This window comes from Dendrobates tinctorius, unplaced genomic scaffold, assembly GCF_039654945.1.
Source record: "Dendrobates tinctorius isolate UK_male_01 unplaced genomic scaffold, ASM3965494v1 ptg000150l, whole genome shotgun sequence".
NCBI classification, from domain to species: Eukaryota; Metazoa; Chordata; class Amphibia; order Anura; family Dendrobatidae; genus Dendrobates; species Dendrobates tinctorius.
In genome coordinates, this window is record NW_027361817.1 from 499739 (window position 1) to 571827 (window position 72089).

At 48.1% G+C, this 72089-nt stretch overlaps 1 pseudogene; it reads left to right on the top strand.

Annotated features, from left to right (window-relative positions):
- The first annotated feature begins 427 nt into the window (after positions 1-427).
- On the top strand, positions 428-31144 carry LOC141049823 (hemoglobin subunit beta-2-like; annotated as a pseudogene).
- Positions 31145-72089: the final 40945 nt, after the last annotated feature.

Below are 72089 nucleotides of genomic sequence, written 5' to 3' on the forward strand. Positions count from 1 at the left end.
AGAACTGGCGAAACAAGTATGTTGGAGGGCGACAGGTCCTCCCAGTGGTGATTGACGGCATCCCCATGAACGCTTTGCTGGACACTGGCTCTCAGGTGACAACTATGCCATATATTCTTTACAAAAGGTATTGGGCTGACTCTGAACTTATGGCCCAAGTGATGAGCTGACAGTAGTTGCCAGGAATGGTCAGTCTTTACCGCAAGTGGGATATAAAGAGATTACCATTAAGGTGGGGCGAGTAGAGTTAAAATCTCAAGGTCTGATAGTTGTAGACATTGATCGACGAGAATGTAACCCAATGATGACCTTAGGTACTAATGTGATTGAAAATTGTCTTGCCGAGGTTATTGTTTTGTTGCAACAGGTAGCTGAGACAGCTGGTTCCAGTGAGCAACAGGTCCTGCAAAAGGAGATCAAGGTCCTGATGCAAAGACAGCAGGTAGAACTATCTGGCGGAGAAAATGGCAGCGTCAGAGTGAGTGATTCATTCCCCATTGCAATACCCCCCAGAGGTGAAATGTTATTATGGTGTCGGGCAGCCATAGGCCTCAGAGGAAAACATTACCAAGCGTTGGTGGAGCCAGAGTACTCAGATAGCCGGCCCACTGTCCTGACAGCCAGAGGGGTAGTTGATGTCCACAAGGGGAGAGTACCTGTACGCTTTTTGAATTGTGGGGATGAGGAGGGCACAATACCTAAGTATGCCACAGTTGCTAAGCTGTTTAATGTCAGTAACAACACCATACGGGCAGCAGACTCCTTGGTCTCATCTGACCAGGTGGAGGACAATGGCTCTGTAAAGCAGCTGGAGGAGTGGTGCCAGCAGCTGCATGTGGGCACTGACTCCACCTCTTCACACCAAAAGAATGGGGTTTACCGAGTGGCTCAGGAGTATGAGCGGGTATTCAGCAAACACCCTCTAGACTTTGGGAAGGCAAAAGGGGTTCAACATCACATCCCCACTGGAGATCACCCACTCATTAAAGAAAGGTACCGGCCTATACCCTCAACACAATATCAATGGGCCAAAAGTATGTTGCGGGAAATGAAGGAAGCTGGGGTGATCAGAGATAGTTGTAGCCCCAGGGCAGCTCCAATAGTCTTTGTGAAAAAGAAAGATGGTACCATGAGAATGTGTGTTGATTACAGAAAAATTAACAGCATTACACATAAGGATGCCTACCCACTACTCAGAATTGAAGAGTCATTAGCTGCACTGAAAACTGCTATTTTTCCACCTTAGATCTCACTAGTGGATATTGGCAGGTTCCCGTGGCAGAGGCAGACAATGAGAAAACAGTGTTTACTACACCAATGGGTCTCTGTGAGTTTAACTACATGCCATTCAGGCTCAGCACAGCTCCTGGGACATTTCAACAGCTAATGAAGTGCTGTCTTGGACACAAGAACTTCGAGACAGTTCTGTTATACCTTGATGATGTCAGTGTTTTCTCCAAGACTTCTGAAGATCATTTGGAGCACCTGGCTGAGGTGTTTGAAGCCTTGTCCAACTTTGGCCTGAAAGTGAAGCCCTCCAAATGCCACCTCCTGAAGCCCAAGTCCAGTACCTCGGTCATATAGTGAGCGCAGAAGGTGTAGCACTGGATCCTTAGAAAGTCACTGTCATTCGGAACTGGCAGAAGCCCAGCAACCTCCATGAGGTACGTTAATTCCTCGGGTTGGTAGGCTACTACCGAAGGTTCATCAAAGGCTTCACTGAGATAGCCACAACTATGCAAAATCTACTAGTGGGCCAGCCAAAGAAAGCCAGAAAGAAGAGTCCTACATTTGAATGGAATGAGGAACTGGAAAGGACCTTCACTCGATTGAAGATGGCTCTCACAGGAGATGAAGTTCTGGCCTACCCAGACTATGACCAACCCTTTGTTCTTTATACGGATGCCAGCAACATGGGACTGGGAGCGTTACTGTCACAGGTACAGAATGGCAAAGAAAGAGTGATCTCCTATGCTAGCAGGAAGCTTCGTCCCACTGAAAGGAACCCTGACAATTACAGTTCCTTTAAAGTGGAGTTCCTCGCCATAGTCTGGGCTGTGAATGAATGATTCAAACATTACCTAACTGCATCCAAGTTTACCATCTTCACGGATAACAATCCGCTGACTCACTTGGAAACTGCATAACTAGGTGCACTGGAGCAGCGGTGGATGGCCCGGCTGTCTAACTATGAATTTACTATCAAGTACTGAGTGGGGCACAAGAATGCCAATGCTGATGCACTGCCCAGAATGACCAATCTGCCAGATGGGGGAGAAGACCCTGAGGCACTCGAAGAAATAGAGTTACCTGCCTTCCACCGGCCAATTGCGACCCAACGCGCTCAAGGAGTGTGAAACAAACACCATATCATGAAAAAGGCCACGCTAAATCCATTGCCTCATCATGACTGGGAAGAAATGCAGGATAACGACCCTACAGTCCGCCTGGTAAAGGAGCTGCTGACACAAGCTGACTCACGCCCAGGTCCAGATGCTCCTAAAAAAAAACTGCAGTTGTGGAAGGAAAGAGGCAAGCTGTTCTTCTATGAGGGAAAGCTGTGTCGGAGGAGTAGCAATGCCTGCACTCACGAGCTGGTCTGGCAAGTGGTGGTTCCAAAGAGAGGCATTAATGGTCTTGGAAGTGTACCACAATGGAGCAGGACACTTCGGATGGAAGAAGTTGGAGGCGTTGCTCCAGGAGAGATTTTACTGGGCTGTTATGAGGAAGGTCATTGAGAATTGGTGTGGACAATGTAACCTGCGCAGGAAGGACGGTAACAGCCAGCGAGCTCCCTTGCAGCCAATAATAACTTAACAACCACTCAAGTTGGTAGCCCTGCACCATGTGAAGCTGGTCCCAAGCCGTTCAGGCTACGTTTATGCTCTTACCATCGTGGACCACTACTTGAGATTCCTGGTAGTCGTTCCTGTCAAGGATCAAACAGCCAGGACAGCAGCCAGAGCATTCCAACAGCACTTTTGTCGACCACACGGATATCCCGAGCGAGTGCTTACAGATCAAGGTCCAGCCTTTGAGGCAGAAGTGTTCCAGGAATTCTGTAAGTTGTACGGTTGCAAGAAGATCAGGACAACACCGTATCATCCACAGACCAATGGCATGTGTGAAAAGATGAATCAAGTGGTGATCGATCTACTGAAGACCTTGCCTTTGGAAGAGAGGAACCTTTGGCCAGAGAAGTTGCCAGATCTGGTAGACCTCTACAATCGCATTCCTGTGAATTCCACCAACTGCACTCCAGCCTACCTAATGAGAGCGAGGCCTGGCAAGTTGCCTATTGATTTGGATATGGGAGTCCTGACACCTGAAGTGACATCACCAGATGCTGACTGGGATACCGAGCAGCAGCAGCAGTACCGCAGAGTGCAAGAGTGCATAAAAAGAGTCAGCTCAGGCAAGACAAAAGCAGGAAAAGAACTACAATCAACACGCACCTGCAGTTCCCTTGTCGCCAGGAGAACAGATCCTAAAGAGGAAAAGGAGGATGCATAAATTGGATGACCAATGGGTGGCTGAAACCTACACAGTCCTACCATCAAACTTTGACAACACCAAAGTGTGCCATATCAGTAAGGATGGAGGAGAAACCTCATCAGCAGTGTCGGGGGGGGGGGGGCAGCTGGGCATATGTGGCAACCCCATGAGTACGGTCGCCACAGTGGCATTACCTCCCTCTTAGGGAGTGTGATGTCATGCTTGGAAGCAATGAAGGATCTCTCTATCAGGTAATTCCAGCACACACCACAGTTCCCACTCCAGGCCAGCAGAGGGAGCTCTGAACCAAACTGCTGAGGAGCTGCTCTCTGTGGCCAGGAAACGGAAGTTAGTTAGTTCGTGTGGAGAGGGTGAAGAGTGTAGACGTGGAGAGATGAGCTGGGAGGATTGAGCCGAAGTCGGGCTCACTCCTAGCTGAAGTGCATCGTCTAGAGCCCGGTATCCGAGGTTGTATGGATGCTGATGATCCTGCAGCAGAAACCGGGGGAACAAGAGGCTGTAAATGCTCTGTTCCCACCTAAGACTCGGAGTCACAGCAGCAACGTGTGTGAGCCAGAAAGACGGCTACGTCTGCCTGCCATAGTGGAGTGCCATAGTGGAGTGGAGTTTAAGTAACATCAAGCAAGAGGAACTTGAGTGTAATTCAGAACTGCAAGTACTTCAGAGTAGCGCTAGAAAGGAGACTACACAACCCATCTGAATAGAGAGATTCCAAAGTTGCTTCCAGGCTGACCAATTCCTGTACCATCTGTGATCTGAATCATGGACTGTACCTTCAGTAAAGGTAAAAGAAACTGCACCCTGTTGTGTTCTTTGAATTCTTCCTGCAACCTACTCAGTACTGCTATATCTCTGTGCCTAACACTACACCATCTACCTCAACACCTATTACTACAGCCCTGGGATTACAGCTCTACCTGTGGGGAGCTATTACATCTTTGCTGCCTTATACCATCTGTCCCAGAGGATCTGCACCGCTGCGTCGGCTTAACACCTTCATTGCTGAGCACCACAGGTGGCGTCACAAATCATCTATCTATAAACTTTATTCAGCTACATTTCACCCATTTTAGATTGGACGCCCTGGGCCATGGACCGGGTCACCGCAACCACAACCCATCCCTCTGAGACAACGGCCCGGTACTGAGTATCCCACAGCCCTGGGGGTGATCCACATGTACCCCGGGTGCAGCCGACAGGGGGGCACAGTCGGGCTGCCTAATGCGGCGGTCTGCAGTGTTTCCCCTGGCGGCTGCATTCTGCCACCCCCCGGACTGGGAGTCAGCCGTTCTCTGTGTCGACTGTCAAGCTGACAACCGGCGCAGAGAAGCTGCAGTGCGCCGGCTCCCAGGGATGAATTGTACTGGCGTCTGTACAAACGCCAGTACAATTGAAGCTCTGACCACCGGGTCAGAGCAACACCAGCAGCGTGATCAGGTCATGTGATCACGCTGCTGATTTCACTCGCTGGTGCCCAGGACACTGGTGGTAAGTGTGCTCCATTCTGGAGCTGAAGAAACCACCGAAGATTAAGGGGGATACATAATGTGTGGGGGGATTTGGAGTGGGGATGGGGGGTACTTAATGTTTGGGGGGACTTAGAGTGGGGATGGGGGCTTATTTAATGTGTGGGGGCATTTGGAGTGGGGATGGGGGTTATTTAATGTGTGGGGGCATTTGGGTTGAGGATGGGGGTACTTATTGTTTGGGGGGATTTGGAGTGGGGATGGGGGTTACTTAATGTGTGAGGGGATTTGGAGTGGGGATGGGGGGTTATTTAATGTGTGGGGAAATTGGCATGGGGATGGGGGTACTTAATGTATAGGGAGATTTTGGAGTGGAGATGGGGGTTATTGTGGGGAGATTTGGAGTGGGGATGGGGGATACTTAATGTGTGGGGGGAATTGGAGTGGGGATGGGGGTTTATTTAATGTGTGGGGGATTTGGCATGAGGATGGGGGGGGTTTAATGTGTGTGGGGGGATTTGGCATGGGGATGGGGGGATTTAATGTGTGTGGGGAGATTCAGAGTGGGGATGGGGTGATTTGGAGTGGGGATGGGGGATTTAATGTGTGTGTGGGATGTGAGGACGCAAAATGAAGAGTATGTATGTATGAGGAAACAGTATGGGGGAGCATTATAATGACACTTCTCTCTTTAATGGCATCGTGTGGAGATTTGCTGCAGAAGACCAGAGAAGATAGAAGTCTACAGAGACGAGATGTGGATGAGAAAGCTCATCATGGGGTCTGGACAAGACGAAAAGAAGGAGAATGACTCCAGAGATGACATCATCTATAAGGTACCTGGATGTAAATATTATTTGTGAAACTGACTTATTCTTATGTTTTTATTTAAGTTAGTGTAGCGCCCCTGAGGCTCAGTCGCCACAGAGGTACTGCACCTTCTCTTAAGTTGTAGTGCCCCACCATCCAGGTAAGGTGGATGCTCCTAACCACGCTCCAACACCTGCATTCCACACACCAGGGTAGTTCAGCACAATCACATAGAGGGTTCCTCTCTCCTCCCATGTAGTCCGGGAGTACCCTGGTGATTCCCTGCTTGGAACACTGGATGTGCTGGGAGGTGGGAGGAGTTAGATATAAAAGAAGGGGAAAGTGTAGAATTACAGGTCAGTCTGACAGGAGGTCAGTCGGGGGAAGACAGTCAGTGAGGAGAGTCTGAGGACTGGTCTGGGAGGAAGGAGACCCCTGAAAGAGGGACGGAGGAAAGAGTGCTGCAGCTGCTTCAGTGATCTGAGCCAGCTGGCATGGGAAGGAGAGAAAGAAGAGAGACGTAGAACTGTAATCTAAACTGCCAGAAGAAAGAGGGAAAGGAAACCAGGAGGATGCGGGTTGGAGTAAGAACCCTGCCTAGAGGTTCCAGCGCCAGGCCATGGCCCGATCCCTGAGGTTGTATGAACACTTACGGTTCTGCAGCAGACACAAGTGGAGTAGTGGGTCGCTAATGCACTACTCCCCTCATAGACTTGGGACACAACAGCAACACGGATACAGTGAGCCGGGACCTCGGAGTGGAGGATCCCTGATTAGGCTACAGCTGTCTGTCATACAAGTAAGGGTCATACAGTTGTGGCCAAAAGTATTGACACCCCTGCAATTCTGTCAGATAATACTCAGTTTCTTCCTGAAAATGATTGCAAACACAAATTCTTTGGTATTATTATCTTCATTTAATTTGTCTTAAATGAAAAAACACAAAACAGAATGAAGCAAAAAGCAAAACATTGATCATTTCACACAAAACTCCAAAAATGGGCCAGACAAAAGTATCGGCACCCTCAGCCCAATACTTGGTTGCACAACCTTTAGCCAAAATAACTGCGACCAACCGCTTCCAGTAACCATCAATGAGTTTCTTACAAATGCCCTGCTGGAATTTTAGACCATTCTTCTTTGGCAAACTGCTCCAGGTCCCTGATATTTGAAGGGTGGCTTCTCCAAACTGCCATTTTTAGATCTCTCCACAGGTGTTCCATGGGATTCAGGTCTGGACTCATTGCTGGCCACCTTAGAAGTCTCCAGTGCTTTCTCTCAAACCATTTTCTAGTGCTTTTTGAAGTGTGTTTTGGGTCATTGTCCTGCTGGAAGACCCATGACCTCTGAGGGAGACCCAGCTTTCTCACACTGGGCCCTACATTATGCTGCAAAATTTGTTGGTAGTCTTCAGACTTCATAATGCCATGCACACGGTCAAGCAGTCCAGTGCCAGAGGCAGCAAAGCAACCCCAAAACATCAGGGAACCTCCGCCATGTTTGACTGTAGGGACCGTGTTCTTTTCTTTGAATGCCTCTTTTTTTCTCCTGTAAACTCTATGTTGATGCCTTTGCCCAAAAAGCTCTACTTTTGTCTCATCTAACCAGAGAACATTCTTCCAAAACGTTTTAGGCTTTTTCAGGTAAGTTTTGGCAAACTCCAGCCTGGCTTTTTTATGTCTCGGGGTAAGAATTGGGGTCTTCCTGGGTCTCCTACCATACAGTCCCTTTTCATTCAGATGCCGACAGATAGTATGGGTTGACACTGTTGTACCCTCTGACTGCAGGGCAGCTTGAACTTGGATGTTAGTCGAGGTTCTTTATCCAACATCCGCACAATCTTGCGTTGAAATCTCTTGTCAATTTTTCTTTTCCGTCCACATCTAGGGAGGTTAGCCACAGTGCCATGGGCTTTAAACTTCTTGATGACACTGCGCACAGTAGACACAGGAACATTCTGGTCTTTGGAGATGGACTTGTAGCCTTGAGATTGTTCATGCTTCCTCACAATTTGGTTTCTCAAGTCCTCAGACAGTTCTTTGGTCGTCTTTCTTTTCTCCATGCTCAATGTGGTACTCACAAGGACAAGGACACAGGACAGAGGTTGAGTCAACTTTAATCCATGTCAACTGGCTGCAAGTGTGATTTAGTTATTGCCAACACCTGTTAGGTGCCACAGGTAAGTTACAGGTGCTGTTAATTACACAAATTAGAGAAGCATCACATGATTTTTCGAACAGTGCCAATACTTTTGTCCACCCTCTTTTTTATGTTTGGTGAGGAATTATATCCAATTTGGCTTTAGGACAATTCTTTTTGTGTTTTTTCATTTAAGACAAATTAAATGAAGATAATGATACCAAAGAATTTGTGTTTGCAATCATTTTCAGGAAGAAACTGAGTATTATCTGACAGAATTGCAGGGGTGTCAATACTTTTGGCCACAACTGTAGGAACCCGGGACAGGAGGCACTTCAGAGTAACTTAGGACTGGAGTACTTCATACTTAAAGGCGCAATAGAGGAGAAGGTGAGGAAGGTACATGTTGGCGGAGTGTTGGAGAGGAGCATCCCATCCTGCCTGGAGGTTGGTTGAGTCTCTGCCCCGGAGGACACTGCATGGAAGTGGGCACCTGTGTGCACTACAGACTGAGAGTAAAGCTTTGGAACTGCAAGCTCTGGTGTCCTCCATTCATTCTCGCACCAACATTGTCAGCACTGCTATATCTGGGTACCAGCCTCTGCTCTTCAAGCACCACATCTACACTGCCCTGAGACTACAGCTCCACCTGTGGGGAGCTTCACCATCTATGCTGCACACACACCATCAGTCCCAGTGGATCTGCATGCAGCGTTGGCTTAACATCTTACTTGCCAAACACCACAGGTGGCGTCACAAACTATTCATATAAACCACTACAACAACCACCCCATTATTGGGCGCCCAGGGCCACGGACCGGGTCACTGCCGCTGTGACACATCCCCCTGACACCGGCCCGGTACCGAGTACCCCACGGCCCTGGGAGGGCTACCCATTAGGAGCATTTAAGGGGTTGTCCAGGTTTGTGATTAGTCTGCAGTCATTCTATGTGACTGCAGACTTCTGAATTCTCACAGTGCTCACTGAACGCTATTAGGATTCTCTTGTGCCGGTAATTTACATACATGTGGTCACATGCTGACTATACATGTGTGGCCTCACTCAATGAGAATGAACTGAGCGAGGCTGAGCACATCTAGTCGGAATGTGGCCAGAAGTATATAAATCATATGCTTGTGCTGACATGACCATGTACTCAAAAAGAAAGAAAAAGGATCATGCAAAAAAATAGGATCACCACACAGTATCAATAGGTACAAAATATGAACAAATTTTATTAATGACAAGCCAAAAAACAGCACACATTTAAAAACATTTAAAACATCCAAAGGATCATATATGGACTCTCCAGAAGGTGACAAAATATAACATATTAGATTTTAATATATCAGTAGACCGCAAATGCTGAAAGTGCACAGAGAAAAATAACTCTGAATAAATGCTGCTAGCATATAACCAACAATCTTGGATTGTAAACCAGTGTAGCCCCCATACATGGAGAATTCAGTGCAAAGGTTAAACCCTGATTATTACCATAAGCCAAACGGCTGAATGCCAAGAGAAAAAAAAAAGGGGTTAATAGTGAATACACAATGATGCCAAATGCATCCTGCATGCTGGGCTACAGAAGCTGAATACGTCACCCTGTATAATAGTAATTAGGGGAACCAGTCAGTCGTCCCGTCATCTGAATAGCAGCGGTGCGGTCAGTGGTGATGTTGAGAGTCCATGAGAGAAACCCACGTGTTCCGACACTTCTGGGTGTCTTTTTCAAGGTGAGCATACATATAAGACATGACCATGTACTCTCGCCACTGGTACGGGAGAATCCTAAAAGTGTGCAGTGCATTCATTGTGATTGTGAGAACTCAGAAGCCTGCAATGTCAGGATTCAGCTTTGCTGGTTCCAGTAGTCATCACACGGACACTTCACTCATATGCGATTTTCATACTTATGGTCCTGTGACAACGAGCTTCTCTTCCTGCTTCTCTCATTTTTTCACTGAATATTGAGAGCATTAGGAAGAGCAGCTCGTCGGTACATGACTAAGGCTGAGTTCACACGTGGCGTTTTTTTCGTGTTTCTGCGGCGGTTTTAACAGCGCGATTTTGCCACAAAAGCGCAAAAAATAAGCATCCCATGCATTCCTATGGGATTCCGCAATGCTGTGCTAATGCTGCGGTTTTTACCGTGGCAGAATCGCTTCACGGTAAAGAACGCAGCAAGCTCATTAATTTTGCGGAATCGCGGCGATCCCGCACCCATAGGAATGCATTGTTCTGCTTACTTTCCGCATATAGCTGTGCTACCATGCAAAAAGTAAGCAGAACATTTGCGGATGGTACCCACGGCCCAGAGGAGAGGAGACTGTCCTCCGGGCTGTGGGTACCATTTCCCTGTAAAAAACAGAATTTAAAATAAAAAATATTGTTATTCTCACCTTCCGACGTCCCGCGCTGCCTTCCCGTCTCTCTCCATGCTCCCGGTCCCAGTATTCCTTTGCTAGCGATGACGTCCGTTCTCGCGGGATCGTGAAGTCTCACGGTCATTCGCGCGACATCATCGCGAATGACCGCGAGACATCATGATCCCGCGAGAACGGACGTCATCGCGGTAATTCGCGCAAAGGACTACTGGGACCGGGAGCGTGGAGAGAGGCGGGAAGGCAGCGCGGGACGCCGGAAGGTAAGAATAACAATAGATTTTTTTGTTTATTATTTTTTACATCCTATCTTTTACTATTGATGCCGCATAGGCGGCCTCAATAGCAAAAAGTTGGTCACACTCGTCAAACACTATGTTTGACGAGTGTGACCAACCTGTCAATCAGTTCTCCAAGCGATGCTCCAGGTAGCTTGGAAAACGCTAGCAATTCTGCAAGCTAATTACGCTTTCAAAATGCTAGTTTTTCCGCGGGAAAATCGCGGGAATTTAAAATGTGATTTTCCCGCTGAATGGAATTCGAATTCTTGCGGTAATTTCCACGAGAGTTCCGCTACGTGTGAACCCAGCCTAAGTGTGCAAATCGCATGTGTGCTTTGGGGGGGAGGGGGGGTTGACGTCGAACCGAATTCTTGCCCCGGGTGCCAGAAAGCCTAGATACACCTCTGCTTGGCGAGGTTAATTCAGGAGCTCAAAGATTCTGCATCTCATCAAGTCAGTGCTCAGGGCACGCCCTCTAACACTTTTCTTTCTAAGCTATCAAATCATTTTAGTTAGCAGGAGAATGACACAGCAAAAATGTACATGGATGGACTGGAGGACGGTCACAATAAAAATGACACTCTGGCTCTAAGAGGTACAGCACGCTGCAAGATATTGTGATAAAACACTCCGGGATCTCCTTTGCTGGGGTCAAAGGTCACGTGCGTTCAGTATGAAACTCAGGCGCAGAGCTGGATTCGGGTATAACTGACACTGGGTCAGGTTTATTAACGGTGAAAGCAATGCATAAAGGAAATAAAACGTAAAACAAATCCTTGCCTGTCTGGCACTAACTAAACAAAGTACAACCTAACTACCAACTTGCGGGCTTCTCCCGTCCAGCCAAACCACAGTTGCAGTGGGCACTGCTTCCACTCACGTGTGTGTCTCTCACACAGACAGGCTCTCTGTGTTCCCAGGCTGAGACACTCACACAACCACCTTGCATCCTTTTATATCCACCTCCCATTATCTATTAGTAAGCAGGTGCGATACTGACCAGACTAGGCCACATAGGTAAGGAATCTGGGCGAGATATACCTGTCCTCAACCACTATTCCCACATGATTCTCACATATCCCCCCCTTCTGCTCAGACCACTCCGGTCGAGCAATGACACCCGCCAAACAGTGCACTCGGGACAGGGCATCTGCATTTCCCATCTGTACCCCTGGGCGGTGCTCCACCGTAAAAGTGTAGGCCTGCAGGGCAAGGAACCACCGGGTCACCCGGCTATTCCGTTCCTTGTTCAAGTGCATCCACTTGAGAGGGGCATGGTCAGTGATCAGCCTGAACTTTCGGCCCACCAGGTAATATTTGAGGGCCTCTAGAGCCCACTTAATGGCGAGGCACTCTTTTTCTACGACTGCATACCTTTGCTCGTGTTTATTCAGCTTCCTGCTGAGATAGAGGACTGGGTGTTCCACTCCGTCCCTCACTTGTGACAGTACGGCCCCGATACCGGTATCAGAGGCATCCGTTTGTACCACTAACTCACTGCGGAAGTCCGGAGTCACCAGTACGGGCTGAGAGCAAAGTGCCTGTTTTAGGCTATGGAAGGCTTCTTCAGCCGCTAAACTCCATTTAATCATGACGGAGTCTTTCCCTTTTGTAAGATCCGTCAGGGGGGTAGCGATGGCTGCAAAATTGGGTATGAACCGGCGATAATAACCGGCGATCCCCAGGAAGGCTTGCACCTGCTTCTTGTTGACAGGTTGTGGCCAGTCCTGAACCGCCTGAATCTTATCAACCTGGGGTTTAACAACACCCCTCCCAATTACATACCCCAAATACCGGGCTTCTTCTAGCCCGATGTGACATTTCTTGGGGTTCGCGGTTAGACCTGCCTCCCACAGGTCGTCAATCACAGCTTGTACTTTCTGGAGATGAGTCTCCCAGTCCAAGCTGTAAATGACAATGTCATCCAAATAGGCCGAAGCATACCGCCTATGTGGCCTCAAGACTCGATCCATCAGTCTCTGGAAGGTCGCCGGTGCCCCGTGCAGTCCAAACGGCATATACACATACTGAAATAAACCTTCCGGCGTAGCAAATGCTGTCTTTTCTCTGGCAGCCTCCACCAGAGGGATCTGCCAATACCCCTTTGTTAGGTCTAGGGTCGTAATATACCGGGCTTTTCCTAACCGATCTATTAACTCGTCGACCCGGGGCATGGGGTAGGCATCAAATTTTGAGACCGCATTCAGTTTCCTGAAGTCATTGCAGAACCGGATGGTGCCGTCCGGTTTAGGAATTAGCACAATCGGGCTGGACCACGCACTGTGCGATTCCTCAATGACTCCTAACTCTAACATTGCCTTCACCTCTCGGGAAACGGCTTCACGGCGCGCTTCCGGGATTCGGCACTGCCATGGGCGCGGCCTGTGCCCCCTCTTTTGCTGGCCTCTTCCTGGGATACTGGGAGCGGGAGGTCTTTGCGGGGGAGGGGGGGGCAGGCCGCTGAACATGTGCAGTGCTGGCTGCGTTACATTGACGATTTGCTCATGGTGTGGCAGGGTTCACAACAACAACTTAAAGAATTCATGGAGAGTCTTAATAACAATGACTATAACATTAAATTAACTTATACCTGCAGCAACTCTGAGGTGGATTTCCTTGATATCAAGATACGGGTGGACCGTGCATTTAATTTGCAGACGGACGTATATAGGAAACCCACCTCAGTCAACTCACTTCTCCATGCTGGATCCTGCCACCCATGGGCAACTATTAGGGCCATCCCTGTTGGCCAATTCTTGCGAATTAGGCGAATTTGCTCCTCAGAGGAAACCTTTTTGGATCAAGCCGGAGAATTGAGAGATCGTTTTCTCAAACGGGGCTATAGTCGGCGCTGTGTCAGGAGGGGTTTTGACAGGGCAAGAAAAACAAACCGGTCCGCTCTTTTACAATCAAATATTAGAAAGAAAAAACAAGAGCAGGGTAATGTCAGGTTCATCTCAACCTTTAATGGGGGATGGAACCAAATGAGGGACATACTCACTAAACACTGGAACATATTGAAGACGGAGTCCTCATTGACGAATATAGTCTCTGAGTACCCACTTATGACATACCGCAGAAGCCCCAATTTAGGGGATATGCTGGTACGTTCGCATTATGTCCCACATATCAGGAATCCTTTTGACTCTCGTGGCCCTCCTTTGGGATGTTACCCTTGTGGTAATTGCGTCGCATGCAAGAATGTCGTACGGACATCATCATTTCAATCTGTTGATGGAACAAGAACCTATTCAATTAGACAACATATAACTTGTAACACCGCTCAGGTCATCTATTATGCTACGTGTGGGTGTCCTAAAGTTTATGTAGGTCTCACGAGTCGCCAACTAAAATTACGCATTCGCGAACATGTCCGCGACATTCTTGCATCAAAGACGATAACGGATCTTACACAGTTAAAAACCATACCCAAACATTATAAATTAATGCATAATAGTGATCCCAAATCCTTTTCGGTGAGAGGCATTCAGCATGTAAATAGTGGTATTAGAGGCGGCGACATTAAACGCCTTCTCGCACAGAAGGAATGCAGATGGATCATGGTACTTGGGACCATGACACCACATGGGTTAAATGAATCACTCAGTTTTGCGCCTTTTTTATGATTTATAAAATATTGATTTATTTCTGCCTGCCATCCCAAAATAGGTATCTCTCCTCCTCTCCCTTCTTTTAATTATTTGTTGTTTTTAGAGTACGTGTGTTTTTTGGACTCCGTACTTAATCTCATTTTTTAACTGTTATTTGTCTGGCTATAGATTATGCACTCTTTCGCCCTGATGTTTTGGAGTGGAGAATTTAACTGTGACGCAAGTAGCACGTGATATGGGACCTACGTGATAAAATCATCATCGAACTTGCAACAGCATATGATTTTATGGCTGACATGTTACCGGCAGAAAATATGCAAACGGAGGACCTGATGCAAATGGACGAACATACACTTGTGGTTGCATCTTGTCTGCTGTTTATAATAATTTTTTGCTCTGTTTGACAGTTCACTGCTTACATCAATAGATGGGTTATCTCTTTGTCCAACGCATATGCTATTCGCGTATAACACACGCACAGTTAACTAGTATAATATTCACTCCCACATTTTTCAGTTAACAATCCTCCCTTTTCTCATCATTTTTGTTAATTTTTCCTCATTTTTCTTTATTTTTATTTCTATTTTTATAGGGTCAGATCATCTGATGTTTTTGTGACCTTGCCATGGGGGGATTTACGTACGCCATGCGTCATACAGACGTGTATTATATGGGACAGACGCTGCTTGTGTAGCGGTCTAGCGCCGGCCGCTCACACGTGGCGTCTGTTTACCAGGAACAAAACACCGCTTGTCCTGGCTGTAACCTAGGCAGCGGTTTGTTGCTGGCCGTCACGTGATGACGTCAGCTGATCGGAAGGCAGCTCCACTGGCACCACGCATGTGCGACAGCCTCCCCATCGATTGGCTCACAATGATCAGATGACTGTTCCCAGCCAGGCATTTAACTTGGGATGCTCACAGTCATAGCCACGCCCCCCGAGGAAGCGGTCTCCTATACCGCGAAACGCGCGTAGGGGCACACAAGCTGACGCCTACTACACACTGGGACATGATGGGTATGTTTAACCAGCTCATTTGAGCTTATTTTTGACTTTTTCCACAGGATTTTTTGCTATATGATTTATGACACATTGATATGGCGCATGTTTGAGTTTCTCACACACTTAGTCTTAGGACATATTGGCTGACCTACACTCAGTTTACCAGTAATTGGCACTGTCATTCCTATCTGGGTACTACACAATACACAATATTGCCCTGGGGTTGCTTTTTGACAGTGACTCTTGTACAATAGATTAACCATTTGTTCTGTGGCTGGTTTAGTGATTACTCTCTATGCCATTCTACTACTATCATTGTAATTATATTGCAAACCTGTGGTATTTGTCTTTTGGCTATACATGCCCATTATAGGCTGTCTGCTTGTCTTTCTAGTATCGGGCCTCATGTGATTACCCATTTTATTGGTTCTCCTATTTTCCTGTATCTCCAATGTGTGTCTTTTTTGATAAATAAATAAAATATACGGTTGAAATGGATTTGGATTCTAGGCTCTCCTTTCTCTCAAACTTACTGCGGAAGTCCGGAGTCACCAGTACGGGCTGAGAGCAAAGTGCCCGTTTTAGGCTATGGAAGGCTTCTTCAGCCGCTAAACTCCATTTAATCATGACGGAGTCTTTCCCTTTTGTAAGATCCGTCAGGGGGGTAGCGATGGCTGCAAAATTGGGTATGAACCGGCGATAATAACCGGCTATCCCCAGGAAGGCTTGCACCTGCTTCTTGTTGACAGGTTGTGGCCAGTCCTGAACCGCCTGAATCTTATCAACCTGGGGTTTAACAACACCCCTCCCAATTACATACCCCAAATACCGGGCTTCTTCTAGCCCGATGTGACATTTCTTGGGGTTCGCGGTTAGACCTGCCTCCCACAGGTCGTCAATCACAGCTTGTACTTTCTGGAGATGAGTCTCCCAGTCCAAGCTGTAAATGACAATGTCATCCAAATAGGCCGAAGCATACCGCCTATGTGGCCTCAAGACTCGATCCATCAGTCTCTGGAAGGTCGCCGGTGCCCCGTGCAGTCCAAACGGCATATACACATACTGAAATAAACCTTCCGGCGTAGCAAATGCTGTCTTTTCTCTGGCAGCCTCCACCAGAGGGATCTGCCAATACCCCTTTGTTAGGTCTAGGGTCGTAATATACCGGGCTTTTCCTAACCGATCTATTAACTCGTCGACCCGGGGCATGGGGTAGGCATCAAATTTTGAGACCGCATTCAGTTTCCTGAAGTCATTGCAGAACCGGATGGTGCCGTCCGGTTTAGGAATTAGCACAATCGGGCTGGACCACGCACTGTGCGATTCCTCAATGACTCCTAACTCTAACATTGCCTTCACCTCTCGGGAAACGGCTTCACGGCGCGCTTCCGGGATTCGGCACTGCCATGGGCGCGGCCTGTGCCCCCTCTTTTGCTGGCCTCTTCCTGGGATACTGGGAGCGGGAGGTCTTTGCGGGGGAGGGGGGGGCAGGCCGCTGAACATGTGCAGTGCTGGCTGCGTTACATTGACGATTTGCTCATGGTGTGGCAGGGTTCACAACAACAACTTAAAGAATTCATGGAGAGTCTTAATAACAATGACTATAACATTAAATTAACTTATACCTGCAGCAACTCTGAGGTGGATTTCCTTGATATCAAGATACGGGTGGACCGTGCATTTAATTTGCAGACGGACGTATATAGGAAACCCACCTCAGTCAACTCACTTCTTCATGCTGGATCCTGCCACCCATGGGCAACTATTAGGGCCATCCCTGTTGGCCAATTCTTGCGAATTAGGCGAATTTGCTCCTCAGAGGAAACCTTTTTGGATCAAGCCGGAGAATTGAGAGATCGTTTTCTCAAACGGGGCTATAGTCGGCGCTGTGTCAGGAGGGGTTTTGACAGGGCAAGAAAAACAAACCGGTCCGCTCTTTTACAATCAAATATTAGAAAGAAAAAACAAGAGCAGGGTAATGTCAGGTTCATCTCAACCTTTAATGGGGGATGGAACCAAATGAGGGACATACTCACTAAACACTGGAACATATTGAAGACGGAGTCCTCATTGACGAATATAGTCTCTGAGTACCCACTTATGACATACCGCAGAAGCCCCAATTTAGGGGATATGCTGGTACGTTCGCATTATGTCCCACATATCAGGAATCCTTTTGACTCTCGTGGCCCTCCTTTGGGATGTTACCCTTGTGGTAATTGCGTCGCATGCAAGAATGTCGTACGGACATCATCATTTCAATCTGTTGATGGAACAAGAACCTATTCAATTAGACAACATATAACTTGTAACACCGCTCAGGTCATCTATTATGCTACGTGTGGGTGTCCTAAAGTTTATGTAGGTCTCACGAGTCGCCAACTAAAATTACGCATTCGCGAACATGTCCGCGACATTCTTGCATCAAAGACGATAACGGATCTTACACAGTTAAAAACCATACCCAAACATTATAAATTAATGCATAATAGTGATCCCAAATCCTTTTCGGTGAGAGGCATTCAGCATGTAAATAGTGGTATTAGAGGCGGCGACATTAAACGCCTTCTCGCACAGAAGGAATGCAGATGGATCATGGTACTTGGGACCATGACACCACATGGGTTAAATGAATCACTCAGTTTTGCGCCTTTTTTATGATTTATAAAATATTGATTTATTTCTGCCTGCCATCCCAAAATAGGTATCTCTCCTCCTCTCCCTTCTTTTAATTATTTGTTGTTTTTAGAGTACGTGTGTTTTTTGGACTCCGTACTTAATCTCATTTTTTAACTGTTATTTGTCTGGCTATAGATTATGCACTCTTTCGCCCTGATGTTTTGGAGTGGAGAATTTAACTGTGACGCAAGTAGCACGTGATATGGGACCTACGTGATAAAATCATCATCGAACTTGCAACAGCATATGATTTTATGGCTGACATGTTACCGGCAGAAAATATGCAAACGGAGGACCTGATGCAAATGGACGAACATACACTTGTGGTTGCATCTTGTCTGCTGTTTATAATAATTTTTTGCTCTGTTTGACAGTTCACTGCTTACATCAATAGATGGGTTATCTCTTTGTCCAACGCATATGCTATTCGCGTATAACACACGCACAGTTAACTAGTATAATATTCACTCCCACCTTTTTCAGTTAACAATCCTCCCTTTTCTCATCATTTTTGTTAATTTTTCCTCATTTTTCTTTATTTTTATTTCTATTTTTATAGGGTCAGATCATCTGATGTTTTTGTGACCTTGCCATGGGGGGATTTACGTACGCCATGCGTCATACAGACGTGTATTATATGGGACAGACGCTGCTTGTGTAGCGGTCTAGCGCCGGCCGCTCACACGTGGCGTCTGTTTACCAGGAACAAAACACCGCTTGTCCTGGCTGTAACCTAGGCAGCGGTTTGTTGCTGGCCGTCACGTGATGACGTCAGCTGATCGGAAGGCAGCTCCACTGGCACCACGCATGTGCGACAGCCTCCCCATCGATCGGCTCACAATGATCAGATGACTGTTCCCAGCCAGGCATTTAACTTGGGATGCTCACAGTCATAGCCACGCCCCCCGAGGAAGCGGTCTCCTATACCGCGAAACGCGCGTAGGGGCACACAAGCTGACGCCTACTACACACTGGGACATGATGGGTATGTTTAACCAGCTCATTTGAGCTTATTTTTGACTTTTTCCACAGGATTTTTTGCTATATGATTTATGACACATTGATATGGCGCATGTTTGAGTTTCTCACACACTTAGTCTTAGGACATATTGGCTGACCTACACTCAGTTTACCAGTAATTGGCACTGTCATTCCTATCTGGGTACTACACAATACACAATATTGCCCTGGGGTTGCTTTTTGACAGTGACTCTTGTACAATAGATTAACCATTTGTTCTGTGGCTGGTTTAGTGATTACTCTCTATGCCATTCTACTACTATCATTGTAATTATATTGCAAACCTGTGGTATTTGTCTTTTGGCTATACATGCCCATTATAGGCTGTCTGCTTGTCTTTCTAGTATCGGGCCTCATGTGATTACCCATTTTATTGGTTCTCCTATTTTCCTGTATCTCCAATGTGTGTCTTTTTTGATAAATAAATAAAATATACGGTTGAAATGGATTTGGATTCTAGGCTCTCCTTTCTCTCAAACTCACTGCGGAAGTCCGGAGTCACCAGTACGGGCTGAGAGCAAAGTGCCCGTTTTAGGCTATGGAAGGCTTCTTCAGCCGCTAAACTCCATTTAATCATGACGGAGTCTTTCCCTTTTGTAAGATCCGTCAGGGGGGTAGCGATGGCTGCAAAATTGGGTATGAACCGGCGATAATAACCGGCTATCCCCAGGAAGGCTTGCACCTGCTTCTTGTTGACAGGTTGTGGCCAGTCCTGAACCGCCTGAATCTTATCAACCTGGGGTTTAACAACACCCCTCCCAATTACATACCCCAAATACCGGGCTTCTTCTAGCCCGATGTGACATTTCTTGGGGTTCGCGGTTAGACCTGCCTCCCACAGGTCGTCAATCACAGCTTGTACTTTCTGGAGATGAGTCTCCCAGTCCAAGCTGTAAATGACAATGTCATCCAAATAGGCCAAAGCATACCGCCTATGTGGCCTCAAGACTCGATCCATCAGTCTCTGGAAGGTCGCCGGTGCCCCGTGCAGTCCAAACGGCATATACACATACTGAAATAAACCTTCCGGCGTAGCAAATGCTGTCTTTTCTCTGGCAGCCTCCACCAGAGGGAACTGCCAATACCCCTTTGTTAGGTCTAGGATTGTAATATACCGGTCTTTTCCTAACCGATCTATTAACTCGTCGACCCGGGGCATGGGGTAGGCATCAAATTTTGAGACCGCATTCAGTTTCCTGAAGTCATTGCAGAACCGGATGGTGCCGTCCGGTTTAGGAATTAGCACAATCGGGCTGGACCACGCACTGTGCGATTCCTCAATGACTCCTAACTCTAACATTGCCTTCACCTCTCGGGAAACGGCTTCACGGCGCGCTTCCAGGATTCGGTAGGGCTTTACGTGAACTGTGACACCAGGTTCCGTTACGATGTCATGTTTCATTAGCATAGTCTGCCCGGGTTTTTCTGAGAAAAACTTTTGGTTGTGAAGTAGAAACTGCCTGACTTCCGTCTTTTGCCGCTCCGAGAGAGTCTCTGCAACCCGTACCTCCGGTACGGTATGCGAGCAGACAGGACGGGCCAGCTCCGCTGACAAGGCAGACCGATCCTTCCAGGGCTTTATCAGATTTACATGATAAATCTGTTCAGGTTTCCGTTTACCTGCCTGGTATACTTTGTAGTTTACTTCACCAACTCTTTCCTTGATCTCAAAGGGGCCCTGCCACTTTGCCAGGAACTTACTGTCCACCGTGGGGACCAGGATCAACACCCTATCTCCGGGTGCAAACGTACGGATCTTGGCGCCCCATCATAGATTCTTTTTTGGGCTCCTTGAGCCTGTATCATGTGTTCTTTGACGATAGGCATAACAGCCGCAATACGGTCCTGCATTTGTGTGACGTGATCTATCACTGTTTTAAACGGAGTGACCTGACCCTCCCAGGTTTCTTTTGCAACGTCTAACAGTCCGCGAGGACGTCGGGCGTACAATAACTCGAAAGGCGAGAATCCCGTGGAAGACTGGGGTACTTCCCTGATGGCAAAAAGCAAATACGGAAGTAAATAGTCCCAGTTCTTCCCATCCTTGTCTATCACCTTTCTCAGCATCTGCTTCAGAGTTTTATTGAACCGTTCGACCAACCCGTCTGTTTGAGGGTGATACACGGATGTGCGTAACGGTTCAATTTGTAACAATCGGCAGAGCTCCTTCATTACCCTGGACATAAAGGGGGTCCCCTGGTCGGTGAGTATCTGTTTTGGTATACCGACCCGACTAAACACATGCACCAGTTCCTTGGCAATCGTCTTGGTGGCCGTGTTACGCAAAGGGATGCCTCCGGGTAACGAGTGGCATAATCCAAGATGACCAGGATATGTTGGTGTCCACGTGCAGACCGTGGAAGGGGCCCAACTAAATCCATCCCAATCCTCTCAAACGGGACTTCAATAATAGGTAGGGGTACCAAAGGGCTACAGAACCGGGGCTTAGGTGCAGAGGCTTGGCAGTCAGGACAAGACTCACAATATACTCGAATATCGTGGTGCATGCCTGGCCAAACAAAACAGTGTAATATCCTTTCGGTGGTTTTCTGGACTCCCAGGTGACCTCCCATCACATGTCCGTGGGCCAGGTCCAGCACCTGCCGCCGGTAAGGTTTTGGCACGACTAATAGTTGCACCGTATCTTCCCCCTTTTTCTCTATCTGATAGAGTAAATCATTCTCCAGAACCATGTAAGGATATGCCAGCCTAGAGCCAGGTTCAACGGGTACCCCATTTATCACTTTTACATTTGTCCTAGCCTGAGAAAGGGTAGGATCCTTTATTTGCTCGCTTTGGAAGTCATCTTTCTGAACTTCCAAATCCGGCAAACGGGGAGGTGGACGGCTGTCGGCCTCCTCCTCTTCCCCGGTCTCCTCCGTATCACCCGCCATGACTGAAAACGGGAACTGTAGGTCATTTCCAGCAGACTCTTCCCCCGAGTCTTCCGGGGAGACCTCTTCCAGGGGTTCGGGACCCACACGCACCCTGGGAGAAGAATCATGTACACTATTACCCGAGGGCATCAACTGATTCTCCCACAATTGCCAGAAGTGGGGAAAATCCCGGCCCAGGATAACATCATGCAATAACGCCGGGACGAGTCCCACTTTATGTTGCACAGACCCATAGGAAGTAGTAATGCATATGACAGCGGTGAGGTACGAACAGGTGTCTCCATGCACACACGTTACAGAAAATTTGTCTGATGGTCCAGTCGGGGCTGACACCAGAATGGCCTTCACCAGAGTCACCACACTTCCCGAGTCTAACAATGCCACCACATTTTTGCCATCAACAATTAAATCACACAAATGTTTTTCCACATCTTTTTGACCGGCATTCACACTCACTACCCGTGCCACCATAGACATGCGGTTTTTAGAGTCTGTGACGTCGCACTGCATGGGTTCAGTAGTGACCGGACAGTTCGCAGCAATATGTCCCATCTCTTGGCAGCGGAAACACCTAACGGGCCCCTTGCTTAGACCATAGTTCGTTACTCTCGGCCTCGCAGTGCGGGCAGTCCCGTTTTCCTCCCCCACTGTCTTAGGGATTTTTCCATCTCCCCTACTCCCTGGAACAGTCTTACCGGTTCCACGTGGAGATGATGAAGAACGAGGTGGGGTAACGTCGTCTCGGAGTCCTTCCGCCACGGAGTAACGTTCAACCAGATCCACCAGTTAATCTGCCGTCGTAGGATTTCCATGGCTTACCCACTTCCTCAGGGCTGGCGGTAGAGCTCTCAGGTACTTGTCCATGACGACTCTCTGGATTATCTCTGGCGCTGTCAGCACCTCGGGTTGTAGCCACTTCTTCGTCACGTGGATCAGGTCGAACATCTGTGACCGCGGTGGTTTATCCGGCTGATAAGTCCATTGATGCACTCTCTGTGCACGGACAGCGGTCGTCACTCCCAGCCGGGCCAAGATCTCGGCTTTCAGTTTGTCAAAGTCCTGCGCAGCTTCAGGCTCTAAGTCATAATAAGCCTTTTGGGCCTCACCGGAAAGAAACGGGGCAATCAGGCCGGCCCATCGTGCCTTCGGCCATTTTTCTCGCACCGCCGTCCGTTCAAACGTGGTCAGGTATGCCTCGACGTCATCTTCGGTCGTCATCTTCTGCCAGTACCGACTCACGTGAATCACTCTCGACTCGGCTTCCAGGTTAACCTCCTGTAGGCTTGCCAGGCGCTGCGCCACCTGCTGGAGAAGCGAACGATCGGTAGCTGTCATGTCCACCAACTCCTTCAGCTGGGCCATCATCACTCGATTAGCTTCTTGCTGGACTGCGGTGGACTGTACCAGCGCTTTCACCACGTCCTCCATGCTCATGCTTGCAACGTGATGCCCGCATTCTCCACCACAATGTGATAAAACACTCCAGGATCTCCTTTGCTGGGGTCAAAGGTCACGTGCGTTCAGTATGAAACTCAGGCGCAGAGCTGGATTCGGGTATAACTGACACTGGGTCAGGTTTATTAACGGTGAAAGCAATGCATAAAGGAAATAAAACATAAAACAAATCCTTGCCTGTCCGGCACTAACTAAACAAAGTACAACCTAACTACCAACTGGCGGGCTTCTCCCATCCAGCCAAACCACAGTTGCAGTGGGCACTGCTTCCACTCACGTGTGTGTCTCTCACACAGACAGGCTCTCTGTGTTCCCAGGCTGAGACACTCACACAACCACCTTGCATCCTTTTATATCCACCTCCCATTATCCATTAGTAAGCAGGTGCGATACTGACCAGACTAGGCCACATAGGAAAGGAATCTGGGCGAGATATACCTGCCCTCATCCACTATTCCCACATGATTCTCACAATATCCATATCTGACAACCTCCAACCCAACAGCAACAATGACGCAATAGACTGTCGAGGAGAAAACTGCCATCTCATCCGTCTGGGCCAAAGTTGATGCTGAGCAGGTTGAGCACGATGTCCTGACAAGGTAGCAAGATGGAAATATCATCTCTCTTCTATTAATACTTATACCTTCATTATATTATGTGTTCTTATTTGTTTTTTTTCCTTCTAACGCTTCATATAGTTCAGATAAATCATTGTAAAAACCTATGGCATAGAATGCTCTGCTATGGTTTCCTCCACAACATTTTATATCTTTGTTTGCTGTTAGTTTCGGTTTTGTACAGTGTTTTAAAGGGGCTGCTCAAAAATTGTAACCCCTTGTGGTGTAGTGACCACTGTGTCCACTAAGGGGGAAATGTATGAATGTCCCAGGAGAGTGGATGAATGGCAAGATACTGAATGACCGTTATGTATCTCAAGGTGGGTGGCCTTGAGATGGAGATTTATATGTGTTTTAATCAGCAGTGATACTGCTGAGGTGCTGGTTTAATGTGTCAGGGACTAGTTACCTACAAACCCACCCAGGGGGTGTGTTTAATAACGCTATTGTAAAGTGTATATGTGTGTGTGAAAGACCTGTGATGAGGTCATAGTCATGTGACCTGGTGGGCGTGGCTGTGAACCATATAATGTGGCCAGGGTAGGTCACGGGGGGTGAATGCTGGGACCTGGTTGGTCCAGTGTGGAAGGTCCCACTGAGATGGGGCTTCCTACCTGACAGCACGTGTGGATGCTGTGTTTAATGGCTGCACGTGCCTGTGAGTTCCCTGAAGGGAATGAATGTCTGCAGTGTGGAGAACCAGCCATGAGAGAACCCTGGCGGGGTGAGATATAACTGTGATCCTGAAAAGCCTGCGTATTGGACATTGCTAACAGAGTGAAGCTCTGTCATGGACGCTATGCCGTTTATATATTGCTGGTCATGGTTTATGAAGTTTAAAAAACCGCATGGACTATACTGCTTTATGAAAAACCAGTGCCGGATCTGATTTTGTGGCTGCCAAGCGAGTGATCCCCTACTTAAATGACAGCGCTACCTCACATTTGGAGGAGAAAGCTATCGGCAATGTTGTAGCCTTGTTGCTAGGAGCAACGGAAGAGGACTGCAAAGTCGGTTGCTAAGTGCAACGCTGAGCCAGGAGGGCTGACGGTCTGGAAAGCCGTGTGATATGCTGACTGGAGTCAGTGGAAAATACTTATAGTACACCTCTGCGGTAGAGGGGTCCGAGAACTTGCGCGGCCAGCAGATGACAGCCGTGAAAGCCGTGTTGTACTGACCGGGGTCAGTGAGAAAGAGACTGGTGATTGCTATAGAGTGCCTTTGTGGAGAAGAGGTACCCGAGGACCTGCGTGGCTGACACAGGTAACGGACAGGTGTTTGTGTTGTACTGACCTGGGTCAGTGATAAAGACTGTGTACCTGGAGGGTTCAGTGAGCAAGGTCCTGGAGGGTCAGTGTTGGGAGGTTCTAGGAGAAGAATCATCTCCCTGGAGCACGTGGTATGACCTTGGACCTGGTGAGGCGTGAGTGTTGGGCAGTCTCAGGAGGAGATGGATGTCCTGAATAGCACCCACTGAGCCCCTGTACCTGGTGAGGCTGGTGTGTTGGGAAACCCTGGGAGGAGGGTCAGCTCCCTGAATAGCACCCGGTGCGCCCTGTGTGTTGGACGGTCTCAGGTGGAGACGGTACGTCCCGAATAGCACATAGACAGGACACGTGAGTTTTTTGTGTGGTGGTTTTTTTTCTTCTTTTCTCAACTCAGCCTGCGGTGGCTCAGTGGGAGTCAAGAAGGTGACAAGCAGCTTCCTGTAACTCGGCGGGGTTATGAAGGGGACAAGCGGCTTCCGGTAACTCGGCGGGGTTACGAAGGGGACAAGTGGCTTCTGGTGGATCGGCGGGTCCACGAAGATGGCGCAGCAGGAGCTGTGGCAGCACCAGAAGGAACTGTGACCCAGTGGGCGTCGCTATGAACCATATAATGTGGCCAGGGTAGGTCACAGGGGGTGAATGATGGGACCTGGTTGGTCCAGTATGGAAGGTCCCGCTGAGATGGGGCTTCCTGCCTGACAGCACGTGTGGATGCTGTGTTTAATGGCTGCAAGTGCCTGCGAGTTCCCTGGAGTGAATGAATGTCTGCAGTATGGAGAAGCAGCCATGAGAGAACCCTGACGGGGTGAGATATAACTGTGATCCTGAAAAGCCTGCGTATTGGACATTGCTAACAGAGTGAAGCTCTGTCATGGACGCTATGCCGTTGAAATCCCCAGTCCATTTTGTCAGACTCAAAAAAGAATTGAAAAATGATTTGAAAGTATGGTCCCGTTTTCTCGAAGAGTACAATGGCAGATCGATTTGGATTCAGCCTGTGACAGATGCTGAAGTGCTTGGTTTTCTCATTGACAGCGATGCGAGGCGAGGTTTTAGTTTGTACTTTCGCGGGAAATGGATGGTGGCGAGTTGGCCTAATGCTTGGATTGAACTTCGTTTGTTTTTGCGGACCGGATTTTGGTGCATCTATTCCCAATTGTGACGGCTTTGGCTTTGTGGGGAGAGGAAGTTAAGAATTCGAAGATTCGTTTCGCATGTGAGCAACCGGGAGTGGCGGCGGCGGCGATAAATGCTTTATCGGCTGATACCCCGGCAGTGGTGAAAGTGTTGCAGCATTTGGTTTTTGTGGGTTTATCGTTTAATCTATGGATCGTATACGAAGTCAAGGAAAGTCCGCGTAATCCTATCATTGATGCTCTTTCTCTTTCACAGTGAGATTGATTTCAGGAGCTGGCGCCACACGCGGAACCGGTGAGCCGGGAATGCCCAATGGACTTATGGAACCTTCCTTGCGGGCAGTGAGGGATTTGCTTTCTAGATCATTGTCAGACAGGTCATGGAAGCAATACGGAAAGGCATGGAGCATGTGGGACAGTTGGGGTTCTTCATTTGGGGACTTTATGGATGACGAGAGTAAATTAGTTTTGTTATTGGGTCATTGTTGGGAGTCAGGTTGGTCGGTGTCTATGGTAAATAAGTTTGTGGCAGGCCTAGCTTTTGTTTTTAAGTCAAATTGCCTAAAGGATTTGACTAAATCCTTTTTGGTGCTCCAGGTGTTAAGGGGCTGGAGGAAGGGTTGGAGATCGGCGGACACTAGGAGTCCAGTTTCGTACGAGATTCTGTTGAGTATTGGTCAACATTTGACACAAGTGTGTTATTCGAATTGGGAAGTGGAATTATTTAAGGCGGCTTTTGCTCTAGCTTTTTTCAGGGCCTTTCGCCTGGGGGAACTGGTAAGTCCGTCCAGGTACAAAAAGGGGGGAGTGCTGAGGGAAGAAGTGGATGTGTTTGAAGATAGAGTGGTGGTATTTTTACGTTCTTCAAAAACAGATGTTACGGGGAGGGGAGGAAAGGTGGCTTTGTTCCCAGTCCCTGGTTCACCTTTGTGTCCAGTGGCTTGCGTGAGAAACTTTATGGGTAGGGGAGGGATCCCGCAGGATCCGTTGTTGGTACATGCTGATGGTTCGTTGTTGTCTCGCTTTCAGTTCGTGGCAATATTTCGTCGCTGCCTTGAGTTGGAAGGTATATCGGCAATGGATTATAGTGGTCATTCTTTTCGAATCGGGGCAGCCACGAAGGCGGCTAGACTGGGCCTCGGTGACGAAGTGTTTAAAAGGATCGGACGTTGGGAATCGGCTAGATTTCGGTCTTATGTTCGTCCAAATTTGGTTTAATGTTGGCGGTCGTCATCTTGTTAGATTGGGTTTAAATTTGCTGGTGTTTTTTATGTTTTATTGCAGGGCTTGGTCAACCTCTCGCTTGGATAATGGGCCATTCGTATGTGTTCTGGGCAGCTATTCGAGCAGCGGTTCGGCCAGATGGGCGTCAATTAGGCTTCCCTCGTGAGACAGTGGTTCTGCGTTGGAACGGAAAGAGAGGGATGGTGTGGAGGCAGTTTCTTCCAGAATTTCATTGTTTTGCACGTCTGGATCGTGCTCCTAATGTTGTCGTCATTCATTTGGGTGGTAATGACCTGGGTTCGAGGCCGTGTAGGGAGTTGATTAAGGATATAAAATTTGACATGTTAAGGCTGTGGGCAGAATTTCCGAAGGTGGTGGTTATTTGGTCTGACATTGTGTTTCGTAAAGTATGGAGGGGAGCTCGGTCGGTGGAAGGGGTAAACAGAGCAAGAATAAAGGTGAATAAGGCCATATCTCATTTCATGGCAAGGAATGGGGCCGTGGTGGTTCGTCACTCAGCTCTGGAATCGGGTGAAGGTGGTTTCTGGAGATCAGATGGGGTGTATCTGAATGCGGTGGGGAATGACTTGTGGTGCCTTAACATTCAGGAGGGCATTGAAATCGGTTTGAAAGTGTGGGGGGACATAAATGTTTAAGGGGTCAGAACATTTATGTTGGTGGCATGGGGGGAGGTCCTCGAAGTCGGTGGATCGGTGGAATGGTGAATTGGTGGGGGGGATCTTAACAGGTCCTGAACTCCCTGTGGGGGAATTTATGTGGACGGGGTGAATTAATCCCGTGGAATGGATGGATAAACAGGGGACCCGTCATGGGTTCGGTTTGGCAGGGTTGACTACGGTATGCCTCCGAGCTGGTGTTGAACGGCTGGGGGTAAGACTCAACCTGGGGCCAAGGTGGAACTTTATGGGAACTGGTGGCTTTAAAACTTTGGGGCTTCGAGGACCACCTCCTATGGGAAAATTTGTTTGGCTTGGAAATGTTAAATAAATGTTTGTAATACTTGTTAATAAAAGGCTGCTGTGGCCATTAAATCCATTATTTGACTGGTGTATTTAATGGGGATTGTGTTTTTTGAAATAATTGGTGGGTGGTGTTCGTCCATGGGTAGTTGTGGGTGTCCGAGCTCACATGAATCACGATTACCCTCATGTCATGTGACCGCTGCAATCAATCATCAGCCACAGATAGCGTGTGAATGCTAAGGTTTGTGATTGGCTGCAACTGTCACGTGAGCGTGGTCAGAATATCAACACTGCAGCACAGTTCACAAAAACCAGAGGGACTATCGTGCAGTTATGCTGGATTCATGTAGGAGTTCGAAGTATACATGTTTTTTTATTAGTAAATTTTACTATTTTAGTGCATTGCATTTAGTCATAATTTTAAGACTTTGTGCAACTCCATTATACCCATACAGATCCAATACTATTAATAGCTCAGGGTTTATTGCAGTTAAACTTTGAACTAAATAGATCATTAATTGTCAACATTATCCATATTGTTCCCTCAAAAATATATTTATACTCATATTATATACATAAAATATAGCATGATTGATATTTTTTTACATTTCTTAAAACATACAGTATGTAGTAATACATTATTTTTTCCTCGCTAGGCTGCTGGTCATGTACCCCTGGACAAAGAAATTCTTCAGCTCCTTCGGAAACCTGTCCAATGTCACCGCTATCTCTGGCAATGCCAAAGTTAGGGCTCATGGCTAGAAAGTGACCGTAGTTATTGCCAGTGCCATCCAACATCTGGATGATGTGGAAAAGCACCTGGCTGACGTCAGCAGATCCCATGCCCAGGAGCTCCTTGTGGACCCCGAGAACTCCAAGGTAAGGAAGTACCGATTACAAAGTAAAATATATTTCAGTTTTCTCATGCAAATTCTTATCTATGAAACTGAAAGCTGCTGAATGGCGTACAGAAGGTTATATTTATGCTGATGACATTCAGATCTACCTTTCTGACCCAGACATCACCTTTCTGCTGTCCAGAATCCTGGAGTGTCTATCAGCAACATCCTCCTTCTTCTCCTCTCGCTTCCTCAAACTCAATGTGGACAAATTTGAACGCATCATCTTTCCTCCATCTCACAGATCTTCCTTACCTGATCTATCTATCACAATTAATGACATCACGCATTCCCCCGGGACCAGAATTCTGCTGCCTCGGAGTAACCCTTGACTCTGCCCTGTCCTTCAAACCGCTCTTTTCACCTCCTGTCACCTCCAGCTCAAAAATATCTCCAGAATCCATCCTTTTCTCAACCCTCAATCTACTAAAATGCTTGTGCATGCCCTCATCATCTCCCACCTCGACTAATGCAACATCCTTTTCTGCGTCCTCCCTGCTAAAACTCTCGCACCTCTCCAGTCCATCCTTAGCTCTGCTGCCCGAGTAATTCATCTCTCTCCTCGTTACTCCTCCGCTTCTCCCTTCTGCAAATCTCTTCACTGGCTCCCATTCCCTCAGCGTATCCAGTTCAAATTACTAATATTGACCCACAAGGCCATCTGTCTCCTCCATATATCTCTGAACTAATCTCCCGATATCTTCCCTCATGAAATCTCTGGCCCTCCCAAGACCTCCTTCTCTTCACCACACTTATTCACTCCTCACCCAATCGCCTCTAAGACTTCTGCCCAATATCCCCCACCCTTTGCAATTCTTTGGCCCAACTCTTCCGACTATCAACCACATTTGGATCCTTCAGACGGAACCTGAAAACCCACCTCTTCAGAAAAGCCTACAGCATGCAATGACCCCACTGCCTCCTCACCACTACCTGTGCTACCGCCTCCCCAACAGAGGAGCTGCTGCAACTCTCCAACCTACTGTCTCCTTGACCACCATCCTGTAAAATGTAAGCCCGCAAGGGCAGGGTCCTCTCCCCTTTGTATCAGTCTGTCATTGTAAGTTTGTTTACTGTAAGTGATATCTGTAATTTGTATGTAACCCCTTCTCATGTGCAGCACCATGGAATCAATGGTGCTATATAAATAATAATAATAATAATATTTTCAGTCTTGGACACTACTGCACTCAAAAAGCAAATGTTACTTTATTCTTACCTGTGACAGCAGGCTACTATTATTTATAGCATCATTCACTTATAATTTCCTTCCCTTTTGATAAAATGTTGTGAAAAAGCTTCCCACCGTGTATTACTGGCTAGTGGTGCAGGTCCTTTTTTACATAATGGTGTACTTTATCCACAGTGATCTGAATATTGAACTATCATGTGAACCAATCTATATGTGTGAATGTTAATATATCTTATTATATTAGACGAGCATCACAATGTCACATATGTTATGTTATATTTCCCCTAAACTAATCACTTGTATCTCCTGTTGTCCTCTTTGGATTATCCTTAATAAACTGTTTGCTTTTCTTCCACAGCTTCTGGGAGACGTTCTGGCCATCGACTTGGCCTCCAAGATGGGATCTGCATTCACCCCTCAGGTCCAGGCTGCCTGGGATAAGTTCAACCGTGTCCCGGTGGCTGCTCTGAGACAAGGCTATTTCTAAATCCCCAAGATATTCCATGTGAAAATGTTGTCACTGGCATCTAGAGAGGAAAATAAAAAGAATTTCTGAAATATCCGAGTTATTGCAAATTTCTTTTTTCTTGTTACGCACGAAACGCTCTTAATTCAAACACATGAATTAACAAGTTTAAGCCAAAGGTTCATTTATATCTGCCAACCCGTGGCCCAAAACAACTGCTGTCCAACTAGTTGTAGCTGATTTGTAGTTGTGTAATAGCCTGGATACGCAGGCAGTCTTGGCTTCATTTGCGCACTGAATGGTCTTTAATAGATCATTTAGTGCACGCAGGTTGCTATTCTCAGCAGCACAGGTAATGATTAGAGTGGTGAATGTGCTACTGAGAATGATGATCTTTAGTGCAAGCCAAAGGATCACAGCTTCTTATTTAATGGGCCCAAATAACCCCTCATTTGATGGACCCAAACAGTCCCTCGTTTGATGGACCCAAACAGCCCCTTGTTTGATAGACACAAACAGCCTCTCATTTGATGGACCCAACAGCCCTTCATTTGATGGACCCAAATAACCCCTCATTTGATGGACCCAAATAGACCCTCATTTGATGGACCCAAACAGCCCATCATTTGATGGACCCAAACAGCCCCTCATTTGATGGATCCAAACAGCCCCTCATTTGATGGACCCAAACAGCTCCTCATTTGATGGCCACAAATAGCCTCCATTGAAGGCCCCCATTTGATGGTCCCACACATCCCCCATATAGTGGTCACATCATAATATAAGAATAATGAAAAAAAACCCTTATATTGTAAACCCACTAGAGGTCCTCTCCCTCTTGTTAGTTTGTTGATTGTAATTTATATTTGTATTAGGTATGCAAACCCCTTTCACATGTACAGCAACATGGAATTTATGGTGCTCTAAAAATGATAATACAAAATAATAATCTGTAATCTGATGTGGAACCCTACTTGTGCATCCAGCAAATAGTAATGCTGTGCATCTTTACCTCATATGTAGTGTTGAGCGATACCATCCGATACCCTAAAATATCGGATCGGATGGTATCAGCCCGATACGAAAAAAGTATCGGGTATCGCCGATTCCGATACCGGAAGTCCCATTCAAGTCTATGGGACGTCTGGTATCGGAATAAGAAAAACCCTTTTCTGTCCTTGTACAGCCTCTCGGGGGGGTGTACGGACCTTCCGGGGGTCTGTCCCGACTGCCCGGGGGTCTGTACGGACTGCCGGTGGTCTGTGCCGGCCTGCCGGTGGTCTGTACCGACTGTCCGGGTGTCTGTGCAGGCTGCGGGGGGCTGTGCCGGCCTGCCGGTGGTCTGTACCGACTGCCCGGAGGTCTGTGCGGACTGCCGGGGGGCTGTGCCGGCCTGCCGGTGGTCTGTACCGACAGCCCGGAGGTTTGTGCGGACTGCCGGGGGGCTGTGCCGGCCTGCCGGAGGGCTGTGCTGGCCTGCCGATGGTCTGTGCCAACTGTCCAGGGGTCTGAGCAGACTGCGGGGGTCTGAGCAGACTGCGGGGGTCTGTGCAGGATCATCCGATGGGACTACAAGTCCCATCGTGCGATGCCTGCTACCATGACGGTGATTGACACATTAGCCAATGATGGGACAGTAGTAGTCCCATCATCCGGCCTATGTGTTGAATGTACAAAAAAAAAAAAAAAATACATACTACATGCTACATACAGTCATGGCCAAAAGTTTTGAGAATGACACAAATATTAATTTTTACAAAGTCTACTGCTTCATTTTTTCTAATGGCAATTTGCATATACTCCAGAATGTTATAAAGAGTGATCAGCTTAACAGCAATTACTTGCAAAGTCAATATTTGCCTAGAAAATGAACTTTATCCCCCAAAACACATTTCAACATCATTGCAGCCCTGCCTTAAAAGGACCAGCTAACATCGTTTCAGTGATTGCTCCATTAACACAGGTGTGGGTGTTGATGAGGACAGGGCTGGAGATCAATCTGTCATGATTAAGTAAGAATGACACCACTGGACACTTTAAAAGGAGGCTGGTGCTTGGCATCATTGTTTCTCTTCTGTTAACCATGGTTATCTCTAAAGAAACACGTGCAGTCATCATTGCACTGCACAAAAATGGCCTAACAGGGAAGAGTATCGCAGCTAGATAGATTGCACCTCAGTCAACAATCTATCGCATCATCAAGAACTTCAAGGAGAGAGGTTCCCTTGTTGCCAAAAAGGCTCCAGGGCGCCCAAGAAAGACCAGCAAGCGCCAGGACCGTCTCTTAAAAGTGTTTCAGCTGCGGGATCGGGCTACCAGCAGTGCAGAGCTTGCTCAGGAATGGCAGCAGGCAGGTGTGAGTGCATCTGCACGCACTGTGAGGCGGAGACTCTTGGAGCAAGGCCTGGTCTCAAGGAGGGCAGCAAAGAAGCCACTTCTCTCCAGAAAAAACATCAAGGACAGACTGATATTCTGCAAGAGGTACAGGGAGTGGACTGCTGAGGACTGGGGTAAAGTCATTTTCTCTGATGAATCCCCTTTTCGATTGTTTGGGACATCTGGAAAACGGCTTATTCGGAGAAGACCAGGTGAGCGCTACCACCAGTCTTGTCTCATGCCAACTGTCAAGCATCCTGAAACCATTCATGTGTGGGGTTGCTTCTCAGCCAAGGGAATGGGCTCTCTCTCAGTCTTGCCTAAAAACACAGCCATGAATAAAGAATGGTACCAGAATGTCCTCCGAGAGCAACTTCTCCCAACCGTCCAAGAGCAGTTTGGCGATCAACAATGCCTTTTTCAACATGATGGAGCACCTTGCCATAAAGCAAAGGTGATAACTAAATGGCTCAGGGAACAAAACATAGAGATTTTGGGACCATGGCCTGGAAACTCCCCAGATCTTAATCCCATTGAGAACTTGTGGTCAATCATCAAGAGACGGGTGGACAAACAAAAACCTTCAAATTCAGACAAAATAAAAGCATTGATTTTGCAAGAATGGACTGCTATCAGTCAGGATTTGATCCAGAAGTTGATTGAGAGCTTGCTAGGGAGAATAGCTGAGGTCCTGAAGAAGAAGGGTCAACACTGCAAATATTGACTTGCTGCATTAACTCATTCTAACTGTCAATATAACCTTTTGCTACTCATAATATGATTGCAATTATATTTCTGTATGTGATAAAAACATCTGACAAACACACATAAAAACCAGAGGCCAGCAGATCATGTGAAAATATAATATTTGTGTCATTCTCAAAACTTTTGGCCATGACTGTACATACTACATACATGCAACATATATACTACATGCATGCAACATACATACATACTGCATATATACCACATGCATGCAACATGCATACTACATATATAACACATATATACTACATGCATGCAACATGCATACTGCATATATACCACATATATACTACATGCATGCAACATGCATACTACATACAGTGGGGAAAAAAAGTATTTAGTCAGTCAGCAATAGTGCAAGTTCCACCACTTAAAAAGATGAGAGGCGTCTGTAATTTACATCATAGGTAGACCTCAACTATGGGAGACAAACTGAGAAAAAAAAATCCAGAAAATCACATTGTCTGTTTTTTTTTCATTTTATTTGCATATTATGGTGGAAAATAAGTATTTGGTCAGAAACAAGCAATCAAGATTTCTGACTCTCACAGACCTGTAACTTCTTCTTTAAGAGTCTCCTCTTTCCTCCACTCATTACCTGTAGTAATGGCACCTGTTTAAACTTGTTATCAGTATAAAAAGACACCTGTGCACATCCTCAAACAGTCTGACTCCAAACTCCACTATGGTGAAGACCAAAGAGCTGTCAAAGGACACCAGAAACAAAATTGTAGCCCTGCACCAGGCTGGGAAGACTGAATCTGCAATAGCCAACCAGCTTGGAGTGAAGAAATCAACTGTGGGAGCAATAATTAGAAAATGGAAGACATACAAGACCACTGATAATCTCCCTCAATCTGGTGCTCCACGCAAAATCCCACCCCGTGGGGTCAGAATGATCACAAGAACGGTGAGCAAAAATCCCAGAACCACGCGGGGGGACCTAGTGAATGAACTGCAGAGAGCTGGGACCAATGTAACAAGGCCTACCATAAGTAACACACTACGCCACCATGGACTCAGATCCTGCAGTGCCAGACGTGTCCCACTGCTTAAGCCTGTACATGTCCGGGCCCGTCTGAAGTTTGCTAGAGAGCATTTGGATGATCCAGAGGAGTTTTGGGAGAATGTCCTATGGTCTGATGAAACCAAACTGGAACTGTTTGGTAGAAACACAACTTGTCGTGTTTGGAGGAAAAAGAATACTGAGTTGCATCCATCAAACACCATACCTACTGTAAAGCATGGTGGTGGAAACATCATGCTTTGGGGCTGTTTCTCTGCAAAGGGGCCAGGACGACTGATTTGGGTACATGAAAGAATGAATGGGGCCATGTATCGTGAGATTTTGAGTGCAAACCTCCTTCCATCAGCAAGGGCATTGAAGATGAAACGTGGCTGGGTCTTTCAACATGACAATGATCCAAAGCACACCACCAGGGCAACGAAGGAGTGGCTTCGTAAGAAGCATTTCAAGGTCCTGGAGTGGCCTAGCCAGTCTCCAGATCTCAACCCTATAGAAAACCTTTGGAGGGAGTTGAAAGTCCGTGTTGCCAAGCGAAAAGCCAAAAACATCACTGCTCTAGACGAGATCTGCATGGAGGAATGGGCCAACATACCAACAACAGTGTGTGGCAACCTTGTGAAGACTTACAGAAAACGTTTGACCTCTGTCATTGCCAACAAAGGATATATCACAAAGTATTGAGATGAAATTTTGTTTCTGACCAAATACTTATTTTCCACCATAATATGCAAATAAAATGAAAAAAAAACAGACAATGTGATTTTCTGGATTTTTTTTTCTCAGTTTGTCTTCCATAGTTGAGGTCTACCTATGATGTAAATTACAGACGCCTCTCATCTTTTTAAGTGGTGGAACTTGCACTATTGCTGACTGACTAAATACTTTTTTTCCCCACTGTATACATCAAATTCAAACCTGACTCCAAATGTACAACAGAGTTACCCACAAATATGAACGGCTTTACATAAATAAAGAGTTCCAAACAGCCCATTTAAGCTGCATGAATTTCTATGCAGCTGAACGCTCCAGTCCTGAGTGTTAGGGTCAGCGGAACGCACCAGATATAAATAATGGGAGGTGAGTTCGCCGCCCGGGGTCCACCGTGCGGTAGATGGTAAGACCGCTGCTGGACAATGGCAGATACGCCAGAAGATGCAGTACGGCGCTCGGGTTAACGTCACCCGAACGCTGAGAGCGACTCTGTTTAACGCACAGAGACGCCCTATAACAAATAAGGCGGAGATGCTGGACCTGTTAACCTCACAGGCTGCCGGGGTGTGGCGTCACAGCCACGAACTCCAATGACTGCTGCTACTGCAACGCGGCGGTAACTGTAGCCACTAAGCGTCGGTACCGAAGAACCTGGCACCGACAGACGCTAGTGTAGGTGCGGTAAGCACAGTGGCGTGTAGCTTGCCACAACCTGGAGCTGACTAACCCAACACACTGTCACCATTCGTAATAACCAAGGGAAGGGGTTTCATAATAAGTCTGTCACCAGTCCATGCATCCATCACCATACACACACAGCATAATATGCTACACTAGCGCATGGCCGAGCCGCCATGCGGGCTTTTTATAGCCATGCGCTTCTGGGACCTTCCAGTATTTCGGGAAGGACCAATCAGATCTGACACAAGACCTGCGCATGTGACCCCTGCTCTCCACTGAGAGGACAAGTTGCGGGCATGCCCAGTAACACGGCACGAGGACTTAGCCTCTGGAGCGGTTCCATGCAGAGCAGGTTGCGCTACCATTGCTGCACCAGAGGTGGCAGCAACATCCAGGCTCACAGAACTAGTCTGAGGAGGATGCCTGGCTCGCCGTGATTGCCGAGCAGGAGTCGGAGTGGAATGGGAGACCGCTGGATGTCTGGCTCTGGATTCCTGCTGTGCAGTGTCAGGAATCCGATGCCTAACATTACCCCCCCCCTGAGCCTCACTGCGCTCAAAGGCCGCGATCAGGAGTGGTGCATGAATGTTTTCCACCGGCTCCCAGGTCCGTGCCTCGGGCCCATGACCCTTCCAGTCCACCAAATAAAATTTTTTGCCATGGACAAACCTGCGCCCCATGATGGCGTTAACCTCAAACTCGTCAGACGATAAGTCTGATGACCCGGCAGATGACTCAGAAAACCGAGCCAAGTGAACTGGTTTGAGGAGGGACATATGGAACACGTCCGAAATGGCCAAATGTGGAGGAAGAGCCAGGCGGTAGACCACCGAGCTAAGTCGCTCGAGGACCTTGAATGGTCCAATGTATCGCGGTGCGAACTTGGGAGACTCGACCCGCAGTTTAATGTTTCGGGTGGAGAGCCACACCATGTCGCCAGGGGAGAAGCTTGGAGCGGGTCGCTGATGCGTGTCGGCGGATGCCCTCATCCTCTCCTTAGAGGCATGGATAGCATCCTGAGTGCGATCCCAGATGTCCCTGGCCTCCACTGCCCAGTCTGCCACCCTGGAGTCAGTGGAGGACACTGGCATCGGGACAGGGACGCGTGGATGTTGGCTGTAGTTTAAGAGGAAGGGCGTCTGTCCAGTGGAATCAGCCACCGCATTGTTTAGGGCAAATTCACCCCAAGGTAGCAAGGATGCCCAGTCATCCTGCCTGGCAGAGACAAAATGCCGTAAATAGGTGACCAAGGTCTGATTGGCTCTCTCGACCAAGCCATTCGTCTCGGGATGGTAGGCGGAGGACAGATTTAGCTCGATGCTGAGTAAGCTGCAGAGCTCCCTCCAAAACCGAGACGCAAACTGGGGACCTCGGTCACTCACGATTTTGTCCGGCATGCCATGCAAGCGGAATACGTGCTTAATGAACAAAGTGGCCAGACCTCGAGTGGAAGGCAGGCGTGCGAGTGGCACCAGATGCAACATTTTGGAAAAATGGTCGGTGACCACCCAGATGACAGTACTGCCACCAGACTTGGGCAGGCTAACTATGAAATCCATGCCAACCATCTCCCATGGTCTATCCACCACTGGCAGGGGATACAGCAGCCCCGCCGGCCTCTGTCTAGAGGGTCTGTTCCGAGCACACGAGACGCATGCTTGCACGTATTCCTTGACATCTCGAGCCATATGTGGCCACCAATATGACCTTGCCAGGAGTTCGGTGGTCTGTTTATTGCCAAAATGACCACCCACCCTGGAGGCATGTGCCCAGGCGAGGACCTCCGGCCGTAGCTGAGGAGGCACTGGTGGCACTGACTCGAGAGCAACTGGAGCCACGGTCGTAAAACTCTCCGGCGGGAGAATTAACCAAGGCTCAGCCTCCCCTTCTTCCGCTGAGACCACCGAGCGTGAGAGAGCATCCGCACGGACGTTCTTCTCTCCAGAGAGGTAGTGCAGGGTGAAGCGGAAGCGGGAAAAGAAGAGCAACCACCTAGCCTGACGGGAGTTCAGGCGCTGGGCCGTCTTTAAATAGACCAGATTTTTATGGTCCGTATATACCTGGAAGGGAAACCGAGCCCCCTCCAGGAGATGTCTCCACTCTGAAAAGGCCAACTTCATGGCTAGCAGCTCCCTGTCACCGATGGAGTAATTCTTCTCTGCCGGTGAGAAGGTCTTTGAGAAGAAGAAGCAGGGATGCTTCCGACCTTGAGCATCCTTTTGGAAAAGGACTGCTCCTGCACCGACAGAAGAGGCATCTATCTCCAGTAAAAAGGGCTTGTTCACATCGGGATGATGTAAGATGGGAGCGCCAGCAAAATTAGATTTTATAGTCGAGAAGGCCTTGGAGACCTGTTCAGACCAAGCGTTGGGGTTAGCTCCTTTTCTGGTGAGAGCAACCAAAGGAGCTACCAGTGTGGAAAAGTGCGGTATAAACTGGCGGTAATAGCTCACGAACCCCAGAAAGCGCTGCACCGCTTTGAGTGAATGAGGTTCTTGCCAGTCCATTACCGCTTGCAGTTTGGCTGGATCCATAGCCAATCCCTGGGCCGAGATGATGTAGCCCAGGAACGGCAAGGACTCCTGCTCAAACTGGCACTTATCCAGCTTGGCGAACAGAGAATTCGCCCGTACACGGTCGAAGACCCTGCAGACATCTCTCCGGTGGGTAGTCAAATCTGGCGAGAAAATGAGGATGTCATCCAGATAGACCACCACTGAGGTTGAGAGCATGTCGCGGAAGACGTCATTGACGAAGTCTTGGAAGACAGCAGGCACATTACACAGGCCGAAGGGCATGACCAGATATTCATAGTGGCCATCCCTGGTATTAAAGGCCGTCTTCCACTCGTCTCCCTCGCGAATGCGAATCAGGTTGTATGCCCCCCGCAGATCTAGTTTGGTAATGATCCGGACCCCTCACAACCTGTCAAACAATTCAGAGATCAGCGGAAGAGGGTATTTATTTTTTATAGTTATGGCATTGAGACCTCTGTAGTCAATGCAGGGACGTAACTCTCCGCTCTTCTGAACTATGAAGAACCCCGCACCAGCCGGCGACACCGACTTCCTGATAAAGCCTCTCACCAGGTTCTCCCGGATATATTGTGACATAGCTTCTGTCTCAGGGAGAGATAGTGGATACACACAGCCTCTAGGAGGTTCTTTGCCTGGCATGAGGTCTATCGGGCAATCGTATGGACGGTGCGGCGGGAGCGTCTCCGCAGATTTTTTAGAGAAGACATTCGCGTACTGGTGGTAGGGTTTAGGTAGCGTGGAGAGATCCGCAGGCACTTCAGTGGAAGCCACCTGAAGGCTACCCCTCAGCCACCTTCCCTTACAGTCTTTGCTCCAAGCCAGTATCTTCCCTGTTGCCCACTCAATATGAGGAGAGTGGCAACGGAAACAGGGAACAACCGAGAAGCACCTGATCGATGCCATCTGGCAAGATGAGCAGGGACAGAGTCTCACGGTGGGAGGGTGCGATAGAGAGCCCAAGTGGAGCTGTCTGATGGGTCACCTGGGATGGTAACGGTGCTCCGTTAACCACCCTGATAGTCAGAGGCTGAGGTAATAGTACCAGGGGAATGGCGTGTTTCTGGGCGAAGGTAGAAGACATAAAGTTCCCCTCGGCCCCGGAATCCACGGTAACCTCTGCCTCCCAGGTGGAGGACCCACTGTCTAAAATGCCCCGGAATACCAGTTTGGGTGAGAAGGGTTTCGTATTGGACTGCCCACCACCTACGGCCACTGGACGTGGATGTTTTTTTGCCCGCAGTGGACACGTGCTAGCCGGGTGGCCAAACTGTTGGCACTGATAGCATCGTACAGAGCTTCGCATCGGCCGTGGCTTTGAGCCGGTACAAGACACCTCCATAGGCTCGGAGGGAGAAAGCTCCTGTGCGGGGTATATTAGAGGCTCGGTGAATGTGGGAGCCAAATTAACCCTTCGTCTGGATTGTGCACGTTCCAGCCCGCGCTCCGTAAACCGGAGGTCAATGCTGGTGGCAACTGCAATCAATTCCTCCAGACTTGTGGGAACTTCTCTAGTAGCTAGAGCATCTTTTACGTGCTCAGCTAACCCTCTCCAAAACACCGGGACTAAAGCTTTGTCCGACCACTCTAATTCGGAAGCCAGTGTCCGGAACCGGAGGGCATAATGGCTGACCAAGAGTGACCCCTGTGACAGGGACAGTAGCTGGAGAGAGGTGTCGTGTGTGATCCGTGTTCCCAAAAAGACCTGCTTCAGGGCCGCGAGGAACTGAGCAGCACCCTGAACCACAGGATCATCACGTTCCCACAACGGTGTAGCCCACTGTAATGCCTGGCCAGACAAGAGTGAAACAATAAAGCCCACCTTAGCCCGCTCTGTAGGAAACCGTGCAGCCAGTAACTCGAGCTGAATTGAGCACTGGCTCACGAATTCCCTACAGGTGGCGCTGTCACCCGAAAACTTGTCGGGAAGCGGGAGGCGAGTAATTGTCGGCGGGGGCAAAAGTGTGGGTACACGTGTGAGAGCCTCAGCAACTGTCTGAGCAGCAGCTAGTGCAGCATTCGCAGCTGAGTTGGCGCTCTCAATAGCCACCAACCTGCTCTCCAGCTGCCAAATATAGCGCTGCAACTGCTGCACGTCTGCCATTACCAGCCAGACCCTGGTGCTAGTGTAATGTTAGGGTCGGCGGAACGCACCAGATATAAATAATGGGAGGTGCGTTCGCCGCCCGGGGTCCACCGTGCGGTAGATGGTAAGACCGCTGCTGGACAATGGCAGATACACCAGAAGGTGCAGTACCGCGCTTGGGTTAACGTCACCTGAACACTGAGAGCGACTCTTTTTAACGCACAGAGACGCCCTATAACAAATAAGGCGGAGATGCCAGACCTGTTAACCTCACAGGCTGCCGGCGTGTGGCATCGCAGCTGCGAACACCAATGACTGCTGCTACTGCAGCGCGGCGGTAACTGTAGCCACTAAGCGTCGCTACCGGAGAATCGGGCACCGACGGACGCTAGTGTATGTGCGGTAAGCACAGTGGCATGTAGCTTTCCACAGTCTGAAGCTGACTAACCCAACACACTGTCACCATTCGTAATAACCAAGGGAAGGGGTTTCATAATAAGTCAGTCACCAGTCCATGCATCCATCACCATACACACACAGCATAATATGCTACACTAGCGCATGGCCGAGCCGCCATGCGGGCTTTTTATAGCCATGAGCTTCAGAGACCTTCCAGTACTTTGGGAAGGACCAATCAGATCCAACACAGGACCTGCACATGTGACCTCTGCTCTCCACTGAGAGGACAAGTTGCGGGCATGCCCAGTAACACGGCACGAGGACTTAGCCTCTGGAGCGGTTCCCTGCAGAGCAGGTTGCGCTACCATTGCTGCACCAGAGGTGGCAGCAACATCCAGGCTCGCAGGACTAGTCTGAGCAGGATGCCTGGCTCGCCGTGATTGCTGAGCAGGAGTCAGAGCGGAATGGAAGACCGCTGGATGTCTGGCTCTGGATTCCTGCTGTGTCGGCGGCTGTGTTGGTGTAACAGGCCAGATTAACCCCCCCGCTCAGAATATATCCGGAGTTAAATTGGCCTAGGCCAGTTTATACCCCTCTGGGCCGGAATATACCCCAGCTGCTGTAGATCAGATTTTTCACGCTTTAGAGAACAATCAAAAACGGGGCCCCAGGCAGCACACAGGGGATCCGTTTTTTACCCCTTTGACTTGCATTAGCGGCGTATTTTGACTGAAGATCGTCCGTCGCTTCCGTTTTCTGACGGATCCGTCAGTATTTTAGCGACTCCCGGGCGGAGGAGATGGACTCTGAAACATTTTTTCTGAGCGACGGACTGCTATTTTCAATTGCGCATGCCCGGCAGATTTACTCTGCCAAGGAAATTAACCCTGAATTGCATTCTGGAATCTCTCTCTCTCTCTCTCTCTATAAGGTCCCATATAGCCCTAAACTACAGTCTTCACAGGTGATATTCTGAAAGCATCGGAAAGAACATGATCAAACATCGGATATAAATATATATATTAAACCAGAAGAATTTTTTGAAAAGAGTTCAAATCCTATGGGAATTCATCCCAGAAAGCTGGTGAAAAGTAATTCTCCATTAAGACCCAAGGGGGAAATGCTTTGCAGGTTGTAAATCCAGCGCGCTTCTACTTGAAGTAAGCGTCTATGAAGGTTTTCTCCTCTCCCAGTTCCAGTGATTCTCTGCAAACCAAAAAATTGAATGTTGTTAGTGCTACTACCATGTTGGTTCAAAAAGTGAGATGCCACTGGAGTAAGCACCTTACCCTTCTTAAGGTCAGAGGCCGCCAGATGTGTAGTCGAAAGGTGTTTTTGCGCTCTTTTCCTTAATTCCTGGGAAGTTTGGCCCACATAAACCCTATGACACGGGCAATTAATTGCATAGATAACATTTTTAGTTTTGCAATTAATATATGATCTTAGTGGATATGATTTAGTGTCAAGTGGGTTAATAAAAAAACCTTGGTGTTGGGCATGACAGGAGAAACACTGCATTCCCCACACGAAAAAGATCCCCTGAGACGTATGCCACGATTTAATCTCGTGGTGGGCCGCACAAAATGACTATTAGTCAAAATATCCCTCAAATTAGGTGCCCATCTTAACAGTCATCTTGGGTTGTGAACTAATAAAAGAAGCAGTTTGAGAGTCCATAGTGAGAATGTCCCAATGATTTTTGAGGATTTTTCGCACCTGGTCCCAGCGATTATTATAGTTCATAATGAACCTAATTTGGGAATCTCGTTGGTTTTGGCAATGAGTAAGTAGGGTATCCTGACTATGTCCTCTTGCTCGTTGATAGGCCACTGAAATAATTTTTCTAGGGTAACCCCGTTTTTAAATCTCTAAGTAAGAAGTCTTGATTGATTGTAGAAATCATTATCTAGAGTACATGTGGCGCCCCTGAGGGCTCAGTTGCCACAGAGGTACTGCACCTCCTCCTGAGGTGTGGTATCCCACAATCCAGGTAAGTTGGAGGCTCCTGACTACGCTCCAACACCTGCATCCCACACAACACAGTAGTTCAGCAAAGCCACATTGCGGCTCCCTGCTTGGAGTATAGCAGAGGACCTTTGGTGGCTCCCTGCTTGGAACACGAAACGTGCTGGGAGGCGGGTGGAGTTACAATACATAAAAGAGCGGGAAGGTTTAGGATTTCAGGTCAGTCAGTCAGAGAGTGAGGAGAGAAGATCCCTGGAAGAGGGATGGAAGAAGGAGGTGCTGCAGCAGACCTCAGTGATCTGGGTCTGCTGGCACGGGAAAGGAAAGAAGGAGAAAGACATTGAACTGAAACCTGAGCTTCCATAAGAAGGAGAGACTAGTACAGAACGAAGGAGTAAAAGGGAACAGAGGATGTGGGTTAGGAGAGAACCCTGCCTAGAAGTTCTAAGCCCAAGGCCGGGGCCCGGTCCCCGAGGTTGTATGGATACTAATGGTCCTGCAGCAGACACCGGTGGAGTAGTGGGCTGTAAATGCACTACTCCCATCTAAGACTTGGGGGCACAACAGCAACTTGGATAGTGAGCCGGGACTCAGGAGTAAGGAGTCCCCGAAGCAGGCTACAGCTGTCTGCTGTACAAGTATGGTTCTTGGGAACATCTGTCAGGAGGAACTCCAGTGTACCTCAGTACTAGGAGTACTTCACACCAAAGGCGCTGTAAGAGGAAATGTTCAGAAAGGCACATGTTGGCGGAGTGTTGGAAAGGAGCATTCCATCTGACCTGGAGGTTGACTGAGTCCCTGACCCGGAGGACACAGCACAGAGGCAGGCACCTGTGTGTATTACAGACTGTGAGTAAAGCTTTGGAACTACATGCCCTGGTGTCCTCCAGTTATTCCTGAGCTAACACACCCGTTGCCACTATATCGGGGCACCAGCTTCTACACCGCCTGTGCCTCTCCTCTACCCCTACATCTACACTGCCTTGGGACTACAGCTCCACCTGTGGGGAGCTTCACCATCTTGGCTGCAACACACCATCAGTCCCAGTGGATCTGCATGCAGCGTCGGCTTTACATCTCACTTGCCGAACACCACAGGTGGCGTCACGAACTATTCCATTAACTACATTCCACCATTCCAACTTCCCCCATAAATAGGGCGCCCAGGGCCACGAACCGGGTCGCCGCTGCTGTGACACATCCCACCGACACCGGCCCGGTACCGAGTACCCCACTGCCCTGGGAGGGCGACCCAAAACTTGGCATCACAAACAGGATGACGAGACTCGATGCCATCGGGTTCTGTGTGCCTGAGACTTGAGGTTTTTGAAAATGTGCAGAAGACCCAATTTGATAGACTGTGAAATGAATGTTAAAAATGGCTGCTGGCGTGGTGAAGAAGGCCTGACAACCTGGAAGGTCCTAAGAAAAGACCATGAACTGTCCTGGGCCTCCCCTGCCTGAATTATTATGTGATAGCGACATGGCCCACCCCCCGAGGGGTTCATATACTGGCTTGGTATGGAGAAGTTGGAAGAAGACGCCGCCCCAAGAAGGAGGAGCGGAAGCCAGTGGCAGGAAAAGAGCCCAGACAGGAAGAAGAACGCCAGAACGCCATCTTGGAAGGAGACGGGAGGAAGCCTGCGGAGCGCAAGGAGGTTATGCTGGATCTCCCTGGCGCCATGGCTGAAGGCTCCAACCCAGTGTCCGAGATGAACCGCCAGCAGCTGGAGGACGAAATAGCCCAGCTGACGCGCCACCTGCAACTGAGGCAGGAAGCGCTATGGACTTTGAATCTGCAGCGCGCCCAGGAGCGGCCTACACCTGCGGTACCCGCGACACCGGTACCCGCAGCGGCTGCACTGGATCTTTACCAAGCAGACCTTGCGGAGCCTGCAACTGCTGCCATACCACTGGCAGCGTATAGTGTTCCCTCTCTGCCGCTACCACCGAAGGAGGAAGAGCTCCTGTCTGGACCTGACGCGGCCGCTCAGGTCCCTTCAGAGACCCCTGCGGACCCGGAGCCGCCATTAACTCCACCGCCGTTTCCAGTATCCCACCGAACGGCACCCGCTGCCACCATGCCTGCACCAGAGCAGAGACAGCGCCGCCGGGAGGTGCCAGGTATATACCACGGCCCTCCTAATGGGTTATACCCTGAATTCACGTTGTCGGAGACTGGCTTGCAGGAACTCAAAATGGGGCAGCTGGAAGAATCAGCTGGGGACACTAGGCTGTCGGAGATGGGAAGGTGGAAGAGGTCCCTACTGAGAAGGGTACGGCTGGAGCAGGCACGCACGATCCGGCATCTTCAGGGCTGGGAGGAGTCTAGGTCGCTTTGGGATAGTGACATCGAGATCCCTTGGCTGCAAAGCCCCCGTGTAGCCGCCTACCAACGCCAACAGGCTGCAGCCTCCCTGGATGTTAGGCCCGCACCAGGGTAACAGAACCACCCACCAATGGAGAACAGCTGATGGGCATTGATATGCATCATGGTTTCCCTTTACTGCAGCTGTTACCACCATGCCCTAAGGCAAGCAACCAGCGACAGGATGAAGAAACCCAAAGTATCTCCCTTGGAAGCAGTTCCAGTCCAGAAACCGCAGGAGGGGACAACAACTAGTCAAGATGCTTCTTTAAAATAACTCTTGTTAACCAGGAGGGTATTTGCACCGTTGTGGCTTTTGTTTCCTATTTTTGATCATTGTGGTTTAGTTTTGTTTTCACAGTTGTTGCCCAGTTATAATGGCAGCTTTCACACTTGAACTGCAGAGATCATGAACGCTGAATGGTCCAGAACTGTTATTGTACATAGTTTGCACCTCTTTAGATGCCCTCTTTTGGTTTTACATGGACACTTTTCGAAGATAGCGTCTACCTCATCTGGAGCCTCTACCTCATCCAATCAAAGGACACTGCAAGAGATCTCGGTTGGGAGTGGTGTCCAGCACTTACAAGAATTATTGAAAGTTTTAATGTGAAGTATCTGATAATGTGTTTATGATAGCTTTCATATAAGATGTAGGAATGTTTTAATAAAGAGATGAGAGATTTGAATAAAGAATGTAGATTTGGAAGATGTAGGTGGTGAACCAGGTATCAACGGTTATCACTTTAAGCTAATGACAGCAAGGTAGAAAATGTGAAAAAGGAAAGATGATGAAGAAATAGGTTCATGATGAAACTTGCACTTTTGAATTAAGACTTTAGATAGTTAATTAAGAATTGTTTGCAACGTTCAAGGATGAGTGCCTCTCATATTGAGAAGATTAGATAAGAAATGTTTGTTCAGCATTTCAAAATTTTGTATGTTCCTGTACTGTTAACTCTGCTTACCTTGCAGCCCGCAGACGTGCTGTGTTTAACGGGGGGAATGTGGCACCCCTGAGGGCTCAGTTGCCACAGAGGTACTGCACCTCCTCCTGAGGTGTGGTACCCCACAATCCAGGTAGGTTGGAGGCTCCTGACCACACTCCAACACCTGGATCCCACACAACACAGTAGTTCAGCAAAGCCACATTGCGGCTCCCTGCTTGGAGTGTAGCAGAGCACTTTTGGTGGCTCCCTGCTTGGAACACGAAACGTGCTGGGAGGCGCGTGGAGTTAGAATACATAAAAGAGTGGGAAGGTTTAGGATTTCAGGTCAGTCAGTCAGAGAGTGAGGAGAGAAGATCCCTGGAAGAGGGATGGAGGAAGGAGGTGCTGCAGCAGACCTCAGTGATCTGCGTCTGCTGGCACGGGAAAGGAAAGAAGGAGAAAGACATTGAACTGAAACCTGAGTTTCCATAAGAAGGAGAGACTAGTACGGAATGAAGGAGTAAAAGGGAACAGAGGACGTGGGTTAGGAGAGAACCCTGCCTAGAAGTTCTATGCACAAGGCCGGGGCCCGGTCCCCGAGGTTGTATGGATACTAATGGTCCTGCAGCAGACACCGGTGGAGTAGTGAGCTGTAAAAGCACTACTCCCATATAGGACTTGGGGGCACAACAGCAACTTGGATAGTGAGCCGGGACTCAGGAGTAAGGAGTCCACGAAGCAGGATATAGCTGTCTGCCGTAAAAGTATGGTTCTTGGTAACATCTGTCAGGAGGAACTCCAGTGAAACTCAGTACTAGGAGTACTTCACGCCAAAGGTGCTACAAGAGGAGACTGTTATGAATGAGTCACCGGAGGAGGAGAAAACAAAAATACAAGCTAAGTCCAGAAAACCGGAGAGGTTGGTAGCTATCGGATTGCAGACCCCTGATCCTATACACCACAACTAACAGTAGCCATGGGGGGTTCCTGCGGTGCCCTAGACCCGTCGTTCACAGTCAGAGAACTAAATAAGCCTAAAGAAAGAAAGGGGAAATCTAAACTGCCCCAGAGCAGACCCCAAAGCAATAGACAGCCCCCAACATGTATTGTCGGTGAAAAACAGATGAAAACACAAACACAGACAGAAAGACAGGCTGAGCAAACGATGGGGCCCAACTAACTAGATAGGACAGGACAGAAAAGATGCTGGCTGCAATCTGCAAAAAACCCTACCAAAAATGTCCCAACCATCTGATAGGGAAAAAGGCCCTGAAGTCGCTAGACTTCAAAATCACTATATCAGCGCTCAGGTATATTCTGAAAACAGAGCAAAGAGATCAACTGATCAGAGACAAAAATGGAATTCAGCCAGTCCCAACAGGACTGGCTGAATACAAACACTAAGGAAACAGACAAAATCTCATGGAATAACAGCAGGGCAAAAACTTAGCTTTTAGTAGACAGGAACTAAACTGGATGCTTGAGCTCAGAGCAGAAAGGATCACCAGCAGCCCTGCAGGGCGTCGGCTGCCTTATATCCACTCAGAAATTCCAGATGTCCAATCACACTCCGCCTGTTCAGATGACAAGTTCTTCCCATCCCAATCAATTTCACTACCTGTCTTCACCAGCAGAGGTAGTTCATCAGACATTAAAGGTGAAGGGGAGAATGAACTCACAAGAGTACCTCCCCCTTGAGGAGGGGTCACCGAACCCTCATCCATGCCACCAGGGCGATCAGGATGGGCCCGATGAAAAGCACGAACCAATCTTTTGGTATGAATATTGGATGCAGGGACCCAAGAATTATCCTCCTGGCCATAACCCTTCCATTTAACCAAATACTGGAGTCTCCGTCTAGCCAGATGAGAATCCAGTATCTTCTCAACCTCATATTCCACATTACCTTCAACCAATACAGGGTCAGGAGGTGCCACCACAGGAACTACTGGCTCAACAAACCTCTTTAACAGAGACTTATGAAACACGTTATGGATCTTGAATGTAACAGGAAGAGCCAATCGAAAAGAGACCGGATTAAGAATCTCCAAAATCTTGTAAGGTCCAATAAATCTAGGTTTAAACTTTGGAGAAGCCACCTTCATAGAGATATTCTTTGATGACAACCAAACCATATCACCCACCTTAAACCGGGGACCAATGGTCCTATGCCGGTTGGAAAACCACTGGGCCTTTTCCTGGGAGAGAGACAACTTATCCACCACTTGGTCCCAGATCTGGTGCATTCTCTCCACCACAGTGTCAACACCGGGGCAGGCAGAAGACTCCACCAGCCCTGAAGAGAATCGAGGATGTAACCCAAAGTTACAAAAAAAAGGTGACATCAAAGTGGCAGAACTAGCTCTATTATTTAAAGCAAATTTGGCCAAGGGCAAAAATGAAACCCAATCATCCTGATCAGCAGAAATAAAACATCTCAAATACGACTCCAAAGTCTGGTTTGTTCTCTCCGTCTGCCCATTGGTCTGAGGGTGAAACGCAGAGGAGAAGGACAACTGAATTCCCAGCTTGGAACAGAAAGTCCTCCAAAATCTAGAAACAAACTGAACTCCTCTGTCAGATACAATGTTCTCAGGAATCCCGTGCAAGCGAACCACCTGTTGCAAAAACAAGGGCACCAACTCTGAGGAAGATGGCAACTTAGGGAGTGGTACAAGATGGACCACCTTAGAGAACCTATCACAAATCACCCAAATAACAGTCATTCTCTGAGAGACAGGCATATTAGAGATAAAATCCATTGAAATATGGGTCCATGGCCTCCTGGGCACCGGCAAAGGCATCAACAACCCACTAGAGTGAGAACAAGGTTTAGACTGGGAGCAAGTCCCACAGGACTGCACAAAATTCCTGACATCACGAGACAAGGCGGGCCACCAAAAAGACCGACTCACCAAATCTCTAGTACCAAAAATACCAGGTTGACCAGCCAATGCGGAGCAATGAACCTCAGACATTACTCTCTTCCTCCACTGGTCAGGAACATACAATTTTCCAATGGGACAACGCTCAGGTTTGTCCTCCTGAAACTCTTCCAGAACACGTCTCAAATCGGGCGGGATGGCAGAAAGAACTACCCCCTCACCTAAGATGGTAGCAGGCTTGGTCACAATAGGAGAATCCGCAAAGAAACTCCTAGCGAGGGTGTCTGCCTTGACATTCTTAGTGCCTGGAAGAAAAGAGACCACAAAATCAAAACGTGTGAAAAACAAGGCCCACCTAGCCTGTCTAGTAGTGTTGAGCGACTTTTGCTTTTTTAGGGTCGAGTTTCGTTTCATGAAACACGACTTTTCCAAAAGTCGAGTCGAGCAAAATCGGCCGACTATAGGGAAAACTCGGGGTCGGACCGAAACATGAAACCCAATGTAAGTCAATGGAGAATTAAAGTCGGCAGTGAGAGGAGGACAGGAAACACACCTACAGTGCCCATTTGAATGCCAAAAGCATAAATTCTTGTTACTGAAGCTTGTCAACCTTAATTTTCTTCATAATACTAGTTATGCACTGAAAAATGGGGGTTATTTGGCTACAGTTGTGGGCGGGGAGGGCTAGCTCCAGGTTTTCGTGGGCCCAGGGCCAAAGCGTGCCCCTTTAACACATACCACAACTCATGATGCTCCGATACAGCAGAGAAATAGCAGTATAGTACAATGACAAATACTTCGCTTCTTACATCTCATGACTGATATCCATTTTAAATTCTCCAATACCTCCAAAAACGGACAGTATATAACTCCATACAGTATTATTGCCAGCGCTTAGTGCGCTATACAGAGTAATGAGGCCCATATATTTCTCCTAACGGAATCATTGGTCCCATATAATGTTTCAAACCGTATATGATGAGCTCCACATAATGCTACAGTATATGTTGGTCCCCATGGATGAAGCTCCACTGTCTTATGGGCCCAAATAATGCTCCATATATAATGGGCCCCATTTCTACTGCTCTAGTGTATAATGGGCCCTGTAAATGCTGCTCCAGTGTCTGATGTCCACCTTTGGAATGCTCCAGTGTATAATGGGGCCCCCATATATCATTCACCAGAGTATAGTGCTCCCCAGAAATTGCTGTCCCAACATTGAAAACGATTACATAAGTCTCCTTGCTAGGGAATCCCTGCACTACTCTGAACTCCTTGTCGTCCCCATCTTCCATCTCACTGCACTTGGCTGTTTAGGCCCTCCCACCGACAGAGACACTTTTGCATACTATGCAGTGCCCTGTGCCAGTGCCATCGCCCATGAGTATGCCCCCCCACCTGCTCAAGGAACCTGCACTTTCATCTGCACCTTCCTCTTTGTCACCGTGTAAGGTGGTATAGTATGCAGGAAGGGGAACCTGAGTTTCCTCTGGGTCATATTCTGGCTGTGTAGAGTGCGAGGGGAATGTAGTGGTCTGGGTCAATGTACCAGCAGCATCATCCAGCAGTGGCTGGGCCTCAGTGCACTTGTGGCGTCCCCAAGAGTACGGTCGCCACTGTGGCATTACCGTCCTCCTAAGGAGTGTGTTGTCATGCTTGGGAGCAACGAAGGATCTCTCTAGCAGTGAAACCAACACACAACACATTTCCCACTCCAGGCCAGCAGGGAGACCTCTGAACCTGACTGCTGAGGAGCTGCTCTCTGTGGTCGGGAGGAGGTAAGTTAGGGCACTCTGTGCAGGGAAGTTTGTGGACATGAGAAGGGGAGCTGGAGGATGAGCAGAGTTAAGGCTCACTCCTAGCTGGAGCGCATGGTCCGGATTCCGGTCTCCGAGTTTGTAGGGACACTGACGTTCCTGCAGCAGAAACCGGGGGAAGTAGCAGCTATAAATGCTCTGTACCCTACTAAAGCTCGGAGGCCCCAGCATCGACGTGCGGGAGGCAGAGGGAAAAGGCTACAGCTGTCTGCCATACAAGTAAAGTCTGATGAACATCTGTTAAACAGGAGGCGCTTCAGTGAACCACGGTCCTGTGAGTGCTTCCCCCACAAGCGCTAGAAAGGAGACGTTCAGGAAGGTACAGTTGTGGCCAAAAGTATTGACACCCCTGCAATTTTGTCAGATAATACTGAGTTTCTTCCAGAAAATGATTGCAAACACAAATTCTTTGGTATTATTATCTTCATTTAATTTGTCTTAAATGAAAAAACACAAAAAGAAATGTCCTAAAGCCAAATTGGATATAATTCCACACCAAACATAAAAAAGAGGGTGGACAAAAGTATTGGCACTGTTGAAAAATCATGTGATGCTTCTCTAATTTGTGTAATTAACAGCACCTGTAACTTACCTGTGGCACCTAACAGGTGTTGGCAATAACTAAATCACACTTGCAGCCAGTTGAAATGGAATAAAGTTGACTCAACCTCTGTCCTGTGTCCTTGTGTGTACCACATTGAGAATGGAGAAAAGAAATAAGACCAAAGAACTGTCTGAGGGCTTGAGAAACCAAATTGTGAGGAAGCATGAGCAATCTCAAGGCTACAAGTCCATCTCCAAAGACCTGAATGTTCCTGTGTCTACCGTGCGCAGTGTCATCAAGAAGTTTAAAGCCCATGGCACTGTGGCTAACCTCCCTAGATGTGGATGGAAAAGAAAAATTGACAAGAGATTTCAACGCAAGATTGTGTGGTTGTTGGATAAAGAACCTCGACTAACATCCAAACAAGTTCAAGCTGCCCTGCAGTCTGAGGGTGCAACAGTGTCAACCCGTACTATCCGTCGGCGTCTGAATGAAAAGGGACTGCATGGTAGGAGACCCAGGAAGACCCCACTTCTTACCCCAAGACATAAAAAAGCCAGGCTGGAGTTTGCCAAAACTTACCTGAAAAAGCCTAAAACATTTTGGAAGAATGTTCTCTGGTCAGATGAGACAAAAGTAGAGCTTTTTGGGCAAAGGCATCAACATAGAGTTTACAGAAGAAAAAAAGAGGCATTCAAAGAAAAAAACACGGTCCCTACAGTCAAACATGGTGGAGGTTCCCTGATGTTTTGGGGTTGCTTTGCTGCCTCTGGCACTGGACTGCTTGACCGTGTGCACAGCATTATGAAGTCTGAAGACTACCAACAAATTTTGCAGCATAATGTAGGGCCCACTGTGAGAAAGCTGGGTCTCCCTCAGAGGTCATGGGTCTTCCAGCAGGACAATGACCCAAAACACACTTCAAAAAGCACTAGAAAATGGTTTGAGAGAAAACACTGGAGACTTCTAAGGTGGCCAGCCATGAGTCCAGACATGAATCCCATAGAACACCTGTGGAGAGATCTAAAAATTCCAGTTTGGAGAAGGCACCCTTCTAATATCAAGGACCTGGAGCAGTTTGCCAAAGAAGAATGGTCTAAAATTCCAGCAGAGCATTGTAAGAAACTCATTGATGGTTACCGGAAGCTGTTGGTCGCAGTTATTTTGGCTAAAGGTTGTGCAACCAAGTATTAGGCTGAGGGTTTCAATACTTTTGTCTGGCCCATTTTTGGAGTTTTGTGTGAAATGATCAATGTTTTGCTTTTTGCTTCTTACTCTTTTGTGTTTTTTCATTTAAGACAAATTAAATGAAGATAATAATACCAAAGAATTTGTGTTTGCAATCATTTTCTGGAAGAAACTGAGTATTATCTGACAAAATTGCAGGGGTGTCAATACTTTTGGCCAGAACTGTACATGTTGGCGGAGTGTTGGAAGGGAGCTTTCCATTGTGGTCCCGGAGGTTGGCTGAGGTCCTGACCCAGAGGACACAGCACGGAGGCAGGCATCTGTGTAACCTGCAGACTGTGAGTAAAGCTTTGGAACTGAACGCTCTGGTGTCCTACAGTTATTCCAGCACCGCTACATCTGGGCACCAGCACCTACACCGCCTGTGCCTTTCCCCCATCACTACATCTACACTTCCCTGGGACTCCAGCTCCACCTGTGGGGAGCTTCACCATCTTTGCTGCACAACACCATCAGTCCCAGAGGATCTGCATGCAGCGTAGGCCTAACATCTATGTTGCTGAACACGACAGGTGGCGTCAAACTATCTATATAAACTCTTTACCATTATACCACGCCATTTACATGGGCGGCCAGGGCCACCGTCCGGGTCACCGCTGCTGTGACACATCCCACTGACACCGGCCCTGTACCGAGTACCCCACAGCCCTTGGAGGGCGACCCATATGCCGACTGCTGATCGGGCGGCGTTATTCCCACGAACCTCCAAACAGCGTCCATGAAGGCAAAGTTTTTGGTTTCCGGGGGCAGTATGATTGCAAAGCTGAACCTTAAAGGAATGTCCAAAAGGGCACCACCAGGAATGGAGCCTGTGGCTTCATTGGACTCCACCCGGGAAACCATAACCATGCCACCTAAAGAAAAGATGCACACTTTGAAAGCTTTTTCGATTCTGTATGTGGTGTGGTATGTCTGTTTGTAGTTGTGCTAGCGATTTCTCAGCTTTATTCCGTTAACAACCGAGACTCCGGCATGCCCCCGCAGTACGCGTCAAGCTTACTAGAGGGATAAGCGAGGCTCTGGCACGTGACATCGAGCAATATCAGGTCTAGCATTCCCGTACATGTCCGGAGCTGCATGCACGCTACACTGAAAGGACCAGCTTTTGTCACTTGCAGGTGCAGATAACCTGCTGAACTCCATTAGTGATGGGGATCTGGGATTCAGATTATTCCCCGCGAACGATGATTTCCCAGTAAGTTCAGGTCAACCGCAATTCCAGAGTTAGGCCTAACCGTCATTCCTGAAAAAATTACGTGTCCAAACCACAGGTGCTGTAGCTTGCTTAACAGCTCGGCAGCCGTTCTCAGGCCCAGTATGGATTCAACAACATTGTAGAAAGTTGATAAAGGGTACAGTTTCACCGGATAACACGTATATATGTAGCCTAGTTTACACATTAGAAATATATGTCTATAGATCAGGAGGCAGACTCAGATGTTCTCAGGCCCAGTATGGATTTGACCAGATTGTACAAAGTTCAGAAAGGGTACTTTATCCCTGGATAGCAGGTATATATAGCTTAGTTTAAACATGTAAAATCTCCGTGTTCTCAGTATGGATTACACAGCAATCTAAAAAGTGGAAAAAAGGAAATGCATTTGAGGTGTACACAACTATATAGTTTTGGTGTTATTTTTAAATCTTCATATATATTTCAGTCTCAGTAATACAGTCCAGCCTCTCCGCAATACGAAATGAGATGCATACAATTACTGACATAAAGGCTAGTGATTGCAGAAATCTAGGATTTACTATTCACGGGAAAAACTTCCGTCACAATTCTCATAGGCGATGCTGACCCTCAATAAATTTGTGTGTTGAGACAGTGAAAACATTTTTTTGTGAATAAAGTGTTGCTGTATCGCACTTCCGTTGATTCCATCACGGTTACTCATCTCAATCCAATTTTTATCACAGGGAGCGATGTAAACATGGTGCTCACTGGCTATCATGATCTGTCACGTAACTTTGAAGTGCAAAAGACAGAAGCCACAGGCCGTAGGCGATTCTATTTGATTGGCATGAGAGGGCACATTTTGAAATGTGCGCCGGAATGTCACACGTTTGTGAGTAGGAAAACTGTGAAAGCTGATGATAAACCACCACTGCATGTCATTGTGAGTCGACGTCCATAAGAAATGGAAGCCATTGATCATCTGGAGCTAGAGCCCGGCCAGCAGGACAGGGCATAGCTACATCTTAACCATCATCTTTCAGTTCAATCAATTTGTAGTGGCAGTCCGAGTGAAGGATTTGATAGCCCAGACTACACAGCGGAGGAGCAGTGAGAGGTAAACAGTGCAAATGCTGGGGCCCTGCCCAAGCAAGGGGGGGCACACTCGTGGGCATCGGTACTGGCACTGGGCCCCTCATAGTATGGCGGTGTGTCTGACGGCGGGTGTGCACCACCACCGTCAGAGACACTTGATTGCACTATGAGGGACCCTATGCCAGTGCCCGCGCCCAAGAGTCGGCCTACCCACCTGTCCAGGGCAACGGCACTCACACAGTTTCGTGCGCTAGGTGGTGACCCCGGTCATGGGGGGGGCAGCCCAGTTAGGGAGGTTTACAAAGTGGCATATGTTGATGTGGGACATTCAGCTGCTGCAAAAGGCGAAATAGGTCAAGTTCGTGAAATAGGAGGAGGAGCAAAGCAAGCCATTTTTCAGGCAACCTATGTGTCATGAAGGGAAGGCGGGACAAAATCCTTGGAAACCCATGCATGGTTCATTTTAATGAAGGTTAGATCATCCACATTTTTGGTTGACAGACGGGTCCTTTTTTCTGTCAGGATTGATCCAGCTGCACTGAAGACTCTTTCCGATAGCACACTTGCAGCTGGGAAAGCGAGCTCCTGTAAGGCATATTGGGCCAATTCAGGCCAGGTGTCCAGTTTAGCGGCCCAATAGTCAAATGGGAATGACCTGTGCGGGAGAACATCGATATGGGAGGAAAAGTAGTTGTTAACCATACTTGACAACTGCTGTCTCCTGTCACTTTCCATCGATGCAGTATTACCAGTTGTGTGAGCGGTACTTGAAAAATCAGTCCACAACATTGTCATGAAACCCCTGTCTCCAACGCCACTTCTGCTGTGTGCACCACGAACACCTCTGCCAAGCTGCCCCCGGCCCGTACGGCTCTTGTGAGAACCATCACCGCTGCTGTGTGCTGGGAATGCATCAACCAACCGGTTTACCAGATTTGCTTGTTTATTAGCCAATATTAGGTCAAGGTTCTCCTGTGGCATGATGTTTTGTAATTTGCCTTTATAGCATGGATCCAGGATGCTGGCCAACCAGTAGTCATCATCGTTCATCATTTTGGCAATGCGGGGGTCCTTTTTTAGGATCTGCAAGGCATAATCTGACATGTGGGCCAATGTTCCCGGTGTCAATGATGCACTGCGAGTGCTGGGTGGAGGAGTACTTTCTGGCAAATCCACATCCCTCCAGTCACGCACAAACCCTGTACCAGACCATGCAAAGCCAACATTTTCTCTTGCCCCATGAGAAGCATCCTCCTCCCCTAAAAAATAATCCCCATCATCCTCCTCCTCTTCCTCATCTTCCTCCACCTCATCCACGACAGTTCCCTGACCAGACAATGGCTGACTGTCATCAAGGCTTCCCTCTTCCTCTTCCTCCTCATCAACCTCGGCTGCAGACGCCTGCTCCTTAAGGTACGTCAAAGTTTGCATGAGCAGACGCATAAGTGGGATGCTCATGCTTAGGATGGCGTCGTCTGCGCTTACCAGCCGTGTCCATTCCTCAAAACACTGAAGGACTTTACAGAGGTCTTTCAGCTTCGACCACTGCCCACCTGTCAACTCCATGTCTGCTCTCAAAGTGCCTGGCCGTGTATCCTCCCACAAATGCATTATGGCCTGCCTCTGTTCGCACAGCCGCTCAACCATGTGCAGGGTGGAGTTCCACCTTGTTGCAATGTCGATAATGAGGCGGTGGTTGGGAAGGTGGAGCAATCGCTGCAGCTTCTGCATACGAATGGAGTGTACAGGCGACCGGCGGATGTGTGCGCACAGTCTTCGCACCGTCTGGAGCAGGGCTGTTAACTCCGGATAATTATTGAGAAAGCACTGCACCACCAGGTTCAAGGTGTGAGCCAAGCAAGGTATGTGGCTGAGTTTTGAAAGGGCTATGGCTGCCACAAAATTCCGGCCGTTATCACTAACTACCTTGCCTGCCTCAAGATGTAGACTGCCCAGCCATGACTCAGTTTGTCGCTGAAAGTACTCGGCCAGCACCTCCGCGGTGTGTCTGTCGCCTAAACACATCATCTGCAACACAGCCTGCTGACGCTTTCCACTCGCTGCTCGATAGGGGGACACCTCGTGTGCAACAGTGGCATCTGCAGATGGAACGCTCGTATGACTGCGCTCTGTGGACGAGCTTTCGCTTCTGGAGGAGGAGGAGGAGGGTCGAACGCCTACAGCCAACTTTTCCTATACCGTGGGCTAGGCAGCACTTTCCCACCACCGCTGTCCCCTGTGGACCCTGCATCCACCACATTAACCCAGTGTGCAGTGATGGACACGTAATGGCACTGGCCATGCCGACTGGAACATGCATCAGTTGTGAGGTGCACCTTTCCACTCACTGACTGCTTGAGTGCATGGACAATGCGGTCTTTCACATGATGGTGGAGGGCTGGGATGGCTTTGCGAGAGAAGAAGTGGCGACTGGGTAGGTCATAGCGTGGTACTGCATAGGCCATGAGTTCGCGGAAAGCTGTGCTTTCCACCAACCGAAAGGGCATCATCTCAAACGAGATTAGTTTGGCAATGTGGGCGTTCAAACCCAGTGTACGCGGATGAGAGACTGAGTACTTTCTTGACCTACTCATAGTGTCTGGGAGGGTGAGCTGGACTTCAGAGCTGCATATGGTGGAAGTAGCGGTTGACAGGGTGGACTGAGAGACGGTTGTTGATGGTGATGGAGTTGGTGTTCGTTCTGATGGCCTAGATTCAGTCTTTCGTTGATATAACAGTGGGATTCCCTGACTGCTTTGTCCTTGCAACGACACCTCAACATTTGCTGCTGTGCTAACCGGTGGGCTTACAGTGGGGAAAACAATGTAGCGTTGCTGACTACCTTCTTTGTGATCAGTTGCACATGTGCTACTTGAGGTTTGGTGTTGTGTCCAAGCTTGCAAGTGCATGCTGGTTAAATGTCTAAGCATGCAACTGGTATTCAAATTTTTCAGATTTTTCCCTCGGCTAAAGGTCTTTGTGCACTTCTTACAGATAACCTTGGCCTGATCATGAGGATTTTGTTCAAAAAAGTGCCACACTGCACTCTTCCTACTTTGGCAGACATTTTGCGTCCTAGCACGCTGTGCTATTTTGACCCTCTGGACAAGCTGTCCAGCAACTCTTTTGATTTTTGGAACCTGTCTTTGGAGTGCTCCGGGTCTGCCAGATAACAGCTGTTGCGATGTCGATGTCTGCTGTGGATGCTCCTCCCCCTCATCTGAGCTATTGGAAGCAGCACCCTCTTCCCCCAATGGATGCCAATCTGGGTCAACAACTGGGTCATCCATCACCTCCTCTTCAATGTCATGTGCACCTTCCTCTGTGTCACCGTGTATGGTGGTATAGTATGTGGGAAGGGGCACCTGAGTCTCATCAGGGTCAGAATCAGGCTCAGTACACTGCGAGGACAATCTAGTGCTCTGAGTGAATGTACCAGCAGAATCATCTATCAGTGGCTGTGCATCAGTGCACTCCATGTCAGATTCGTCTTGGCCTGGGTAATTCACCATTTCACTGGATAATCCAGGCATGGTATGTGAATACAGCTACATGGAGTAATCAGTAGTATGGCCTGCGTCATCCTTCAATCTTGGTTGGGGTGAAGGACACAAGGAAAGGTGTGGTTCATGAACATGAGCCTCCAATGACGACTCAGTGCTTTTATTTTTTACAACTGAAGAAGAGGAGGCGATAGAGCTGGAGGCTGAGTCAGCAATGTAAGCCAAAACTTTTTCCTGAAGCTCTGGCTTTAAAAGAGGTTTGCCAACTCCTAGAAAACTAAGCCTTTGAGGCCTTGTGGAGCCAGACGATGACGCAGGCTCAACACCTCCTGCATTCTGTCCTATTTTGCTTTTGCCACTACCATCAGATCCACCACCAACACCATCATTACCAGCTGGCAACCCCTGCCCAATTCCATGGCCTCTTCCACCAGCCTTCCTCATTTTTGGTAGAAATGTACACAAAATCACACAAACTATATAGAAATGTAAAACAAGGTACAAGGTGTATATAGGACAGGGGAGATGTTGAATTTCTGCACACACTTGTGGACACTGGACACTGTTGGATTGTGTGACACCCTATAAATATCACAGCGCTATGTCACAGGCTCAATGTCGCAGTTGTGAAAAATGTCACTAGAGGATGACGGAGATTTTGAATTTGTGAACACACTTTTGGACACTGGACACTGTTGGATTGTGTGAGGCCCTGTAAATATCACAGCGCTATGTCACAGGCTCAATGTCGCAGCTGTGAAAAATGTCACTAGAGGATGACGGAGATTTTAAATTTGTGAACACACTTGTGGACACTGGACACTGTTGGATTGTGTGTGGCCCTGGAAATATCACAGCGCTATGTCACAGGCTCAATGTCGCAGCTGTGAGAAATGTCACTAGAGGATGACGGAGATTTTGAATTTGTGAACACACTTGTGGACACTGGACACTGTTGGATTGTGTGTGGCCCTGGAAATATCACAGCGCTATGTCACAGGCTCAATGTCGCAGCTGTGAAAAATGTCACTAGAGGATGATGGAGATTTTGAATTTGTGAACACACTTGTGGACACTGGACACTGTTGGATTGTGTGAGGCCCAGTGAATAGCACAGCACTATGTCACAGGCAGAAATTGGCTAGTGTATGACAAACTACAAGGTGTATATAGAATTGGGCAGAATAGGAATCTCCCTAGAGTGTAGGTCTGTAAGAACGGAACAAGTCCTCGACTTATCCTTACAGAGTGACACACATATAGCTTCACTGTGGCCGTGATAACAGCCATTACACGGTACTGAGAGAGGAGCGTGCACATACACCGCTGTCCGGTGTACGTTAAATTGTCAAGCTCCGTGTTTTTTAAGTATACGGACTGACACACGCTGTCTCTCTATAGTTTTGAATGTGATCAAACAGCAAATATACTTAACTGTTTGAAAACTAGACAAAACTATAAGGTGGAGGTCTGTAAGAATGGAACATGTCCTCGACTTATTCTTACAAAGTCACACACATATAGCTTCACTGTGGCCGTGATAACAGCCGTTACACGGTACTGAGAGAGGAGCGTGCACGTACACGGCTGTCCGGTGTACATAAAATTGTCAAGCTCCGTGTTTTTTAAGTATACGGACTGACACACGCTGTCTCTCTATAGTTTTGAATGTGATCAAACAGCAAATATACTTAACTGTTTGAAAACTAGACAAAACTATAAGGTGGAGGTCTGTAAGAACGGAACATGTCCTCGACTTATTCTTACAGAGTCACACACAGATAGCTTCACTGTGGCCATGAAAACAGCCGTTACACGGTACTGTGTGAGGAGCGTGCACTGCTGTATGGTGTGAAAAAATGCACACTCAGTACCTCACCAGGACAAAAAAAAAAATTTGGGATTGCTTTTAAAAAAGCAGTTTGCAGAGCAGTGGGTAAACAGCAATGCAGCCGTCAGGAAGCCTTATAAGGCAGCCTAACAACCAACACAGCTGATCCAGCAAAATATAGCCTACACTTGCACTGCACACACAGTGACTGGTGTGTTGTACAGGCAAAATCGCTAGCAGCAGAAGCAATTTTTGGTGTCTTCTTCCCTGCCTAACGCTCTCACTACGGAATCAGCAGCAGCAGCAGCTCTCCCTATTCTGAGATCAGCATGACAGTGTCCGTGGATCCAGATTGGCTGAAAAAGAGCGCAAAACAAACTTTTGAAACGCGACTTTGGCGCTTAAGTCGCCGACCTCGTGGCCGACCTCATCCTAGGGTCAGGTTTCGTTTCATGAAACCCGACTTTGGCGAAAGACGACGACTTTTGAATTTTTTCGACCCGTTTCGCTCAACTCTACTGTCTAGGATTCAAGCGTTTGGCCGACTCCAGGTAAATCAAATTCTTGTGGTCAGTAAGGACCACGACTTGATGTTTAGCTCCCTCCAACCAATGTCTCCACTCCTCAAATGCCCATTTCATGGCTAACAGTTCCCGATTCCCCACATCATAGTTACGTTCGGATGGGGAGAACTTTCGGGAAAAGAAAGCACAGGGATTCATTTTAGATGTTACAGGATCTTTTTGGGACAAAACAACTCCTGCACCAATCTCAGAAGCGTCCACCTCTACCTGAAATGGGAGTGAGACATCAGGTTGCCGCAAAACCGGAGCAGAAGTGAACCTTCGCTTCAGCTCCTGAAAGGAAGAAACAGTCTCTGGAGACCAATTCAGCACATCAGCACCCTTCTTAGTCAAATCAGTCAATGGTTTGGCAATACCAGAAAAATTAGCTATAAATTTACGATAAAAATTAGCAAAACTCAAAAACTTTTGGAGGGCCTTCAAAGAAGTGGGCTGAATCCAATCATAAATGGCCTGTACCTGAGGGCGTGGCATGGCGAGCGAGAAGTGAGGACGCATGTGAGAGAGCTCCCGCTCCCGCACCGGTGACCGACCCGAACAGAGCCCAGCATACTCACCCCATCTACCGATGTCGGCCAGGAGGACCAGGGGGAACACGTCTGTGGGTCCCTCAGCACCCGATAGCACTCCCAGAGGCATCTCCCGCTACCTTATAGGAGCGGGAAGAGGGAAGGCCGCGGGCGCCATGACAGGAGTGGAGACCGGAGCGCAGCAGGCCCCGCCGCCACCAGGAAGTAAGGTGCAGGCGGGAGGAGAGAGATCTGGCGAGACGGCAGACCGAAGGGGACCCCCTGGGAGGAACGGGGGCGCATCCACGGGGGCCCAGCAGACAGTGAGGCGCTCTCCTCCAAATAAATCCTCTGGGGCTCGGGAGACCCGTCACTCACAGGGGAACCACGCGGACAGACCCGCGCAGACACAGGTCGGCGGATCAGACGGGAACCCCGGGGGGATGAATGCATAACCCCAGACGCCACAAAGAGGCAGCAGTGTCCCCCCAGACGCCGACATAGCCACTACAGTTGTCCCTGCAGCAATAGGAGCAGCGGACCCCATGATGATGGACACCGCAGCATCAGATATGCAAAATAATGCAGCTCACCGACCAGACGCACCCCTGACACTGCAACACGGGAGATCACCCTCTTCCATGACAGGGTACTCCGCAGCACCCATGGGAGCTGATTTCAGTCTATTATACAACAAGATAAAAGATATCCCGATGAAGCAGGATATGGAGCAGTACATTGCTCGGTTGAAATGCTCCTATAAGGCTGAACTTTCCGTACTAAGAGATGATATTCAACAATGTGGTGAGAAAGTGGAATCTCATGACCAGCTTATAGCCTCCCTGACCGAAAGAATGGAGGCTCAGGAAACCGCCACAGCCGCACAAGCAAGACAGCTGCAAACTCTAACAGAAATGCTGGATGATTCTGAGAATAGGGGACGCAGAAATAATATAAGAGTAAGGGGATTGCCTGAATCTATACCCCCCCAGGAGTTGAACACCACTTTGAGAGACCTTTTTAACTCGGTACTAGATAGGCCTCAGGATGCTCCACTGGAACTGGATCATGCCCACAGGTCCCTGGGCCCGCGTCCCAGCGAGCAAGACCCACCGAGAGATGTGATATGCCGGGTTCATAAGTACCAACTTAAAGATGCGGTCATGGGAGCAGCCAGGAGAGTAAAATCCATAAACCACTAGGGATCTCGTATACAGCTCTTCGCAGACTTGTCCACATGGACACTACAGAGACGCAGAGCTCTCCGCCCCCTCTTGGACAAACTACAATGACGCGGCCTTCCCTATACTTGGGGATTTCCATTCTGTCTTCGGGTTCGGAAGGGAGGTAGAGTGCATTGTTTGAGCCATCCTGGCGGAGTTCCAGCGTTTTCGGCTGCCTTGGATCTAACAGAAGTGGATATACCTGACTGGCCACCCCTGCCATCACACTATAGACTTGAGGGTCTCCAAAGAGGCCAGAACCCTCAGCAGCAACATCGTCGCAGGGGTCGGCCCAATGGTCCAGGGCACATGCATCCGGTAGACGATGAGGCTGGATAGCATGCCTTGTCCTAAATTGCAGGTGGTCCTGCGGTGTTATGTTTTGAGGGATAACTTACAGTCTAGAAGATTATATTGGTTCTGAGTTTAAAAGCGAAGTATTCATAATACTATCAGTGTTGTCGATATCGAAAATGGCTAAGAATTGGGGTATGCTTCACTAGCCTATAATTAGATAATATATGTATATTCTCTATCTGTCCAGCCCTCGTTATAAAGGGAATACGATGGTTAAATCATTACGGGGTCGGGAACCGGGGGAGACGGTGTCTCCAACTCCTCTTTTTGCTGTACACTTAACCCCTGGAGGCGCTGTTTTGCCATCGAGGCACGCAGCTGTTATAGTTTACCTCCAACAGGTTTTCCTGGAGTGTGCTTACTTACACTCGTATAGTTAAAATTTCCTATATCTTTGTCTTCTTTCCCTTTTTTTTTCTAACTTCTCGTCTACTTTCTTTGTTAATACCCACTCCCTTTACTAGCTTTCCCTCCCTCGTCAACAACGGGCGTAGGACTCCGAAGCCGATCCATCTTGGTAGCCGTAACCTGCATCCTTGACCTCACGCTGCAGATACAATGTCGGGTAAGACCACTGCACAAAAGATAACATTGGGCTCTTTGAATACTAGAGGCTTTAATACCCCGCAGAAGCGGTCACATATTTTACATGGTATGCACAAGAAAAAAGTAAATATAGTAATCTTACAAGAGACACATTTTAAAGTCGGACACATCCCTAATATTCACGACCGATACTACACAACCTGGTTTCATAGTGCTAACCCGCATTCACGATCCCGTGGGGTATCTATAGGGCTCCATAAATCTCTCCAGCATAACATATTGGACACTTTGGTTGATGCGGAGGGCAGATACGTGCTTTTGAAAATTCAAATTTTTTCAACCACATATACTATAGCGGGTTGGTACGCCCCCAGCCGGAACCAAATACGAGCTGCTAGATCTTTCCTGAAGATCGTGGCTGAGTTTCCTGAGGGGGTGGTCATACTGGGAGGAGACTTTAACATGGCTCTTAACCCGACTCTAGACTCCACGGCAGCGAAGTCTTATCTTTCATATCGTCAGCTATCCTCGCTGAAAAGGGACCTCCAGGATTTGCGACTCACTGACGTCTGGAGACTTTGTAATCCCAATGAAAGAGACTATACGTTCTTTTCCACACCGCACAACTCATATGGTAGGATTGATTTCTTTCTCCTTAGCCACTGTGCATTGGCCTGGAACCCGAGACCTTCTATCGGGAGTTTTCTATGGTCGGATCATGCTCCAGTGTTTCTGGACATTAGCCCTCCTGACTCAGGGCTGCGGCAGTGGACGTGGAGATTGAACGATAATCTTTTAAAAGATAATACTTGCGTGGCCGACATCAAGTCTACCATAGTGGACTTCTTACAAGACCATGCACATGACACCACTGCCATCCCTGTTAAATGGGAGGCCCTTAAATGCGTTCTTAGAGGGGTTCTCATTAAGCATGGATCTCGCTTGAAACGAATAAAAAGTAAAGAGATTATAGACTTGACAGAAAAGATGTTGACGTTAGAGACGAAGCCTAAAACGGACAAGAACATGGAAACGCTGATTGACTTGATCAAATACAGAGACGATCTGAAGTCCCTACTGAGTGAAAAATACCGACACCACAGAAACCGCTTTAAAAGTATATTATACGGTCAAGCTAACAAATGTGGACGTCTGCTGGTCAGGTTCTTGCATCCACGTAACCAGACTACATACATCTCTTCTCTCCAGCAAAATGGGGGTCGAGCGACGTCAAACCCGACAGAAATTTTGGACATAATGAGGCGTTACTATCATACATTATATAATATTGGTGGAGATTGTCCCCCTCAGTCACCTTTGGATCCTCAACCATGTATATAATCTTATGTTCACGACACCGCCCTTCCCACACTGGTCACGGATTTAACTATCCCATTAGATTCGGACTTTACGATAGAGGAGATTGTTGAAGTCATCCAAAACACTCCGGCTGGTAAAAGCCCGGGACCGGATGGGTTTTCCCCTCATTTCTATAAGATGTTTCAAGAACAACTTAGCCCTATTATGACATGGGTGTTTAACTCCATCACAGCTGAGTCCCCGTTCGCCCCACAGTCTTTAGAGGCTTTTATTACGGTATTGCCGAAGCCGGGGAGGGACCCTAAATTAGTAACAAATTACCGCCCAATATCTCTCATCAATGTTGATATAATATTATACGCTAAAATACTGGCAAATCGACTGGCTCCTCTCTTGCCCTCAATAATACATTCAGATCAGGTTGGGTTTGTGCGAGGATGGGAGGCGAGAGACGGCATAAGTAAGACCCTCAACTTGACTGCCTATGCTAAATCGAAATGTAAACCGTTGGTTGTACTGTCGATGGATGCGGAGAAGGCCTTTGACCGTGTGCACTGGGGCTTCATGTTTTCGGCCCTACGACAGATGGGCCTGAGAAACCGTTTCCTGCATAGGGTCGCAGCCCTATACTCTGGCCCGTCGGCCAGGGTCAAGGTAAATGGGGCAATGTCGGGCTCTATGACCATTGGGAACGGGACCAGGCAAGGGTGCCCTTTGTCGCCCCTTCTATACGCGATAGTTATGGAGCACTTGGCAGTGGCGATCAGGAAGAACCCTAGTGTACACGGTCTATGGGTAGACGATATTCATTATAAGGTCTCTCTTTATGCGGACGACCTCTTACTGTATATATCCCAGCCACATATTACCCTCCCATCATTGATGGAAGAGTTCCAAAAATACGGAGCAGTCAGTAATTTTAAGATTAACTTTCAGAAAACTGAAGCCCTTAACATATCCCTAGGACAGACAGAACTTACAAGACTTATGGGAAATTTCCCCTTTCGGTGGAAGACTGGGGCCATTCAATATTTAGGCATTCAAATCCCTACTGACACGACCGACTTATATAAATTAAATTATGTGCCTTTGTTGGAGTCGACTCTGAAACGGTTGAGGGAATACGGACGGAAGAACATCTCATGGTTTGGCAGGATGAATTCATTTAAAATGGACATTCTTCCTAGGTTTTTATATCTATTCCAGGCGGTCCCGATAGTGCCGCCAAAGACATTCTTTCAGACCATTAGATCTGCGTTAATCCGCTTTACCTGGCAGACATCTAAACCTCGTCTTAAATATTCTATTCTAACCGCCCCGAAACCCAGAGGTGGAGCGGGCCTCCCTGACCTGGAACTCTATCATAGAGCTTTCCTACTTGCACGTCTGTTTGACTGGCAGTTCGGCCATCGTTCTAAACAATGGGTTCAATTGGAACAGGCATCTTTCGGCGTCCCATTGCGTCATCTCCCGTGGATCAGACGTACTGAACAGGTCAAAAATGACTATAAGGGACCAACAGGTTTCTTGACTCGAGAAGTTCTACAGATCTGGAATAGTGTTAAACATAAAAAGAAACTGATCAGCAATTTGAACCCACTGTCACCGATATTTGGTAATCTGGACTTTCCTCCAGGGTGTCACAGAGACCAATTTTTAGGTTGGCATAGGAGTTCTGACTTACGATTGGGACAGATACTAGTAGACGGAAATTTTCCGACATGGGATGCCTTACGGGAAAAGTTCCCCGGTAGGTCACTCTCCTGGTTGGAATATAACCAGTTGAGATCGTTTATACGGGGACGTTTGGTCAACCGTGCTTCTCGCCCTCCCATGACGCGGCTGGAAGCTCTCTTACAAATGCAGGACCCTCCCTCACATCTGATTTCCTTTTTATATAAGGAACTTCACTCAGGGGACTCGGAAGGGGTTCCAAGTTACATCCGCGCATGGGAGGAGGAGATGGGTTGCAAATTTTCGAAGGAGGACCTTGACAAAGCTTTTCTTTATACACATAAAATGTCTCCGGCCGGGGGTGCTCAGGAGAAAAATTATAAGATACTGACTAGGTGGTATCTGTCCCCCGTTAGATTGAAGTCCATCTTCCCGACAGTGGATGATACATGCTGGCGCTGTACAATGGAGAGGGGCACACTATACCATATATGGTGGCAAAGCCCTGCTATACGACCCTCCTGGGAAGGGGTGTTTCGGGCCTACCAGGAGATCTCTGGGAAATGTGTCCTTCCCTCCCCACAAATTGCCATTTTAGCAATTCTCCCGGGTTCCATATCCACACAAAAGAAGAGCCTTCTCCGGTTTTGTATTACTGCAGCAAGGATGGTGATCCCACGCCACTGGCGTACAACGACAAAGCCAACTATAGCAGAGTGGTTATCAGAGTTTATAGACATTTTTCGTATAGAGGAGTTGATGGCTGAATTGGAGGGAGATAATTCCCGTTTGATTCGAACATGGCAGCCCTGGATCGTGTTCAGGGAGACGCCTGGACTACTTCGATTGACCGAAAATGTTTCTTAGAGGCCGGCTCGGAGGTCTGAAACCCATCCCCATGTCCCCCCCCCTTTTTTTTTTTTTCTTCCCCTCTGCCTTTCTCCCCTTTCCCTCTCTATCTATACTCCCTGTGAGTTATCTTTTTCTTTCTGATTCCTCTCTCTCTTTGATATTCGCAATACACCTTCACAGGTTATGGGCAAAGTGTTGTTGAACACATACCACTGTTGCTGCGATCCGGTATGGCTTGTGTCATGGTCACGTGTGTCAGGACGCAGATGATGCCGCAAGGCGAACCCATAACACACGTGACCCTGGATACACCGCCTCCAGTGGGGCGCATTTAAATAATAAAAACGTGCAGGTGGATACGCCGCCTCCACCTGGCGAATTTAGGTATTACACGTTATACATACAATAATCAAATAATAAAGGGGGAACCTGGGAAACTTTAACAATGGTGGGCCCTGCAATAGGGAAAAGGGAATTGGAGACCTCCTGAGCTCCCCTGAGCCAGTGTCCCTGCACTCCTAACGTTCCCTATGCCGGTTTCGCACCGGGCGCCGCACACGTACCTCAACGCCCTAGCTCGCCCTGACCCTAAACCCTCACTAGGGAATAGGTCGGTGCGGAAACTAATCCCACCACTGCACTAATAACACACATGAGGAAAGAGACAATACAGGGGAAACACCACTTAGCTTTGCTCTGCTGCGTGCGCTCCCAGCAACAGAGCCCACCACCTGCGTGCGTCTTCTCCTCCACCCGGATCCATCACCATAACAGGATCCTTCACCTTAGTGCAGCCTTGGAGCAGAGTCCACCACCAGTTGCAGCTGCTTAGAACCAGAGTCCCAAGGATGAGTTCAGCCTCTGACACGAAGTCAAGCATGCTTGAGTCCAGCTCAGCGGCCAAGTCCCACATGGTGAGTGCCACTCTCCATAGTAGCCACTCCACCAGACCATGCAGACACTTCCCGCTGACTCCATCACTGCGACCCCACCACGCCATGCCAGCCCTTCGTCCAGACACCATAGCTGAAACACGTCCCCCCTGGCTAAGCTGCGCAGGACTCCTCACCAGCTCCATCCTTCCTCCAGGCTCTCCAACTCAGAGTGAATACAAACTCACAATATCACAGGCAGTGATTGCACCCCCTAGCACACCTTTATAGGGTGTCACACCTGATCCCTAATTAAGTGCACAAAAACCTAAAGTGCAATACTGCTAACCACCACCGGGGACAGTCAAGACACCTTGGAACTTTCCAAAGTAAAAAAAGTTCACCCAGTGCAATTTAATACCGCCAGATCCAACACTGGATCATGACAGTACCCCCTCCTTAATGAGGGGCCTCTGGACCCTCAAGACCACCCCTCATTAGGGAAACACCTACAGCGGGGACGCCCAGACCCTGAGTTCACCCCACCATTACCTGACACTTTTGTTTTATGAAAAACGCACCGCTGGTAATGGCAATAAAGTTCATTTTGGAGGCACCACTCATCTCCAGAGCGCCGACCTGGGGAACGAAATTATGTATGTGTATGTTTGTTTGTTATGAGCTGATCAGGCTCCACAACACACTTCCACGATGTTTTTTGGTGGCACACATACATGCTCGTTCACACACAGGTCCGGACCTGAACGTTTATTGCATACATTCGTTTGTCATAATTGGTGAACTCATTCTGAACTAGACAGCAGAGGCGTCCCCCTGCATCACCACACTCACACCCCCACTATTCACCAAGGGACACCACCCTCCAACCCTTTCACCATGAGGACTGCGCCTCCTAGGGTTGGTTAATGGCGAGGGTAGAGATTTCCAATCCAAAACTGGATTATGGATTTGCAACCAGGGAAACCCCAGAACGATGGTATCATGCAAATTATGCAACACCAAAAATCTGCAATTTTCTTGATGGTCTGGGGCGACCCGCATTACCACCTGGGTCCAAAACTGAGGTTTATTCTTCGCCAAAGGGGTAGCATCAATACCCCTGAAAGGGATAGGCATCCGCAGAGGTGTCATAGGAAACCCACAACGTTTAGCAAAATCCAAGTCCATCAGGTTCAGAGCTGCTCCCGAATCCACAAAAGCCTTAGCGGAAAATGTGGACAGGGAGCAGATCAGAGTAATTGCCAGAAGAAACTTAGGTTGAACACCACCCACAGCAAATGTGTGTGCAAAACATTTCTCTCATTTAGGGCAAACAGAAATAATATTAGAGGCATCTCCACAGAAAAGACACAGCTTATTACGCCTTCTGAACTCCTGACTTTGTGCCCTAGACAAAACTCTATCACATTGCATAGGTTCAGACATTTGTTCAACAGGTGGCAACACCTCTCGTGCAGTTTTGCGTTAACGCAAACGCCAATCAACCTGAATGGCTAATGACATAGAATCGTCAAGACCAGAGGGAACAGGAAATCCCACCATAGTATCTTTTACGGTTTCTGACAAACCCTTCCGAAAGAGAGCTGCCAAGGCACCATCATTCCAGGTAGTAAGGACCGCCCACTTTCGGAATTTTTGACAGTACAACTCTGCAGAATCCTGACCCTGGCTCAATGCCAACAGGGCCTTTTCAGCCTGATCAATAGCAATAGGTTCATCATACAACAACCCCAAGGCCTGAAAAAATGCATTCACATCAGTCAGAATAGGATCATCAGGTTTCAAAGAAAACGCCCAATCCTGGGGATCGCCGCGCAGCAAAGAGATGATAATTTTAATCTGCTGCACGGAGCTCCCCGATGAGTTAGGCTTCAAGACAAAAAATAATTTACAATTATTCTTAAAATTCAGAAATTTAGACCGATCCCCAAAAAACACATCAGGAGTAGAGATCTTTGGTTCAGCAGCATGTGAATGAGCAAGATAGGCGGAAATTCCCCGCACTTCAGCAGTAAGCTGCTCCACACGATCAGACAATTGTTTAATCTCCATTGATCAAAAAAATTCCCCCTACGGCCTCAGAGAAATAGAGGAAAAAATATACACACAAAAAAAAATAAATTCTGACACTTTTTTTTATTTTTTATTTATTTATATTTTTACATTTCTTTCCTGCTATTGAGTACCCTAGAATCTGCGGTATGGCTGGTGATTCTGTTATGAATGAGTCACTGGAGGAGGAGAAAACAAAAATACAAGCTAAGTCCAGAAAACCGTAGAGGTTGGTAGCTTTCGGATTGCAGACCCCTGTGTTGTGAGTTCATTTTCCCCTCCGTCTCTGAGGCCTGGTGAACTCCCTATCCTAGTGAAGGGAGGTAGTGAGCCTGATTATCAGGCACCTGGGACTAATGAAGACGATTGGCTGAGTGGAGTCTCTGACTGGATATAAGGCTGCCTACGCCCTTTCTGCCCTGCGGGTGATTTCTCTGTGGACTCTTGGACACCAGTCTGATTCCTGCTCTCCTAAAGCTAAGTTTCCTGCTTTGCCATTTGCATTTAAGTTTTGTTTTTGTTTTTCTTGCTTTTTGGATTCTGCCACTCCCTGCTGGAGTGTGCAGTATTCCTTTAGCTCTGTCCTCTGAAAAATACCTGAGTGCTGATTTAGTTTTTGAAGCTTAGTTGCTTCAGGGCCATTTTTATATCAGCTGTTGGCTTTGTCTTTGAAAGGGTTTTGGCAGATTGCAGACAGCAGCTTTCCTATCCGTTCCTATATAGGTAGTTTTTGGGCCCCACCTTTGCTCTATCTGTCTTTCTGTCTGTGTAAGTGTTTTCATCTTGCTTCACCGTCATTATATGTGGGGGCTGCCGATTGCTTTGGGGTCTGCTCTGGGGCAGTTAGATTTCCCCTTTCCTTCTTTAGGCCTATGTATCTCTCCGGCTGTGATCGAGGGGTCTAGGTCATCGTAGGAACCCCCCACGGCTACTGCTAGTTGTGTTGTTAGGTTCAGGGGTCTGCAATCTGATAGTTGCCAACTTCTCTGGTTTTCTGGACTTAGCTAGCGTTTCTGTTTTTGCCTCCTGCGGTGACTCAATCATAACAGAATCACCCGCCATACCGCAGATCCTAGGGTACTCATTAG